The sequence below is a fragment of the Wyeomyia smithii genome, chromosome 3 (assembly GCF_029784165.1).
Source record: "Wyeomyia smithii strain HCP4-BCI-WySm-NY-G18 chromosome 3, ASM2978416v1, whole genome shotgun sequence".
Taxonomy (NCBI): domain Eukaryota; kingdom Metazoa; phylum Arthropoda; class Insecta; order Diptera; family Culicidae; genus Wyeomyia; species Wyeomyia smithii.
In genome coordinates, this window is record NC_073696.1 from 247,519,566 (window position 1) to 247,591,654 (window position 72,089).

Genomic DNA, 72,089 nt, shown 5'->3' on the forward strand with positions numbered 1-72,089 from the left:
TGTGCGACCGGGGATAAAATAATTCTTTACGCAACAGTAGGGTAGTTTGGGGTAATTTGGACCCCTGGGGTGAAATGGACAGGTGCTTTATCTTGAAAAGTATTACATTTTTGGGTTCCATGTACTACTTCATCCTTTCCTTGAACTACTAAACCCTAACTAATATAAAAATTTCATGGTTTGCTGTGACAGGTGCACCGCAGCGCCAATGTAAACAAAGGAAACATCAATAGTTGATTTTGCTGTAAGTTTTACGCTTGTGTATTTAAGGTTTTTTGAGATTTTCTTCGTTGTTTTCAGTCCAGTTCAGTCAGCCGTGTTTGTCTAGTAAAAGAGAACATTTTAATGAAAGATTGCGATAAGTTTGACCGAAAATAGGGGAAGGAATTAAGTTTTTAGAAAGGCGTCCTGTTTGGGGTAAAATGGACAGTTTTTTTTGGGGTGCTATGGTCAGGCGATTTGAAGTAAATTCTTTTGTCGGACTGATGCCGCGGGCATATAAAAACGAACGGATAGACGGCGAACTGACAATGAACTGTAAAAAGTGTTGCAGGCTCTCTGGGATGATTTATCTGTACAAAAAGTGTTTTCAATGCCCCACAGAGTGGCGGGTTTCTGAACAAAAGTTGGAAAAACCTAATTTTTTTTTAAATTCTTGAAAATGACGTATAATGTCAATTTTTGGGTGCTGAACTGATTTCTGATGCTCGAAAATGTTGTTCCTCTAAAATGCCGTTAAACCTTTCTTATTATCAGATTTATTTTTTTGTTCAGATCATGTTCAACATTTGTATACTTGTTCTTTATCGAAAAACTTTATACCCGTATTTCTTTGTTTGGTCCTTAGTGTGATCCATTTTGGATTAAAGTTGCCAAAAATCGGCAATCATTTTTCAAAAAATTGTAACTTGTGAGCCGTTTGACCGATTAAAAGAATTAATGGAAAATTTAAGGAATTTGATAGGCCTTTCAAGGAAAAATAAGAAATCGTACGTCAACGTACATTCGTTATATATTTTTCCGTTTCGCGAATTCGGGATTAACGGATTTGGAACGACGATATGCAAACCGGGACCCAAAAATTTGAAAAATACGGTTAATTTCGTATAGGCTGTTGATTATCCGATCATTCCGAACTGTTTCACGAGACTGTACGGTACACAAGAGTTCTGAAAAATAACATAAATTTCCCCTTAAAACGAAACTCGTTGATCCAAAATCAGATCAAAACTGAGGGAATTGGTAATCGAAGTTAAGCTCAAAATTGTGATTTTCGAACATAAAAATCATTGAAATTTCCTGACACAGCAACATTCAAAGTGCTGCCAAAAATTGATATATCACCCGATTCTCATGAAACTTACATCACACATACACTGACACACACACATACACACACATAGACAGACACACACAATCACACATACACATACACACGCATACACACACTCTCACACACACACACGCGCGCGCACGCACAACACACACACATGCACACACACACGAACGCGCGTGTGCGACACACGATCGCACTCAGTTTCTAGTATGAATAATTGGAGAAGGGAAATTTTTTTGGCCTACTGTGGAACCACTGTGCAATGCCTAAGAATTGCAGTTATCATTCCGTATGCCTGATACCACCTCCTACTGCGTATCAAGCAACTATTGATACTATAAAACTCACATTTTTTACCCTGTCCATACACCCCAAACACTGTCCATATTACCCCAATAGCTGTCCATTTTCACCCCAAACGATTTTTTTATGTCCGAAAATCATAATTTTTAGTTTCGTTATTTTTTTTTTGTTCTTTTGACCTTAATATCAAGGTTTTTTCGTGCAGAAACATAGAAAACAGATCAATATTACTATAGTACATTACGTTTATGGGATAGAAAAAACAGGTTACGAAATAACAGGAGTTTTCCTTAGGGGGTCCAAATTACCCCAAACTACCCTATATCACGATGTTGGATGTTGCATCCAATATGTGATTACAACTGAACGGATTTTGACCACCAATGCTTTGATCGAACGACGACGGTTGTGATACAATAATTGGCATATCATTGTACATTGTACGATGAACAGTAAATTAGTTAAAAGTTCAGTTGAAATCCACTTCTTCTAGTTCAGTTTCTCAGCTTTCAACCAATCACGAGCTCGCTTTATATAGCTGCAACAGATGTTTTCTCATCGTTTTAAAGTGCTTATTGTATTACTACCTCTGAACAGATTTCAAACACCGATGTCTTAATCGACAGGTAGAATATTGCGAAAGATTGTTATATAATAATTAAAATATCTCTTCAACGTAAGTTGTGTTAACATTCTTCTAATCAGAAGCTGCTACCCCGTTGCTCGTTTTCTTTTGGTTGTCGTGACGAGTAGATGGCATGTGAACTGCAACCGTAGTGATTTTCATATCCATGTTTAATGATAGAAACTTCTTTCAAATTCCTAAAATTAGAAGTTGCATTGGGTTGCTGACTTTTTGAATACTACACTCTGTTTTTCTCAGATTTATTTAAATGACCAACTATAGGCTATTTAAAAGACAATAGAAAACCAATATGCTGCGTAAAGATTTTTAAACAGATAGTTCAGATAGCTCTTTTAAGCTGTACTGATGGTTATATTTTTCCAGTTAAATAAATTTAATTCAATATGACAATCCTAGTTGCATTACGCGGTTGTGGTATAGAGAAAACCCAAATTATATGCATCTTGACGTTAGGTTAAACATTCATATTCCTATTTTTCAATTACAAAAATATTACATCAGCATCTGCAAGAAAATATTACTAAACATATAAACACAACCTGTCGCACAACACAACATATAAACATTATCGTGTAAAGATACTAAACATATGAACACAACCTGCCATTGCCAGACTTGTAATTGAACAACATAATGCAAACATCAGTTGGAGAGGTTAATGTTGTTTATCAAACCAAGCTAGGTTTATTTTTGAAGGAAACAGATGGATGACGTTTAAATATGGCATTTTGATGTTTGTCTTTCCATTGGTATCTTAAAACTGATTAATTTTTTTCTGGTTCTGCTTAATGAATAAATGTTTCAATTGGCCTAAAATGAAAAAAAAACGACTGTTACATGTTACATCCTCATAAATTCCAATGTTAATTTCAAAATTTTTGTGAATATAGATTTTGCACTAAAAACTGCAACTCTTTATCGTCACTTTTCCAACGAACTTGTAAACTTGTTGTTTATGTGACTTCTTTGCTAAGTAGTTGTAAGAAACTGACAATGATACTGCTTTGAAATCGGTGAGTGAGCTATCTTTCACAAGCGCAATTGAAGATGAAAGGAAGTTTGCTTTCTACTAAATCGTTCTTAATTAGGACCTATATAAAAAAATTCCTTTTCGCGTGTTGAAGAAATTTGACTGCATTAGGATGAAAGGTATTCATCAATATTAAAAACAGTATTTGTTCTTCTTAAATAGATGTCTGCAAATAAATAATCTATATTATTTTTAAAAATGAACGCTTTTCTTTTTATGACTTTCTGGTGGCATATGACCTTAACAATATGTGGCCACCAATGAACTAGTTTTAGGATTTTAAGTAGTAAGAGGTTCGTTTGATGGATTTAGGCTCAATAATCTGAAAGTATCTGGAACGCAACGTCCGCATGAAGCCTTCAACGACCTAGACACTTGATATGACCCTTCCGAGTAATTAGAGGTATAACACGGTATTAAGTACTGCTTTGATCATGTCTATTTTGGTTTCGGTTTCGGCAACATAATGGACAAAATACCTTTCTCTTGGTGGTTGTTGAGTTTGAATTGTTTAAAAGCAAAACAAGAAAACTATAAATTATGATTAAACATAACCGTTCGTTTTTGGCTTATGTGTGCCAAAGTCAAACCGTGTCGAAAGTGAAACGTGGTCAAATCGAACAAAGTCTGAATTCTCTAAATGAAATATAAAACTATCGTAGTCCTACGTCAAACATGCGGTCGTGTCTTGGATACCACCCTCGTACTATTTTTTTGTTCCATTCTATTCCATTCCATTCAGAAACTTTTTAATTTATTACTTCGCTCGTTTCAGTAAACAACAGTCTGTTCTCCGAGCGGTTGGTTTTGTGTGACGGAACTGTCTCCGTGGTTTATTGAGTGTATTGAAACCATTCCCCCGACTGACTGCCGGACATGATAAAAACGGTGCGGACATGAACCGTGAAGTGGAAATCAAGCTGGGGAACTTTTTCGAAGCAGGGATTATGAGATTATACGCTACTTTTCGGCTGAATCAGCAGCGCAAAATGGAGATTCTGGCATTTGGGGGACCTTTTTGGGGGTGGAATAAGGCAATGAAAATGGTTTCTTTTTGTTCCGATCTCTCTACTAACCAATGGGAAGAAGAGCACGATAAGCAGAAACCCATTTGAATTTTATTATTGTTCAAAATACAGTTTGTCATCACATTTGCATCCACAGTTTACATGCTCATAGTCAAGTTATACATAAATAAAAAGTAACACTATCTACAGAATGGCGGGAGCGTTTTCGAGCAATCCGAATCCTAGTACAAGTAGCCTCCATGGTAACCGGCTAGTCCAGAGTATCCGAGCGCTGCCGTACCGTAGTGTGGATAAGTCTGAACTACTTTACTGTACGAAGTGGTAGCCGGTTGGACAACTTTGGCATAGCTGGTGGCAGCCGGAAGAGTACCGTACCCTAATGCCCCATAGCCAGTACTGTAGCCGGGATAGAAGCCATGGTAACCATATTTACCGTATGCATCAAGTCCGCCATAACCTGCAGGATCAAATATCATGCATATGATTAAATTCTCTCTTCAACAGTAATTGAAAGCTATAGAATTTAATTGAGCAAATTGAGTGCATACCAAACATCCACCCTCATTGGAAATGTTCAAAATGTCAGCGACGTGTCATATTCATAATCGGGTGCAAACTTACCGGTACCAACGTGGGCCGTTGGAATTCCCGTGTAGCCGGCCTTGAACACAGTGGTAGTGGCAACCGGGGCAACGTAACCAACCGGATGGTAACCAGTCGTGTGATAACCACTGGCCGTGTAACCGAGCGGGCTGTCATAACCCAATCCGGTCAGTCCATATCCGTAGCCTATTCCTCGCTTTTCGGTCTTCTTGTTTGCACTGGGTTCGATCTCAGCCGCCGACGGGATGGACGGATCCACTGGTACCGCACTGACCAAGCAGATGGTGGAGAGGGCAAATAGGGCCTGCAAGGATAAGTTCGAAGAATACATTTGCGTTAATTAGTTTCATTTATTAGAGCATTAAATTATGATTAGCGGAGCAAAATCTGCCGTGTGACAGCTAGTTACACATCATCGTTTTATTCCACAGTCGTAAGTATGGGACGGATTTTGAAGGTTAAAATCCGCTCTGAAAGATATATTTTAGCTGATCAGAACATACGCGAAAGCTCGATTTTTACCATTTTTGATTTGAATTATGATACGCTGGAGGAATTTTTCAGACCTAAAAGTAATTCTATAAAAGGGCGTATGCATTTTAGCATTGGTTTTTTTCAGCGCATTGTAGTTCAAAAATCTTTGGTTGTGCAGCAAAGCTGCCAAAGAACGAATGACGTCTATGAAATAGAACAAAACCAATATGTCTATGGTTCTTCTCATACTCAGAAGCCTCTGAACACTTCTATGGTAATCGGTTCAGTATTTTTTTTTTGAGTTTATAGAAAACAGGAAGTCAGACATTCACTTTTATAAATATAATAATAAATTGCATCTCATAATACTTTTTCCACTCTTCTTCAACTTCTTATTGATAATTTAGAGATTTCGAGTTGTCTCGATATCACTATAATTGTTTTTGCTAAAACAGGTCAAAGCTCCACAGGTCCCATGTAAACTCTCTGCGAACACTGCAGTAAACTAAACATGTTAGAATGTCACGAAATACGAATTCCCATCTATAAATTTCACAATGATCGGGAATGTCCACGGTATCCAATGAAGTCCCGAAGGTCGTCTCGTCTTCGGGAAAAAAGGCTGTGACAAAAATAAAGCTCGGCTCTGATACAGGATACATGAACTCTAACCTTTACTTTGAATGACTACAGTCATCAGTCCTGTTGATTTTAGACAAGCGCTAGCACAAAATCAACCGCTAGACGCAGTCCTCTACTGATTGAGAAAATGGGATTATTTTGCTGTTTATTCCTCCGCATAGAAGTCACAAAGTGTAACCGTCACTCTGGGAGAGCTGTTTCTGCATTCCAAGTGGCTCAATTTGAAATCAATCCTGAAATTATCAATCCTGAAATTATACAGATCAAAATTTTGCTACCAGTGCTGTTACAAATATTGATCAATCGAGTAATGAAAACGTCGATCTGCAACCATTAAACCCCAGTTCGAATCCGGGACCATCTGACTCCAATTATAGATAAGCAACGGAACGATCTGCATCATAGAGAGCATCCGCGGGATCAAGCGAAACCACTTGTATCTCTCAGCAACATTGTAGAGGCTCTGGAAACAGCTTACTCAGAGCATTGTTCGTTCCAAAACGAAGAAAGCCCTAGTAACGACGAAAGGAAGATCTACGATCTGCAGTAAATAGGGTGTTGTATCATGATCGGACCATTTTTTTATATGCCAGATTTCTTCGAACAAAAAAATGTGTCTAATATGTAGCAGCATAAATAACTTCTTCTGATGATGTTCAGAAGGTTTCATCCAGATTGCATAAGTATTACTTCTATTAAAAATGTTTTAAAAAATGAACTGTTTTCGAGCACAAATTGCCCTTACAATTGTTATCAAGGCTTGTTTCCAAGCAGTGATTTAAGAATCAAATATTGCAGTATATTTTCCAGTAATCTGTTTCTGCAGCATCTCAATTCAATGTAGGAACACTTTTTATATGAAATATTTGCTTTAAAGTTGGAATTATTGGTGAAACGCGAAGGCCTGTTTTGTATCATGATCGGACCAGCCTACTTCTGAGACATCACCGTTTCACTTTGCTTATGCTTGATATACCCAATGAAGGAATTCACGTTTAATTCATTGGAACAGAACGTAAATGATGAAGCTTATTTTCTATAGAATGAAACCTCACAAAAACGACGTAAGGTTGACTACACCAAAATATAACTCAGTGTCAATCTAATTTAAGAAGCACTTTTTTCCGCAAATTTTCGACCAGTTTACGAGAGAATCATATATTAAATATATGTAAGTTTATATTTGTGAATGATTGGTTGTCATAGCTTTCATCGAGGCATCTCAAAGGCATCTGTCTCAGCTTTTTAAAAACGCTCGGAGATACCAAATACAATGACGAATATGACTAAGGTTTCTACGAAAAGATTTATGACATAGCACCGATAACTTCCTTCAATTAACCTTAAACTGTGATTGAACTATTGAGCAGTATGAAATTATAGCTTTTATTCTTTTGAACAACTTTATCAAATAGATACGATAGCGACTAACAAATCAGTTTGAAAAAATAACAGATAGTGCTTTCGTGAAGAGATAGCTAATCTCACTTAATTGAAATCACATAGTTAGTAGCGCTTTCGCGAGATATTTTAACAAGCAGTTGAAATGTTAAGAAAATATAACGTTTTTAGGAGAACGGTTGGTTTAAAATAAGAGGAAAAATGAAACAAAGTAAAGCTTCTGAGTGCTTAACCAGAATGGACAACAAATATTTTTCATTAAATACATACATGAAGCGTAAGAGAAATAAATGATCTTCGAATTAAGTTTAGCGGTAGGGCTTAAGAGCTTCGTCTTCTCGAAAAATGTCCTCATACAAAATTTCAGCTCAATCGAACTTCGGGAAGTAGTACCTCAAAGCGGCCAAAGTGTCACTTTTTTGACTGATGAAGTTCGATATCGAAACTTTTTGTATGCCGAATGTCTAAGAAATGTATAAACCTAAATTAATCCACCTAGCGGTCAGACTCAGCCTTTCTCATTCAAACTTATTATTTGTAAAAATAGATTTACATGAATGCTTAAATCCAATAAATGTTTATCCACTCTTTGGGTTCTAAAATATTGATGTTGTAATTAAAGTATAAAATATGAAATTTGACGTAGTGTTAGTACTTAAGAAATAGCGAAATAGAAGCAATGACTCCTAATTTCGAACAATTTAATCACGAGCGATGCCGGGAACGTTCAGATAGTACGATACCACATTTAAATCATGTTGAGGCCATATATATTTATCGAAGCAAGTAAAGTGTTGAATAGTCTTTGAATTTCTTTTCTTTCTAAAACTTTTAAACAGCATATCAAATTGTTATGAAGTTTGTTATTTGTAAGTTTGAGAGATGACTCATTTGTATGACACTAGTTATGTTCAAATAAGTCGTGTAATACTTGAGATAATAGACTTTCGTTGTTTTACAAATTGAAAACATAACGCTTGCTTAAGTTTGATTGCAATCAAATGATAAGGTAACGTATGGGGCAGCCAAACTTTAAAACCACGTGTTCAATCATAAGTCATCAGTTAACCCTTAACTAGCCCGTTCATCTGATATCAATATTGTTCAAATCGGTTGTGTAGTTTCCAAGATAACGATGTCTCGAGATTTTCACATTTCGATACATTACAGACGAAGTTACAGTCCGATTACTGCAAAATTCAATAGGGTGCTATGAGGTAGGTAGACCTTTTATTTGATACTAATTCTGTGGAAATCGGGTCAACCATCTCTGAGAAATATGAGTGAGTCCAAGTAAGTTGTCTTGGAATATGTTTCTTTTCATAGCTGGATTTCACATTTTTAAACATAACAGGCGAAGTAATAATCCGTTTGTAAAAAAAAAATCATTAGGGTCTTATGGGGCAACAAGACCTTTCATATGACACTAATTTTATAAAAATCGGGCCAGCCATCTCTGAGAAACATGAGTGAGATTAAATAGTCTCCAGAACACGTTTCTTTCCATAACTTTTGAACCACATGTTCAATCTTCATAAAATTCAAAAGTCAAGAGTTTTCAAGGTACCCCGTTCATTTGAAACTAATTTTAATCAAATCAGATGTGTGGTTTCTGAGATATTGATGTTTCGTGATTTTTACACTTTGATACATAACCTCTAAACTAGAAATCAGATTACAATAAAATTCAATAGGGTCTTATAGAGCAACTAGACCTTTCATTTGCAATTAATTTCATTGAAATCTGTTCGGTCAGACCATCTCTGAGAATAGTGAGTGCGAAAGAAAGGTGCACATACACACGTACACACCCACACACAAACATATACACCTATGCATGCTTATATGCAGAAAATGCTCGATTCGTCTAACTAAGCCGAGTAGTATATGACATTCGGCCATTTGGATCACTTTTCTACCTTTTAATTAGCCAGTGATCGTTAGGAGGAAGTCAATATGTTTACTTTCATTATGTGATTTCACATTTTCATGAACAACGGACGAAGTTACAATCCGATTGCAATGAAATTCAATAACAACTTATGGGGCAACTAGACCTTTCATTTGACACTTATTTTGTGAAAATCGGTTCAGCCATCTCTGAGAAAAATGAGTGAGTTTAAACAACCTCAGGATAACTTTTCTTTACATTACTTTTGAACCATATGTTCAATCATTACGAAATTCAAAAGTTAAGGCTTCTGGAGACAGCCCGATCATTTGAAATCAATTTTATTAAAATCGGTTGTGTGGTTTCTGAGATATTGATGTTTCGTGATTTTTACATTTTGATACATAACCTCTAAACTAAAAATCCGATTACAATGAAATTCAATAGCAACCTATGGCGCAACTAGACCTTTACTTTGCAATTAATTTTATGAAAATCGGTCCAGCCATCTCTAAGAAAAGTGAGTGAGAAAAAAAAGTTGCACATACATACACACACACACACATACACACATACATACATACATACAGAAAATGCTAAGTTCATCGAAAGAAGTCGAGTGGTATATGACATTCGGCCATTGGGACCCCTTTTATACCTTTGGTCTTTCCAGTGATTGCTATACCTTTCTAGGAGAAAGGCAAAACGTCGAGATCTGGTGTTATCTCGAATAAAAAAATCGAAAAAACACCACTTTCTGAGACTTAGAAATTTTTGTGCTGGGAAACTCATTTCACTTGTCACATTTCACTTCACTGTCAATCTCACTCCACGGAGCTAGTTTTTATCACCTCACTTTAGATGGAATCGGGAATAGGTCTCAAAAAGTGAAGTGAGTGTGGGAGTAAAATATATATTTCACCCCCGTAATAAGTAACATTGGCTGAATATCGCACTGAATATGAGCTGTCACACTTCAGGCATAAAACTTAGAGCATTGCAATATCCGGCAAAGTTGTAGTACTATTTGGGAACTACAAATTTGTCGTACATCGTTTCTCAAAATTGTAGTGGTGGAGTAAGCTATCGGTAAAACGAAACGGCAACCGAAAAAACACCCAGAAATTCAATAGGCCAACATGCCGTATTTGAAACTCAAATATAATTCATAACGTTTTCGAAATAATATAAAAAATGTTCGAAAATATTTTAAAAATCACGAACAAAATTGATAAAATCTGATTTATCAAGCCCAAACCGAACACCATGCAAGTAAAGCCCAGCACGCGAAGCGGAAAATCGCTTGAAGTCTCAGAAGCACACTGGTCCGATTATGATACATTTTTTGGTCCGATCATGATTCACCCTGATCCGATCATGGTACAAAATCTATGATCAGGAAAAACGATATAATTAAATGAATTTACGTCGGATTTGCTATAAATTGTTATTTTTGTAAACTAGACAGATAGGCTTCTCCGATAAATGTATTTTATTCAGCATTCCATGTAATATTGATGGTGAAAATGTGACATGAAAAGCGATGTACCTTGAAAATAGTCTGAATTGGTCGGATCATGATACATTACCCTAAATCGCGACGAACTTGTTGGCACTGAAAGAGAAAACATTTGAGGAGTATACCTTTAAACGTCGATATTTTGTTTACCAATCATATAGCAATTTTTTTCATTCCATCGGGTCAGTGCAAATCTACCCAGGAATCAAGAAACGACATTGGGTTGAAATCAAGCGAATAAAGAAGGGTTTTAACCGAAGATAGGCTGACTCCAGGACACATTCAGGCTTTCACGGCCTCAATATTTCATTCAGAATGTTGACAAAACATATCTTATTTATTAAAAGTGCACAAAGTACTAAAAATAAACGTAAAGTTTTTGATTTTTTTATTCTAGAAAAATATTCATTCGAGAATAAAACAACTGACAGTTATGAGACGTATACTGTATTTCAGCTGTTTTAGTCTAAGCTAACCCAAAAGTTGGTATCAGAATCCCAAGTACCAGAATAAATGAGTGGTAGAAGAAAGATGTATGAAGTTTGACAGCCACACGAGCCTCTTGATTAAACAGTACATCCAAATATTAATAAACAAGTATATATAAGAAGAAATACCCAGAGGAAGAGATGACCGGTGAGCCGAATGAACTGTGAAATGAGCAAAACTAATAAGAAAAGTAACACCACATGGAGGGATGCCATCATAAATTAAAAAATGGCGTCTGAAGTCGAGTTTTGGCTCCTGTACATCGACCCGATAATTTTAGGCTATTTCCGGAAAACCTGGTTGAAATATCTGATTAATTTGTATGGGAGACCTCCTTCCACTTTCAGAGTATGCTGGAGTGTCAAACCACCATAGAAATATGTGTTTGGTTTGTATAAAAACCCTCTCTTTCAGAGGAGGAAGGAGTGTCGAACAACCACGAAAATATTTTTTTTGCTCCAAAAACCTCTACATGCCAAATTTGGTTCCATTTACTTGATTAGCTCGTGATTAACTTGTGAAGAAATTTGTGTTTCATTCTCATCCAGTAGAGGGAGGGGTGTCGAACAACCACGAAAATGTTAACATGCTCTTAAAAACTTTAACAAGCCGAATTTGTTGTATTTGCGTGCGAAATTTGTGTTTGATTTGTATGGAATCCCTCCCTTTCAGAAGAGGGAGGGTGTCATACCACCATGGAAATAATTTTTGGCTTTAAAAACTTTTATATACCTACCAAATTTGATTCCATTTATTTTATTAGTTCACGAGATGTGCAGAAATCTGTGTTTCATTTGCATGGCACCCCTCCCTTCCAGAATAGGGAGGCGTTTCGAACTATCTTAGTAACCTTTTCCGGCCCCTAAGATCTATATATACAAATTTCCCTGGCGATCGGTTCAGTTGTTTTTTTTTTTCGAGTTATGTTTTCGTGATAGATTTTTGTTTCCATGATATTGATTTTTCTGTTTCTTAGTGGCGTAGTCAGGGGGTATATTACACTTTATTATTTATAAACTATTGACAAGTTCATCATCAGAATGTATATACAGGCGTTCTCGAGTGTCGGACATGTTTCTAAAATATTTGTGTCGCGTTATGTCATGCTTTAGCGAAGGGTGAGGGTGAATTGCTTCTATTGCAAAACTTTAAATCTGCAATTCGGATCATCATGTAGATTCACCTACCCATCGGCCTATCACATAAGCGTGGCCAAAAGGTGAGAGGTATACTTGTTCTTTTGTAAACATGAAACGTCGTGCAAGTTAGGGTTAGCCGTGCAAATTTTTATACAAACGTTTTCGTGCATTATGCGGGGTTTTGCGACATTGCTGCTCACATGAGACTTTGCTATATCTCAGGGACGTATTGAAGGGGAGGAGCGATGTCAGTCCTTATCAACTTTAAAGCTGCCTAACCGATTATTATTCAATTCGATACGTGGAGATAGTAGAATAGCAAATAACATCAATCTCATTAGCATAGGCAGGTAGGGGAGCGGGGTTGTGACAACAGGGAATTTATTTTCAACTTTCAAACTCCAAACTCGGTCACTGTGCAAATTTGATACAAGGGTTTTTAATAAAATGTATATTCCTGTGGACCCCCTCCCAGTTGGTCTCGAGGTACGATGCTGGCCTAACAAGCCAGTCGTCGTAGGTTCGAGTCTCGGCTCGGGAGTGACTGTTAGTGTCAATAGGATCGTAGCGCTAGCCCCGCAATTGTCCTGCACACTTAACAGTTGGCTGCGAAGTCTGTGTATGTATAATAAACAGAAGGTCATGTTCCGAATCGGAATGTAGCACCAAGGCTTTGCTTTGCTTTTTTATATTCCTGTGGCCTTGGTATTTGTATGTCTCAAAGGCGTTGTAAAAAAGAGGGGATGTTATATTAATCAGGTTTAAACATTAACCGTTAAATAGTTCATCTTGAAAATGTGTATCCTAGGGCTTTCAAGTATCGGACATGTTTCTAAGATATCAGTGTCAATTTATTTTATCGGCAATTTATTGCATTGGGAGAGTTCAAATTTTCCTATTGCAAACTTGAAATCTTTAATTCCGATTATCTTTAAGGTATATTTATTCGCAAGAGTTTTTGAGCATGAAGCCTGTTTCTATGATATTGGTTTTGGCTTATATCAGCGGCGTACTTGAGGTCGAAGCGAAATCAAACTACTTTGGTTCAACTCTATATCCGATATGTAGTGAAGAAATAAAAACTTCTAACTGTAGATGTGCAGATTTCGTTATTTCGGCTGTTTCGGCAAAATTATTCCATTCAATTTCTCTTCCATCGTTGAAAGCCTGCACCTTTCCCTTGAGACCCCTCATTATATTTGTGAAGCCGACCCTTTTGGTCACTTTCATCCATTCTATTTTCAACACCAACTCATTCTTAAACACCTTAGACAATTTTCGATCTTCGGCCTTTATTATGGTCCAACATTTTTCCACCGGACGAATATCTGGCCAATTTGGGGGCTTGGCGTCTTTTGGTACAATAACTACGTTATTGTCTCTGTATCAATCCAACGTCGATCGCGCGTAATTGTATGATGCCAGGTTCGGCCAAAATAATGTCTCGCCTCCGTAGGACCACAAGAAGGGCAACAGACGCTTCTGGAGGCTCTTAATGCGGTAAATTTCGCTGTTAATGGTACCCGTTGTGATGTACGGTTTACTCAGTTTACCGCATGGGAATATGGTCTGCCGAAGCGAGCATTTTTTGGCGAATTTGTTCACTTTCTTCTTTTTTATGTCTTCCGGAACATCAAGCTGTGATTTGGCAACGTAAAACTTCAGCCCCGGTATCTGCTCTGCGTCTGCCTTGATACAGGTTTCGTCTTCCATAACCACACATATCCGCCGTATTTTGTTGATAACGCCGGTTCGGTGGCTTCCGGACCTTGAATACACGAAGTCCAGCTCGTTTCATGGTTTGTCGAACGTACCAGGCTGAACACTTTGCCTTCAGAGCCGCGTCGCAAATCGAAAAATTCGAATTACGCTTGAAATAATCCAACGCCTTCCGGGCCTTCACAGGGTCAGCCGTCTTCTAATTTCTTCCACTTCCAGCCCGTCACTCGGTCGTCTCGGACTTCTCAAACGATTTTACCACTTGAGACACAGCAGTATGGGTGATTCCCAGTTGTCTTTTGATCCATCTCATGGTCGCAGTTGGATTTTCCATGACGACGTGCAAAATTCTCTGGCGATTTTCGTCTTGTTTCGATGACATCTCAATAACCACTGAACCGATTGTTATAAAATTTTTCTCATGTAAATAATGCATTCCAAACTAGTTATACCCAGCTTTTCATCAATTTTTAACCCACAGACAAAAAAGTTACACACGGATAAAAATGATGCATTTGTTTTTCGAGTATAGGCCTTAGTCGCACTCGCATCTCAGTAGCATGATAAAAGAACACGGTGGAGAGGATGTAAGTGCTGCAAAACCGGGCGTATATCTACTAGCGAATTTCTTTATTCCACCAGCTCACCTCGTTTTGACCTGGAAGCGCACTAACTGCTGTCAAAACCCTTCTTTATTCGCTCGATATTGACCCAGTTTTGACCTGGAAGCGCCTCCAAAACAGGCAGGTTCGCACTGTGATTTTTGTCAGTTTTGCGAGTGGGTTCACCAATACTATTACATCGTATCTGTCAAAAGGTTCAAAACACGCGGGTGATGCTGAAAACAAAAAAAAAATTTGTTGTCGTCTGTGCAGTGAAATCATGGAACGCAGAGAAGAAATAATTGCTGCAGCAAAGGTATTGGCGGAATGCAGCAGAGATGGCGGGATGGAAAAAAGTATTTTGACAGCATAAGGCAGTCCACGGGTGGCTTATCAATGCTTGTACGTTTATTATTGTTGCTGTTTTTCAAGCTGCAAAACCAAAACACGATCAAAACAGAAATCTTTTAATGTCGGCAATAATATCAAAAATGATTTGTTATTGTTGTATTTAGGATTGGCATCTGCAATACAAAAGCTACCGATCGGATAACATTTGTTTTTCACGCTTCTGGATCCGAGTTGCATCCAATTTGCTACCGATCGAATATACGTAAAGCTGTCATAAGTTGAAAACAGACTGAAATCAGCTGATCGCAACTGTCTCGTGGATTGCCTTATTTATGTTTACATTGCACATGGTCTCACGCACACCAACGCAAGGCTTTAGATCGTAGATCGAGATAGTTTTTTTTTATTCCACCCGAAAGTTGGCACTAACCCCGTGGAATAAAGAAATTCGCTATATGATAATAATTTTACTATGTATTCGCAACGTGATTGAGAGAAGTTATCTTAAGGTGGTAGTCAAATTATATCTTATTTTGGGTAAAAAAGTCTCAGAAATCGAATGATAGGTGTCTGATCTACGTAAAATGTCAGCAGATAAACCTAATTTTGTATTGTAGGGGAATTGCGGTAAAATCGACATTTTGCTGACATTTTACGTAGATCAGACACCTACCATTCGATTTCTGAGACTTTTTTACTCAAGATAAGATATCATTTGACTACCATTTTAAGATATAAGCGAGTTACCATTAATGTTCAGAAATAATCGATATTATTTTGCTTTGTGAAATACACTAAAATTATGCCAGAACCGGTTTCGTAGAATCACCGTTTTGAGCTCAGTTTTTGACCGATTTAAGATCTGTTTTTTTTTTTTCAAAAGATGGGTAAAAAGATGCTAATATGTGGACAAACTCTTAGAATTTTGATATTTGGTCTTGAAACAAAATGGCGTCGAAAAAACATCAAAAATTACCAGTTTCTCAAAAATCCAAAATGGCGCCATTGTTGCCCCTTAACTTGGAATATGTTCAAACTCCGGGAAATTTATATTCGCATCAAACTTCATCAAAAAATCAGGAAATTTTACTTAAATATTGAATTTTCACGAAAGTAATTTTTCAATTTTGAATCAAATCGAATCTTTAATGTCCACCATCTTTTAAATCTTCAATCACCATGCGTTTCCAATGAAAATTTTACTGCAATGCAGTATCTTAATACAAGTCGTCGTCGTTGTAGAAACTCAAGAACCCAGGATATTCAATCTTTTGATATTTTTGAATTGTAGCAGCTTTTTTATAAGACTTTTAAGCATGAAGTTCCTTTATAGCCACATTGCACAATTTTTACTTCGTTTTCTGCGTATTCTTGTGATGGGGGGGTTTAAAACCATCTTTACCTTTACAAAGGCTGGTAATGGATCAGAATTGAAAATTGAAGAGATAATTTTCTAATCAAACATCAACGCTGTATATTCCGTCAACTTTTACGAGATTGATTACCGTAAAATATCATTACGCCCTCATATGTTGCTCAGCTCATTCATAAAAGTTAATCGGTTTTTGTTGCAACATAAAATGGGACAGCCCTGCCTGATGCTTGTCGAACGTTCCGAACCGTTTCAAGCGTTTTTCAGACAACCACCACAGTGCAGTAGCTTACAGTGCTTTTAGAAACTTCTTTCATCTTTCTTTTTAGTTAAATATAATAACCTTTTCCGTTGTGAGGAAAATGATCACATGGGATCCAACGTCGTTGGTTGTTGCAGCGATATTGCTTCCTGTAAACGTAATAATGTTGTGTGTGTGATGCCGAACTTTTGAACTTTTTCGCTCAAACGAGGCAACGAAAGAGAAAGCTCGTTTAGAGAATGAATATCTTGGTGCACGTATTTTTTAATGAAGTGATTTAGCGGCTCCACAAAATAGCGATTGATCACTTTGAAAATTTCTACTTTTAATTACACTTACACTACAATTTTTTCATACTACGTTTTTAGTTTCGATTGTGACCACACAATTATAACTGACAGTTCTGACTACCACAGAACTCTCATAAACTCTAATAAAGCCATGCCACTCTATATTACTCATTTGAGATAGCTTCTAAGGTAATCGAAAGTACTGGATTAGAATTTCTTTCTGAATCTAATAGGAACATATTTTGCCATCTCAACCACTCTAGTCTATAAGTGATGAAGTTCTGGCATGAATTCAAGACACCCACCACAATTCCAGACCAAAAACCAAAAAACATTTTCATTTTCCCAATTTTTTGCATCTGCAAAGCAGTGCAAAGTGATCGATACCTAATTTAAATTTAATTACAAGCCTGTGATTGATTTGCAGTGTTATTATAAGCAAACCGAAAGGTCCCCAATCTACTCAACTTACCAAAGCAAGACCGACCAAGATACAGTCAGAGCTGTGGGACCCAAACTCATTTGTCATTCATTTCGGGGCCCCTCCTTCCCCGAAAAACAATTTCGCCCAAAACACAGATTGAATGCCTGTGCTTCCATTCCAATCGACCGGCACAAGCAGGATTAAAAGATAACACAACCGAATGTGCACACGAAGAAGACCTGCTGCTCGAATTGACATTTTGTCTTCCGAACCGTAGAGCGGTTCGTCGCTCGTCATCCGGTTGAAACAAGGACCAAGAATTATGCATCTTCCACCGAACCGACCGTTTGCCCCGCGTCCCCGTACCGTACAATATATATAGAGAAAGTATCGACTAACGAGCAGATTGGAAACGGGCCGATTCCAAGCTGAATTTTCCAACATCAGAACAAACGATGATTGAAATCGACTGTTGATTGAGTATCCCTGGCGGTGACAGAACAAGCCGGATGCACTGGGTAGGGTGGCCCAACGGTGACTGGAATATCAATCAGATCCCCAGCAGTAATTCGCATGAAATGCCGACAAAATTTGCCAATTTACTTTACGGATCTCTCTATTCTGGTGATCATCCGCCAGTGAGCGACCCTAACCATGGAACGATAAAACAATACAAATTCAACAGGCTCCGAATCAACAGATGGATGTATTGGCATATTTTGGCCATCGTTTAATTCAACCCAACCTCGCCCCAAACCACACACCAAAAAAAAAGGAATTCATCTTGATTATGGGTTTGGGCATATGCAGTAAGGTTTCTTTTTTGCTGAACCGGAGACAATATTTGCCGGAAACTTGAATTTGGTCAATTCACGGTCAAATGGGGGAGGGGGTTTGGTGGGTGAAGCGTGTGTGCGAAAGGGGTAGAATAAAGTATCCCGTTTTGCTGCAGAATGATCATTCGCTGTTAGCTCGTTATCTGGTTCAAATTTCATTCTGTCAGTAAATTGAGTGAAGATGAGACTCATTATCTGGTCTATTTGTGAATACTTCTGCGTAATATCGCTCAAGAACCGTATTAGCAAAAGTTTTGAGCATCACTTGAACGTTTCCGTTTGTTTACTCCTTAGTGCTTTCGTTGGGTTGCATAGCTGGCACTTATTTTATTTACTATGAACCTGCCAAGAGTAAAACTAAACTTGTAATTTCTCAAAATAAAATGAAAGGCATGAATTTACTTTCAGTAGCCTTTCTCAGAGAAACTGATAAAATTAACGTATGATAAAAATTAATTTGCAAAATTTGACTAAATACTAAAGCAGAGTAACAATTACTAACAAACCAACTACTCGCACTGCTGAAAACTGATATAATGCCATAAAAACTGAATTGAAGTCGTCATCGGGATTTTAGAAATGTTTCTATTGATTGATTATTTGAGTATGTATTTTTAAAAAGTGCTTCAAAAACTACCATTGAGTTTTTACGATGATGATTATTTCAGTGTCGCATGAAGTGGCTCTATAAAAGTACTTCGTCCCCTCTACGGTCTTCACATCTTCACATGACTGCTAATGCAAAATGTCACTATCTAGAATAAACTCACTTCAAACAACAACAACAAATTTTCACTACCCAATTTAATGCTAGTTGATGCTAGCGTTGAACTTCTCATAGTGAAATTAGTTTCCTCAGAGACGGTAGCAAACTATGCCACACGATGCCTCGGGATGATTTGTCGCGTACCTTCTTGTGAGACCACTCCGGAAAGAACAAACAGTTCAGTTGGCTACACAATCTCGCATGATTTATGGCAAATTACTTCGCCGTTCAAGTGACAGGTTAAATGGAAAGGATTTGGAAAGTTAGTTAAAATAATAGAAACCGCCCTCGGCTGATTTCAGTTCTAGAAACCCAATTTCTGCCCTCACTTAAAAGTCAACTTGAAAGTTTCAACCCAACGCAGAAGGTAATCAAAAAATAACTAGATTACAAGGGTACACGGCGCTGCTGAAATAAAGTGTAGAACCATGAAAACTACAATAAAGAAACACATTAAATTTTTCCACCCAACCAACATAAATACACCACAACCAAGAATGGCGCCCATCATCGGTAAAGGAAAAGCGACGACGATGGAATCGAATTGTCTTTCGGAAGATGGGCTTGAGCGCGTGGGAGTGCTCTAATGAAGTGAAAAAATGAGCCCCGAGATGAGACGTTCATTTTCGGTCTTCATTCTGTCGAAGTTCGCCCCGTCGTCGGGCTCTCCCATCGCGTCACGCCCCTGACATTTCATGCAGCTTCTGCAGTGTCTGAAGCTGAAGCCACCACTTTTCTCGTGATTGGCTTCAGAAGAAGCTTCTTTGTATCGTGTTCGGTTACGTTACGTGTTCGTGAAAATGTGCACATGATTGGGAGAAGTTTGGTATCATGTTGATTTCTGAATCGACTTCGAAGCGGTTAGAGTTTTTGTACGGCTGGAGTGCCGTACGAGTTCTTGGGCGGCAATAATGGGTTGGCAATAATATTTTATTGCTTTAATTAGTGATCGTTTGGAACATTGCTCGGTAGCCTAGGCGTGGGATTTTGCCGGCTGGCTGGTGCTGTTAATAGCTAATTGTAAGAACATTGAACCACTCGGTCGAAAATAGCCTTTTAAGCCATTTTAAACTAGGATCTGAAAATACTTTGAATACGTGTTATGAGTCTTACAACTCGTTTCGTCGAAACCAATTGAGAGGCAATCGATCGCTTCAATTGTATGTCGAATTCCCCTAGCCACTGGTAACATCCTACAGGATTTGAAGGATTTTTGCTCAAATATAGCTTTATCGGGCAACATTGCATGCTTGATATCTGAAAACAGCTTTGAAGATTTTTCCTGACTTTTTATCGGAATCTTTCCACTGAGAAATAATCTATTCTACAAAATTTTAGCCAAAGCATGCAAAAGGGAAAAAAATAGTTTTCGAAAATTTCTACCCTTAAAAAAAGGTACAATGTTTTTTTTTTTTTTCAAACTGTTTTCTATACATTGTTACATTCTGCAAAATAAAACCGGTCAGATATTAGATTAGATTTAACAGGATATCGATTGGATCACAATGAAATGGGTCTTAATGTGTATATTCCATTGATTAGATGAACATGATTTTTGACAATAATTGCTGACATGTTTAGTTACAGCACTGCTTAACGGTGAACATAGGTGAGAAGTTTCATGGCCGAATTTTTTCATCATTTTTCACACAATTGCCAAGCTTCCCATGCACAAATATCTCTAAGGTATGTAGAATAAACTTCAGCAGTCATTTCACATGCATTTGGACAGGTTAGAGATACAAAGAGACTGATACTGACTATCAGAAGCGCGCCCATGAACTACAAAATTTTGTTTTATATACCAATAGCAGGAAAGATTGTTCCGATGCTTTTTAATTATCCTGTAGGAACCATTAATTGTGTTCAACAATAGATAATTTTTTTAAGTAAATTTGATTTAAGTTTTTGTTTCTTAATGACTATTTTAAAAACGCTATCGGCTCAATATAAAAATTGCAATAAGAGTTAATTTTCATGCAAATAATATATAAAGTTCATGAAGGAGAAAGGACAGTTCGCAGCAAATAACTCACGTTTTCGAAATTTGTTCAATTTCAAAAGTTCTTTGAAAATACTGTTGAGTATTCGAGTAACTTTTTCATGACATGATGAAATAATCTCTCATGTCAACTCTACGTGGCCTAAAAATAAAAGAAGAGAAGAATTTAGATTACAAGCTCCTTACACTCCGTTCACACTATAATTACTGTGTTACTGGTCTAATAAAATGAATTTTGTGAATTAATCCGACCTGTCAAAAGTTTGAGCATAGTTGTAGTATTGATCTAAGAAACTGTTTGTCAATATTTCTGTTGTTATCGTCATTATTTACAGTTTAAAATAAGCAACAATCGATGGTTAATTTTCCACTGCATCTAAGGTACAACGAGACGGAGTCTTTGCATGGAAGGACCAATGTCTCCCTCATAATGCGGATTCCGGGAATGTTTCATGAATTATTGTTAAACAACCTATTATTATTTATTACCAAATCAGTACCAGAGCAACTAATATTATCAATTTCCTCTTTTGAGTTTACCGTAAAACCTTCAAAACACATCCAAACTGCTATTTTTCTCACCACTATTTTTTCCTCGTATATTTTGAGGATCAACTGGCTTCTAAAGTTTCACACGGTTTTCTAATTTTTGATATCAGCTGAAATAGTGCAACTTTCGTAGCGTTTCGTAGTAACCGGAACGCCGGAACCTCTCGAAGCTTCCCGGTACGACTTTCCCTTGCGCACCTCAGTCACTGCTCGTTTAAAATTGTTTGCCGTATATTTATACTTGTTTCCTTCCATTATATGCTGAAAACAAGAAAAAAGCTCAACAATATATGCATGATACACACGCTGTACGTATTTCGATTCAAGCAAATAACAAGAATCAAAATCCGTACGGCACAGTTTTTGTTGAATAAATACAACTTACACTATTTATTAGACAATATACAGCTCGAAAATGACAAAGACTTACCTTTTCCATCAATTTTAAAAAGATTCACAGAGTAAAACACTTATATCCCACTTGAAAATCGTTTTTATCTGAAGAACGTTTCCTTAGTAAATTCTCTAACGATACAACGAAATGACAACTGAAACCGATACACGATTGATTTTTCATTTTTAATATTTTTATTTCATGGCCTACTGGCGCATAGTTTAATTTAACAGAAGGCCAACAACTCAACAGATATGTACATGTAACTATCATATGAATTTCCACTTTTATAATGCTTAAAACTGAAGAAAAACATCAAGGTGTACGGATTTCGATACTGTACGGGTTTCGATCCAGAACGGTACTCAAGAGCGTGTGTTAAAGTGTATACCAGTGTTGTCAGCACTGCGAGCGGCGGGCGGTTTCACATGTCAAAGGTGCCAGATCTCTTATCGTATAACTAATGGTGACGGTGTAAATCATGAGGAATAGTGAAATGCATCACAAAAACCGTGAAGATGTTATATTTTATTTTTATGTTCAATTTTATGTACTTTCACCATAATTGATCATTATTTTGTTAATCATACAAAAGGTTTGTGAACCACCAGTTAAAAACACTGTGATAAACCAATTTTGGAGCATTTTCAATTCATTGTTTAGCAATAAAACATGAAAAACGTGTAAAAACGAATATATACATAATTGTACTTGAATGCAACACCTTTCAATGTGTTACTTTTCTTGTTCGTTTAGCTCTTCACACATCTCTCTCTCTCTCCCTCTCTCTCTCTATCTCTCTCTCTCTGAGTATTTCTAGTATACATGATAGATTGTTTGGAAATAGATTATGTGTTTTAGTTGCATGTATAAATGACAGTTCTAGAAAGTATGCTACATTTTTGTCTATCCACGCACAAAAAAAAATTCTTTATGGAAATTTTCGCGTTTTGTATGAAATTCGGAACATTTTTGGAAATTTCTCGTTTTATATTTTTTTATATTTGATTTTTTTGGTTGATGAGTGAATCTCCAGTTGAAATACACTGGAAATTGATATTATTTTAGATTTAGTGTGAAAAATTGCGACAATATGTCGAAAAAAAATATATAAAAATGCTATACAGGTCGGACTCGATTATCCGGAACATCAAAAAATTTTTCATTCCGGATAATCGAGTTTTCCGATAATCGAATCACGCAAAAAAATACTAAAATTTTACGATTAACTAACATAAAATAAATATCTCTTTTCTTTATTTACTTGTATGATGCAGTGGCGTAACCAGAAGTTATTTTTGAGGCGAAAAGGGGTAAAATTTTTAGAAGCAAAAAAAAATAAATTGGACAATAATTATTTTCACTTAGTTCGAACATGTCCCAAACATGCCGGAAGTGACTTAAATGGTAACAAATATGTCAGAAGGGATGGTAAAGACAAAATTTCGGAATAAAAATTGAAAACGGAGACCAAAAAAATTAAATTCCGGATAATCGAGTCTAAAATTCCGGATAATCGAATTCCGGATAATCGAGTTTCCGGATAATCGAGTCTCCGGATAATCGAGTCCGACCTGTATTGAGCAATTCTCGCTGAAACCAGGCCTCTATATGCACAAGGTCTTTCAAATTTGATATAAATGCACACTGTTATTAGAAATAGAGAAAAAATGATAATGCCATTTCTGTTTGATCGAATTTGTTGACCCCTCGCACAGTGGGGAATCGTTGGCCATCAGCCATAAATTTTTTTTTTTGGTTAGCTGTTTCATAATATTTTTTCTTTATTGCTATAACATTCAAGTGTCTTAATCCAAAATTTGGGCGTAATATCATGAAAACTGAATTTTTTATGACTTTTCAAAGCTTGGCTTACTGAAGATTTTTGACACTTTTTTGAAAAAAACTTCAATACTTTGAAACGCTCTGCAGCTTCAATGACAGTTTGGATTTTTTTGACGTCAAAGGAAATGTTGTTGTAAATATTGTGCAAAATAAACCCCTTTCATAAGATATTGTGAAATTTGGTCATAGTAGGCCTAACACTAAAAAAATGAAAAAAACGTGATTTTTTGTAGAGAAGTAGCTTAAAAGTTTAGTTGCCGCAGTTTGCCACGGTTGCGACTACATTCAAAATTTGAGTAAAAACGTAAGCTTTCAAAAGCATACTGTCCGCTGTAGCGCAAAACTGCGCAAATTGTCACTTTAGTAAAAAAGCGATAGCAGATTTTTTAAATCTTTTTTCTGAATTTGAAATTCCATCCAGGATTAATTGTAATTCTAACTTTGAAACCCCATTAATGGAGATTTATGATAGTGAACTCAATCCTTAAAAATAAAATATGAATTTGGGCAAAAATTACAAAATTTATTAACAAAAAGTTATAAAACTACATGTTAAAAAAAAACAGTAAACGAATATTCATGAAATCTCAAGTATGTCAAACTAGTTTATAACTTTCTGCATACTCAAAACAATATTGAAAACATTCAGCCCTTTTCAATTTATGATCATATAATTCGCAAAACTGATTAAAGTATCAAATCCTAGAGGCAAGTTCATACCATCAAACTCCGACCAACAATAGCCCGTTTGCAGATTGCTTTCGCTTCGCACACGTTTGCATACAAAAGTAAAGCACACAGTTTGCTGTATGAGAAAAACACAAAGAACATTCGTCGCCTTCCGCATCTTTTCGAATTCATTCAGAACGTTGTGTGATTCCAGTGTCTTGGCTTTCGAATTCAGACATTAGGTTAATTTTATTATGGAGTTTTCAACATCAGCGGCACCACCTAATTCAATGTCTAGTAAGTTGTCGATTCATGGTTTTATGTATTTGAATGTCCTCTTTTAACCATAGAAACCGGATTAGAAAGACAACATATATAAGGTACAATGAAACATCGAAAATCACAAGAAGAAATGAAAATAGCATCGAAAGAAATTTTTCCTGCTGATAATTATAATGAATTTATAATTTTCTGAAAACAATTCAACAGGAGATTTCAGCAATCACACAGATGATGATGATGATTATTTTCAATTTTTTAATTAGTTTGTATTACTAATGTTGTTTAAATTAATAAAAATATATGAAAATATATACATATTTTGGCAAAATTTGTTTTGGTCGTCCATAAATTACGTAATTTTTTTCAATGGGGAGGACGCCCAGTTACAGTGCTTGTGGTCAAAGGTCATATAATTCTATGCATAAAAATATAAAGGAAAAAGTGCCAAAAAACATCAAAAATTGAATATTGTGCTTTATGGACGGTCCCAAACAAAAAATGGATGCTAGATTCGTGTTCAGCGTCCCAAAATCATGTAAATACCAAGTTTTTGTCGCGTTTATCGACACTTTTTTTGCTTGCCCAGCCTTTGTATGAAGTCGCCCCACTGTGCCTCGGTCACCAACGGGTGAAATAGTTTCTAGAAAAGCCAAAGTTTTAGCAATTCTTGATGTTTTATTTGAGCTATATCTCTAAAATTCGTTATGAAACCTACTACAAGTAGCACTTTTCTGTAGAGACGAATGATAGGGCTTTTATTTGGAGTGATCAGAATTTTGGCCGCCATCTTGGATTATATAAGATAAATGCAATTTTGACTCTGTTCGCAACTACCGATTTTCCATCTGAGAGGAGCATCAGAAAGCTGAGAAAAAATGCTATAAGATGCAAGAAAAAAATTTGGTGAGCATCAGAGCTAACCTACCAGTAGAACGAATTTTTCGAACGAGGTTTTAAAATATACAATGCATTCCACGCAATTAACGTAGTAGCCGTATGCTGAGACCAAGTGAATGCGCATGTTATAACCCTACTATATCATTATATATCATAATCAGTATGTTATGTAACTAGCACATCCATATTATTTGCATTGAGATTAGTTAGAATAATATATGCGAGTTAGATTTAATTTTTTCAAGGGGTAATATCCACCAAAAAAAATTTTTTCTTGTCATTTTTTTTTATTGGTTTGGGTCAAGCTAAAACTATCCTAGAATCAAAATCTATAACACACTGATCTCTACTCAAAATTCGTTTAAATCAATATTTACCAAACAACTTTTATGCTCCAAAACAACCTTATCCGTTCATTTTGGTGATGCTCGTTTTTTTTATTTCGAGGCTTTGTAAAATAGTAAATATTACCTATGATCGACATCGTGTTTCAAATTTGAAGTATAGAGGTCGCTGCATCAAGTTTCGACCGTTACAGCGTCTCTACAGCACGTGTTAACTCACAATTTCCCTTTGTTTAGTCGATCAGCCGTTCTCGTTGTGTACGTTCTTTGTTTGATTTTTTCTATACTTTTTAACTGTGAGTCATATTCAAAAGTACTTAAATATGAGTGACAAGTTTGAGTTTTGCGTGGGGTCGGAATATAATCTTAGTCATTGTCATAGCTCATGACTTTTGTCGCTCTAAGAGTACAAGAAAAAAAAAGAAAAATGTAAAATGGTTACCGGCAAAATGATGAAAAACAGCATATTTTACCTAAACCCTAGCATGTTTATGTATTTCTCACAAATAAAACATGTTTCAACTTCATTTCTATAACTTTACAGCAAAGTATGTTTTATAAGTTTAGTTTAAAATGCATAATCATTTTAAATCTCATACAAAATTGGAACAAGTTCATAATGCATACTAATGCATCGAAGTGAATAACATACCTTCTAGAACTGTCATTTATACCTGGGTTTTAGTTGTGAAGTAGTATGCTTTTAGCAGTTTTATCATTATTATTACGCCGCGTTTTATCCTGAAAAGATAGTCTGCGTCAATTTGACTCCTCGCAATGTTGCGCTCTTTTCGTCTAACAGTCTGTCAGTTTTTTCTCGTTTTTTCTTAATCAATAGAGAATTATTAGAACCTAAATTCTTGTTTTTGTTTTCTATCCATGTGTTGACACCGTAATGACTATTCTTCGATAATTTATAAAGAAAAAGTTGCATTTTTAATCATTTGAAAGTCGGGAGTCAATTTGATTATTCTTTTATTTATATCAAAATATGATTTCAGGGTTAACTAAGTAATTTTATCTCTTTTATTGGTAAATCTGTTAAATAATAATACCACCAGAAAAAAAAATAACAACCATGTGCTGTTTTGCCATTTTATCGATCACATTGAATATACAGGAATATGTCTCAAGACGTTTCATTTTAAGGCTTAAATATTCTTCATAACCGTTCATGACTGTATTGGTGGTTTACTGTAATAGTATTGGTGTTATTGCTAATAGGACTTTTGCTACACATACATGCATAGCATCTGTTGGGCACACATTGCAGATTTACTTTTTGCTTCCGTTGTGGCGATTCAAGATTTAATCATCAATTACTTGACGGATTTCAATCCTTTATGCGGAAAAAAATCTCGAATATCTACAATTAGTGATAATCATCATTCTATTATTTTATTTTGTAGAAAAACTCTCTAGAACGTATGCTCTTTTTGTCGATCATGAATCTGTCGAGTCCAGCGAAAAACAGTCTTAAATCTTATTTCTAGATAATATCAACAAATAAGATAGAAGGCAAAATAAAAATTAACAAGATTCACTACTTTTTAGACGTAAAAAAATCAACATTGATCAATATTTTATCCGAACGAGAGATCCGCTATGTGTAGAAATGAAAATGTTTTTTTTTCTTTCTTTTTAAGTTATCGAGTTAAACAGTTAAAAACTAAATTCTGCCAAACTTGTTAAAAGCTCAAGTTCTCATCGATTTTGTCTGTTCTTAAAATTTTTAGGAATGTAAAAATTGCTACGAAACTTATCACTGAAAATTCGTTAATGACGCGAGATTAATAAATGAATATGATTGTTATAAGACTCTATAGTAGGGGTTTGCAGTACAACAAAAATTTACTTTTTCTTCTGCCTTGGCTTCTTTATATGATTTTTTGATGTAGTTTGATGCAAAAAACAATCCCCGAGTTTGGACCCAGTTCACCTTAAGGGGCAACAATGGCGCCATTTCTAATTTTTGATGTTTTTTGGACGCCATTTTGTTTTAAAGCCAAATATCAAAATTCTAAGAGTAACAAAACTCTGTGGTACCTCCCTGAATCTCATTTTTCTTTTTATTTGGGATATTCCTGAAACTGTGCAGAGCAAGATCGCGCCAAATGACCTATGGTCGAATATCGACCATTTTTGATTTGAATGAAACTTTGCACACGTATTTGGGTTAGCAAACTGAGCATTTTCTACAGATGGAGAGATTTTTACACCCATGAGTTATATTCTAAAAGGGCGTATGCCTTTTGCACAGGTTTTATTCGAAGCATTGTAGCTCAGAAACCGTTGGTTGTATAGAAAAACTGTCTGAAAATGAGTTGTAGGGAATTAAAAATGCATTATAAAAAAAATATCCACTGTACAAAAAAAATTTTTTTTTGACAAAAAAAATTAAAAATAAACATTAAATTTCAATTTAAAAAGAAAAAGAGTTGAGTTTATTTATTTTTTTTAAGAAACTTTACGTTAATACGCAACTTCTACAAAAAAGTCCAGGATTGAGAAATGAGAAATAATTTTTTTATGGTATATTCATTTTTTCAATAATTTTCCTGTTTTTTCTTTGCATTTTCCCATATTATTAAAGATTGTTTTTGGCAACCCTGGCTGTGCATTGCAGTTCTTCATTCATTGCGTGCCGATCCGAAGACTAGCATTAAGCACCAAATGTTCGTTAAATAGAAAGCAAGGTCTACATTTTTGACCGGTACTCAGTACTGTGCATGCTTTTGCGAGTTTGCTGTTTTCCTGTTTACCTGGTTGCCTGTACCAGCGGCGTAGCGTGACTGGGTGACACCCAAGGCGGACAGTTTGGGTGTCACCCCCAAGGTTGCAGTAAAATTATCTTGTAACCAACAGAAGAAAATGTACATAATTTTCGCGGGAGTCAGCTCGTTAAGGATGAAACACATGATAATTGATAATTATTATCGCGGATGTCACCTTTTTAAAGATGCCACGCATGTAAATATTCTTACGGGTGTCACCACTCTGAGGGTGACATCTGAAGCGGACCGCCCCCTCCGCTCCCACCACGCTACGCCAGTGGTGGCCTGTACCAGCATTTTTTCCTTCAAAACATTAATTTTGATAATATTCTTACAGAAGATCACCTTCGTGACATCAAAATAGTCTAGACTCTTGGAATTAAACATTAGCCGATTTGTTTAGACGGAGAGATACAGTAATCACCCGATTATATCTATACCCGATTTTATCTGCCCCCGATTTTATCACATTTTTCACCCGATTTTATCATCATAAAACATTTCATTAAAAAATGTCAGGGTGAACTGATTTTCTATTATGCTTCAATATTTAAGATATTTTTCATAATTCTGTGTATCATTCTGGATGCAGTTTACATTAAAAATTCAACCGATGCACAATGTTACATTTTGCTGTTATCGCATATTTCGCTGTTATATGCGAAAAATTGAATAGTGATACAAATGTTTATTATAACCGTATAATTTGTTCGGAGAAGTTTCAAAATATTTGAAAACGCATCTTTTGATGTAGAAAGCTGGGTGATCAATCCTTCTAAAAGTGAGATAGAATATTTACTTTTTCATTAGATAAAGATAGACGCTTGGTGTCTTAGGCAAAGTATTAGGTGATCTCAAAACAAGAAACTTTACAGAAGACATCATGTTTCTATCTCTTACATATTACAAGCAACATAAAGTTTCTATGAGAAGGCATTAAAAATCGTTATTTACATTTTAAGATTTTTCTGGTTGCAATATGTGAGAGATATCTTCGGCAAAGTTTAGTGTTGTGAGAACATCTAATATTTTGCATATGGTACTGCGCTAGAGATGTTACGGATGTGATTTTTTAGACACCTGCAGATGCGGATGCGGATGCGGATATGTGATTACGGATGCAGATGTAGATGCGGATGTCAATTTTCATGCGGATGTTCCGCATTCGCGGATGCGGATATCCATAGCATCCCATGTGTTTTACTTTGCTTATTTCACATGACCATGTCCCTCCCCAGTGCAAAAGTTATTTAAGCGAGCAGTAAATACACCAAACAAAGTTTTCCTACAAAATTTTATGAAGCGATAATTTTTTTCAATATCAATATGATGAGGATGCGGATGCGAATGCGGATGTCAATGTTCATGCGGTTGTTCCGCATTTGCGGATGCGGATATCCGTAACATCCCTATACTGCGCTACAAAAAAGCAAGTAATTCATTTTAGCAATTCAAACAAAAACATGAACGAATGAGAAACTAAATTGTAATTTATTTGCAACTTTAAATCGATTTTTTTAGGTTTTTTTTATTTTTTAGGTTTGTTCAGAAAAGTTTTAGGCAACTGAATTATCTATCTAAAAAAATGTTTTAAAAAAAAAGTGATGATCGATTGTTTATAGTCACTTTTTGTTTTTGAATTTTTTTTTTTCAGTACAGGATCTCAAATTGAATTTTTTAAATATTTTTTAAAAAAGCTCAGACAGTTTTCTCAAATTCATCCCTTTTTCTCTATCTTTTGTCATTATTCAGATATATCGATTTATGAAAAAACAACTGCAGCTTTTTTCAAAAAATTAAAATCGCTGGTTTTACGTATTTGGTTATTGATTCAACATCTTCAATAGAAAAAAATATTTAAAAATTTCCCGATTTTATCACTTTCCCTATTTTATCACGCCAAAAATCATCAGGGTGAGATATAATCGGGTGATCACTGTACTATGATTTTTTCGGTACTGATATAGAGGATACCACGGCAGATGATTCAATGCGTCCGTGCTAGGCATGCTCGCAATTCGACCTTGAAACTTTTCATCAATGTTTACTGTTGAGCAATGAAGTAATTATCGTAACTGAAAAGTCACAAAATTTTCGTTCATATTATTATCCAATTTGGTTATTGTTATCGATCGAGTGATTATGGGGTTATTACCGATTGAAATCTAAACGAACATTTGCCAGTTTCACTTTTAATTTTAAAGAATTTACCCTAGTGTAGAAAACGAAGATGCAGACCTACATCAAAACATTGCTCAAAATTTATTAAGGGGCAAAGAAATTCACACTCATTCATACACATTCATGCTGAGTCAGGGCCGGGTTAAGGATTGTGGTGGCCCAGGCCAGTGGTGGCCAGTTAGTTTTGTCGAAACTAACTGCATCCAGTTTTCTAAATTCCCAATTTTGAGTTGGAAGTGAGCTTCTGTGGGAGCCCGGAGGCCATGAGCAAATACACGAAGAACTTGGCCACCAGCAGCAAAATGCACACACCAGCACAGCTGAATGTTACGGCTGCCAGCATATCAACCTATTTTCGTAATGTCTTTATCATTTTACCGGTTTCTAATAAAGTTCTGTATTTCTGTCCAAAATTTAATGATCCAAGTTCGAACAAGCACCAATGTTTAGTTAATAATTTGTAGTTTAAGGCAAATCAGATCTTTCAAAGTGAGTTTTTGAAACACTAATTTTTATATTTTGTTCTATATTTGTCTTGCCTCCCGATGTATGTTTTTGTTTTCGAACATCAAAAGTATACTACCTTTAACTTTGCCGAAGAATCTAACAAACCGTTTTGGCCCAGATAAAAAAACAGTTTTTTTGAAAATTTCATTTTTTTTCTCATTTCTCCTTAATCGGACAGCCATCAATGTTCAGCTAATAAGTTTGATTTTTTTTTGATAAAAAAAGCAAATTATTATCTACAACTTCACCGGAAATATCACACCGATCAAATAAACCGTTCTACCGTTTTACTCAAGCTCTTTTAAAACATAAATCGTGATTAAAATTTATTCCAATAGCACAGAACGAAATCTTTAGCCCATAGGAAAATCTGTGCTAAGAGTGAAGAAATGGTATAAATTCCGAACTTGTTCTCTCATGGAGTGGCATCGTATGATTAGTGTCACAACTGGCTGATAGGCGATACTGCCTCAAATGCTAAGAAGAATCAAATGTTTATCACCGATCACCAACATTGATAAGCGGTACTAAATCAGGAGTAATGTAACGTTTTTATGTGTTCTTTCAAAATTACACCAGAATAATGAAAATGTGCAGCTTCTACATCATTTTGATCTGGATTTTTTTTCGGTAATTAGGGGTAGCGACCAAAAGCGGATTGCAACACGATTGTTCTGCCAGCACAGGTCAATAATGATTGCTTACCATGAGAACTGCCAAATTTCATGTTTGTTGCTGTGACTGTATAGTAGTTTGTTTAATGATTTTATCATAGGCAAATAACAAAAACAGAAGATGTGTAACAATAAAGCAAGACAGTTTGTGTAAGCTATCGATGATGATCATCACTCACTCATCAAAGAATAACGGTTATTTAACTTCTAACCTTAGCAATCAATTACTGACTCAAGCTTAGCTGATGAAGCGCCGTCCATAGCCGACCGGGGCTAATCTCTCACACATACATCCTCAGATTCGTACGACACTGGCTTAACTGAAAACTAATAGATTCAAAGTGAAACGCATTTGAAAATAAACGTTGTTGAATTCCCGTTCGGAAATAACTTTCTTGCATCTGTTGGAATTTTTCGTGAATTTCACAAGGGGTCATTGTGGAATGAAACTAAACAGTTGTGCCAGTGTTGCATTAAACCGACGATCAACATCTGATCGGCTAATTATTCTCCGATCGAAAAACGATCGTTCACTGCTGTGGTTATCAGTTTCGTTTTGAACCGTTACCAGATAACGTCGCGTAACAATTCAGTTGTGTAATTCAAGGTGTGAACGTTCCAGGACATTTTCGTCTGTTGTACAAACATTTATAGAATAAAGGGATGGCTTCAACTTAAAGCGCTCCGCATGCACATTTCTACAACGCAAACAGCATCCCAATGATCGGTTTGGGAACCTGGAGAGTGAGTTATTGTGGGAAATTCATTGGTAGAAATTCTTATAAGGTATTGTAATTTTCATATCTGAAGTAGTCTCCACCAGGCCAAGTGACGCAAGCCGTCAAAGATGCGATCGATATCGGTTATCGGCATATCGACTGTGCTCACGTGTACCGCAATGAGCACGAAGTAGGCGATGGAATAGCAGCAAAAATCAAGGAAGGTGTGATCAAGAGGTAAAATAATGGCTACTTTCACCGCAATAGCAGTTTGAAATGTTTTATAATTATTATTATTAGAGACGACATATTCGTTACCAGTAAACTGTGGAATAATTCCCACCGGCCGGATCTGGTCGAGGGAGCACTGCATACGACACTGAATCATCTCCAGCTAGATTACTTGGATCTCTATCTGATTCACTGGCCAATGGCGTACAAAGAAGGCGGAGAGCTATCTCCCCTCGGCCCGGATGGCAAGACCGTAATTTTTTCCGACTATGGCTCGCATTAAACCGGCTCCCAACCAGATCGAGAACCATCCTTATCTGCACCAGTCTAAGCTGACTGCATTTTGTGCCGATAATAACATTCTTGTTACTGCCTACAGTCGCTACCAACTTTGACGTCTTTAGCTTCGAGCTGGACGCTGCTGATATGAAGCAGTTAGCCGGCTTAGAGCGAAACGAACGCATCAATCCGGAGGCAAGAGCTAAAGGTCATCCGCATCATCCGTTTGAAAACGATGAGTAGAAATGTGGAATTATTGATTACAAATCAAGTTGCGTTTTGAAAAATTTGTATGCGTAATTGTCACTAGATGGTCTAGGTAAAAAAAAATTAAAAAAACTTTGGCACCAGAAACATTTTATTTATAAGAATTAATAAAAATTTATTAAATCAATAAATAAATAAATTATGAAAATTGTTGAATCAAAATGACAAAAACGATTTGAATCGTTAGAACAAAATAACACAATAAAACATCTCTACAAATGGCACGAAGTATCAAGATTTGTCACGAACAACAAATCTTAAAAATTCTTATTGAATATTTCTAATAGTATCGTAAAGTAATCATTTGTGATTGCTCATACAACATGGTTCAGCTGGTAATTTACTATAAATTGAAATTTGAATCCAGTTAAAGGGCAACTAGCGGCTTCAAAGCTGAAACCAAAAGGGTCACATAATTCTAAAGTTCCAATCAAATCAACTCATCACATTGAATTACGAAGCCCGGAAACAATAAACACCCAGCAGAATGCTGCAGACGGTGTCGCATGACGGAATCCCAACCGGATTGGCATCGAAGCCACAATCCCGGCAGCCAGTTGTTCCTTCAAAACAATAGGAAAGCACCCTTTGGTGCAATTTATCACCTGCGGTGCAGCGATGAGGAAACGTTCGCGAAAGTGTTCGATCCCGTTCGATGCTGATGGGTTTACCTGCTTGCCTGCCTGCCTTCCTAACGACCGAAGCTGACGGATGTAAGTCGCTTATCCATGACAACGTACGCTAATTGTTCACTATCGGAGCACATTGAACTACGACGAAAGCCGCTTACGGTTTGTATGGGTGGCAATAAAGCTTTGCTAGACTCGTACGAGTGGCGTCCCGCGTTAGGTAATGGCAGTGCTCCAACGACGATATGAATTCCTCGGAATCGAACAAATCGCTGCTGTAGCACAGACGGGTGAAGTGTTTTCACTTCAATATGATTGGTTTGGTTCACACATTCGAATAGTCTCTGTGAATAGTAAATATATAAACTCTAATCTGTTAGAGTCGTTTGTCATCGCCAAGCATTGAGATTTTGAACTGTAATTGATTGCTTACTATCAGCTTGAACGATGTCACATACATTGGAAGTTGAAATAGATTTTGAGGTGTTTTGCAATCTTTTTTTGCACTATATCAATCATTATTTTCCAAACCATAGAGCAAGTTGTTTGGTTACGTTCTGTACGTTTTCCTGGATTCCGCATCTGGACCTCGCAGAAAATACCAATGTCTGACACAAATAACGGTGAAAAACCGACAAGAATGCCAAAAATGACAAAATCTAAAATCCTGACTTAAAACCGATACAAATTTATATTTAACACCCGATATTCGTTTTTTTTCTTCTAGGTGTTAATTATTTTTGAGAAAACCACTTTGATTAGTTCATAATAATGGACCCCTCCTGTACCAAGAGATCAAAAGGTTTTAAAAAAGTTGCATTTTGAGCAAGTCTTAATCATTTTATTGATCTATTTCCCTTGAACTTGTCAATAAACTCTTTACAAACAGCACTTTGTTCTAGAGGGGAATGGTAAAGCTTTCATTTGAAGTAGGACTAATTGGAACCATCTTGTTTCTCGCCGCCATGTTGAATTTTATCACAAAAACCTGTTTCTAAACAATTTCACAACCACCAGGAGAGCTGAGGACAAACTCTTCAGGATACATTAATAAAACTAGAAGACGATAACGAGTTCACCTGCCATTCAGAACACTTTTCGAAATCGAGCTTTGAACAATTCAACGCATAACGCGCGGCCAATATTGAAGCAACGCACTTTGCTAAGCATGTGGTGTAATTTTATGAATATTTCTTAAAGCAGTTTTTCCAATGGTGGTGTGAAATTTGAAATCGGTGGCTGCGACTACGCTCAAAAACACGTTTTTCTTTCATAATTCAAGATAGCAAATAAATCCAAGATGACGACTAATTTGTTCTACTTCAAATAAAAGTTAGGTTGTAAGGGGTTTTAAACCAATAAAAAATTCCTCAATAAAATAGACCTATTTGTGCCGGAGGGGTCTATATAATAAAAACTACAAAAATCACAAAAAGTTGATGATAATATGCCAATTATATAACCGACAAAAATGGCCAAACGATAAAAACGACAAAAATGAAAAAATGACAAAACTGCTGTGGGTTATAAAGGTCCGTTACTTTGAGGAAACTTTGTGGAAAAGCTTATTTCTATCTTCAAAAAAAAAAACGATTTTTATTTTTAAAACACCTCTTTTAGTCTAACTTTTTTATTTCAAATTTCACATCAAAACTGGCTTCAATTTGAAAACATGATGAAAATTCTAAAAATTTCATATGGTTTGCATTCAAAGATACACATACTTAATTCGTTGTTATATATTATGACTCACGGCTCGTGAGTAGGAGGCGATGAACAGGCCTACACAGAACTTGGAAACATTTATCCTAAACTTTTTATATTCCATTCCCATGGACTTTTCAGACACTCAAGGCAACCTTCCGTTGGATATTCTGGAATAGTATCCCTTTCATGCACTTGATGCACGAGTTTTTTTCTAGAATTAGAAAATTCGCGACATTCCATCCTCACAGCTGAATTTTGAGACAGTAACTGCACGCGTGTATGCTTTATCCAGTGATTTTAACGCACATAGCGCTTATAAGTTTTATGAGAACTTCGATGATATTTGACGATATCATGCTGTTTGACACTAAATTTCCTATGGGAAAGAAACAGCGACGGCCGCATGACTGCGAATATGTAGCGCGATAGGGTTAGCAAAGGACAAGAAGGAGAATTGTATCTCTCCGGTTCCTTGTGATAGGGTAGAATTAAGTTTGATTTATTGAATAAATTTGGTCTATAATCTCATTCATATTAGTGCGGATGTTGATTTCCCTGCACTTACTTTGATTTTGAATAACCTTCAATTTATGCAAAAATATCTAAAATCGATCAACTGGTGCAAAAATTAAGAATTATTTTGATATCTAATACATTTTTAGAGAAGAACTACCATGGATGAACCACTTGTTTCCTTTAGAAAGTTTTCCAAAAATCGCTCGAGTTTTCGCATAAATTGAATTAATCTGACCGATGGTCAGATGGCGCGGTCCATCCAAAGTAGTTTTACCCTATTCGTGACTATATAAGTGACGCTCTTAATGTTCACTTTCAATTGAAAATCACGTCTACCCTTCCGTAATTGGCTGGCCAATGCAAAAGCATTCGAGGAATTTTCATGTAACTGTGCTTGAAAATGTAACGAATAATTTTCTATTGAAAGCGAGGGCCAACAGCGTCACTATCACCTGAAGATTATTAACTGCAAATGACGTTTTCAGGCTCTGATTATAAGTGTTCAAAGTAGGATAAAACTACCTTGGTTGGGCCATGCCTTTTAGTGGACCTGGATTGATAGAATTTATGTGAAAACTTGAGAGATTTCCAAAAAACTTCCATCGGGAAAAATCTTACCCAGCTGAACTGCATTATAATCATGAGGAACATAATTTTTTACAGTCAAATTTAAATCAAGAGAATAAACAGTCATCTCCCAGCTGGTCTCGAGGTACGATGCTGGCCTAACAAGCCAGTCGTCGTAGGTTCGAGTCTCGGCTCGGGAGAGACTGTGTTAGTGTCAGTAGGATCGTAGCGCTAGCCCCGCAATTGTCCTGTACACTCAACAGTTTGCTGCGAAGTCTGTGTATAATAAACAGAAGGTCGAGCTCCGATACGGAATGTAGCACCAAGGCTTTGCTTTGCTTTTGAATAAACAGTCTTTCGTCAGAGTGCTCCACTGAAGGAAGTGGTCCATCCAAGGTAATTCTAACCTAGGTATAACGAAACTGGCATCGAACATTTGTCAAGAATCTAAAGTAAACTAGGGTTGAACTACAGTGTTGGAAAAAAAAAAGTAAACAACATGCCTATCTTGATAACAATGATGATAAATCAAATGTAAACAACAATAAATCTGATTTGATCATCCCTCAATAATTATTCAGAATACCTTGCCCGAACAAACACAACCATGCAACGTTATCAAGCATACTTAAGTGATGGTGAAGCTTGTGCAAAGCTTTGTAAATTTATAATAGGAAAACAAAAATTAAACAAGAACGTGAAAGTGAATATCGTCGTAATTTTCCACCGAATCTTCTGTTTTTTGTTGTCGTTTATTGTATTTGATATCGTGTAAGATTATAGAAGAGGTAAACACATCAAACATCCGTGAGCTATATTGATTTGCGAACCAATAAGAATATTAATTAAATTTTCAGGTTATGGGTAAAAAACCCGCGGAAATTCGAAAACTAATTGTTTCGGACGTGAAAATAAATGTTAACTACCGTGATATAGCTAAAAAATATGTTATTTTTATTGGAGCGGTTTCAAAAATCATGCAAAAATATATTATGCTAGGAGCAGTAGAGCGGAAATCTGGAAGTGGAAGGCCTCATAAAACATCAACTCACACAGATCAAATTATACGCCGATTGGTTCGATCAGATCCCGATAAATCTTGCCGAACAATCAAAAAACATTAGTAGTAGAACTGTGAGCAACCGCCTTCGTGAAACTGGGCTACATAGCTCCATGAAGAAGAGAGAGCCACTATTAAGAAAAGTCAACATTAAAAAGCGCCTGGAGTTCGCGAAGAAGTATGCTACTCGCCCTACTGACTTCTGGAGGAAGATAGTTTGGACCGATGAAAGTAAGTTCGAGCTGAAAAACATTAAGAGACGTCAGCGAACGCGTTGCCTGAAGTCGGAGCGTCTGCAATCTAGATTTACGCGAGCAGCAGTCAAACACGGAGGAGGGTCACTGCTTGTGTGGGGATGTTTGGAATGGAGTTGGCAATATTGTCAAGATTGTCAAGATTGATGGCAAAATGACTGGTGAATTCTACGTAAGGATCTAGTAGGAAAATTTGAAGCCATCACTTAAAAAAATGAATATGAAAGGCTATGTTTTCCAGCAGGACAATGACCCCAAGCACACTTCGAAGGTTGCGAAGCGCGATTTCCAGACTAAAAAGATCAAAATGCTTGAGTGGCCTCCCCAGTCCCCAGATCTTAACCCCATTGAGCATCTCTGGACAATACTTTATGACAAAATACCTCTGGATTCACGGACAAATTTCAATGATTTTTGTCAGGGTATCCAGACAGCGTGGGATACGATTCCTCAACAAATGTTGCACAACCTAATGGAAAGTATGCCCAAACGACTCATGGCAGTAATTGAGAATCATGGAGGACAAACTAAATATTGAGAAATAAAATCCACGAGCTTCGATTCATATGAAATCATTTGTTTTTTTTAGAATTGTCCCCATTTTTATTTCCTTAGTTAAATCAATAAAGTTGGAAACAAAGATGAATTGACATGAAATAAATTAAAAAAATAATTTAAATACATGACTTTTAGATGGCTTTTGAATTGCATTACTTAGATTTGATTTACCAGAGATTATACTGTACCAAATAAGAATTTAAATACGCAATACTGTTTACTTATTTATTTCCAACACTGTACCTTGGAAAGATCACATGCTTCAGTGGTCCTCCGGCGAGACAGGGGGTTGGTGCAGGCCTTACAAGCCAGCCGTAAAAATTTTCAGTACAGGAAGCAAACAATGTAAATTCGGACCGAAACAATCGGCATAGACCCAGGGTAAAACTATTTTGGATGGACCACGTCCTCTAGTGGACCGCCAGTCAGATTACTTTGATTTACGAAAATTCAAGGGATTCCAGAAAACATCAATCTGTAAAAATCTTGTCCAGCTTATTTGCATCAGAATCATGAGAAACCCTTTAGAAATTCAATTGATATCAAGTCAATAACCAGTTTTTTAGTCCATCGAAGGTAACTCTCTCCTGAATTGTAATTTACAAATGTTCCTCAGGATTGTGATGTAAATGAGCTTGGTATGATGTTTCCTGATGAAAGTTTTCTGGTAATTAATCTGACCGAAGGTCCACTTAAAGATGTGTTCCATCCAAGAAAGTTCGAATTATATCAAAAGAACATGAAGTAAATCCGATGTGTGGCCTACTATAGGAAGTGGTCCATCCACGACAGTTTTATCTTATGATAAAGAGCAGCTTGCGCTGGATTAGGGTACAACTACCATATAATAACCACTTCCTTCAGTGGGCCAATTTGACGAAAAACTGTTTAAACTCTTCATTTAGGATGAATAAATCTATAGTGAACCCCTTTCCTATAGTGGAACACTCGTCAGATTATCTAAAAAAAACTAACAAGAACATTTAATAACAAAAAATATCGCAAATGAAACATAACAAAATAATCAGCTTTACAAAATAACGTATAATCATTAAAATGATGAAAACAACATCGGCTATATAAGTAGCGTAGCCAGAAATTCCTTCTGGGGGAGGAGGGGGGGATGTTCTGTAAAATATGAAGTTTGAGAATGCTGAAGAGAGAGGCAGGTTAAGAGTGTAACGAAAATCTATGGCTATCATGTAACAAAACTGGATTAAAAAACAGCGGTTAGCCACAATCACGTCACTTACTCTCAATACGGGTTGCGTTGTAGTAGAGGTATGGAGTACGGAAGAACATTACCAAGAGAGGATAAAAAAGAAAATTTAGCGATGCCTCTTACCGTGTAACGCACGTACTGTCTAAATAAATTATTCCTTGGTTTCTTCAATGATCAATTCGAGAACAATATTCAAATTGTTGTTTATTCTGATAGGAATTGACTTTTCGAATTTCGTTAAGCGGTAGGTCTGACTTCTCGGAAAAAGTTCCTCTCGTCCTTCTTGCAAAATACCAATCCAATCGTGCAGCAGCCTCTTTCCCAGAACCAGGTATAGTCAAAAAAATTCATTTCCACAGATAGATTCGATATAACCTTCTCTTGCATAGTCTATACAAATATGTTATCCTGAAACTCATTCACCATCAGCGTTGCCAGGTATCCAGATTTAGCTGGATTATCCAGATTTTTGAACATGTACCCAGGTAAACAGATTTGATGTCCAACTATCCAGATTTTTCATGAATGCTCCAGATTTTATCCAGATTTTATTTTCTCTGTTCCGCAAAAAAGGTCATCACTTCAAATTTGGCGCGAAATTTTGCAATTTTGTCAAATTTTACGTACCTGAAGACTTTTATCCGAAGAATTTACCTTTCACCCCACGGAATGACTTCCAGATTTTTTCCAGATTTTTTTTTTGCCTTTTCCAGATTTAAAAAAAAATGACCTGGCAACGCTGTTCACCATAACGAGGAGCTGATACTAGACACCTTGTTTCCCGCGAGAGAAACAACGACAACCGCATGGCAGCAAAATGAGGTCTACAAGATAAACCTATCCTTCGCAAACAGACTTCAAAAAGCCGTGCCTCAAACCGGTCAGAGCTACATTTTATTGACCGATAAAAAGAGCATAAAATTTTTTATGACGAAAGAAAACAAATTGATGTCAAAAGTCTAAGAAATGCATGGATCGCAAAGTGTTTTATTTTGCCGTTTTCGTGCGATTAATTTATTAGCGTTTTTAATGTTGATTATAGCCATAATTCATATTCAGAGAAGTTTCAAGATATTAAAAAATGCATCTTTCGATGTAGGAAGATCAATCCACCTAAAAGTGAGATAGAAAATTTACTTTTTCATCAGATTAAGATAGATGCGTGGTGTCTTCGGCAAAACTTTAGGTGATCTCAAAACAAGAAACTTTGTGGAAGACATAATGTTTCTATCTCTTACATATTACGAGCAACATAAAATTTTCTATGAAAAGGTATTGAAAATCACAATTTTCGTTGTAACTTTTTTCTCAGATTTTTCCAATTTTTCAAACCTTTGCAAAGTTATCAGCCATCCAAAAACAGATGTTTATGTTAAACATTGTTATTTTTTATCTCCGAAAACAAAAAAGTTATTTGACATATTTCGATTTTGTAGGGGATACTTTCACCTCAACCATCTCCAAATTACGCAATTTTACGCAAGTGGCAGTTCCATACGATGAAATAACAATCTTTAGACTATCAATTTAAGGTACAGTCTTTTGTACGTAAGAGTATGTAAGCAGTCTTTTCGCTTATTTTTTAAAGCTATTCGATGCCGATTTTTGTATACATAAATAGAAAAACTAAAAAGTTTTGAGTTTCGAAGATAGCACTCAACGATCTTGAGCTAAACATGCCTGAATGCTTTGGTAAGGTTAGAAAAAATGGGGAATATGTTAAACATAGATTAACTAAAAATTTAGTTTTTTTTTTTCTTATATTTAGTTACTGCTCAACTGTTTTTAGGCACAACACCAAGTCCGATTGAGCGAAAATATTACACGGGGACTTTTTACGAGAAAACGAAGCTTTTGTACCCTACTGCTACACGAAATGTTAGGTTCAAAATTTTCCCATGCATTCTATTGGCACTTCAATGAACAGTGCAGAACACTACTATTAAAAATTTAAAGATGAAAGGTTCTGGGGGGTGTATGAATAAAACATACATTAGAAAAATGCTATAATTACGAAAAAATTGAAAAATATTGCGAATAATACATAACTGTGAATATTTGAAAAATCACACAAAAGTCATATGTTACAAAAAACAAAAATGTCAGTCATAACAACGATGACAAAACAGCAAAAGTAACAAAAATCACAGCGAAATAGAATAAATACAATATGACAAAAAAGAATTCAGGAGCGTCAAAAATTAGATAGTTAAGGTAAATGACAAAATTTAATAAAACTTGCAAAAATGCAGAGTTCACTTGAATGACAAAAACTCAGGAATTTTGAGATATCCAAAATTACCAAATAATCTAAACTAGACAAATGACGAAAGAGTTCAATTTATTAAATAATCATTTGCAAGAATCATTAACCATAATTTAATATAACAACATAACAAGTGTTAGAGAGTCATCAAAGCAATTCTACAAACAGGTACTCGAGAAAAGTTTCTAAAGGAAACATCAAAAGTTACGAAAAAGCTTAAAAGGTAATTTAAAAACTGTTAAAAAATATTTTAAGGTCTTCTAAATCAACAAAACCTGCAAAAATAAAAGTGTTGTCTAAAACCTTTATTGTGACCACAGACCAGTGATGGAAATGAGAAAAATATAACGCAATAGTCGTTCTATCTCGATCTGCACAACTCATGATGTGTACGAGTCGCGACTAAACCTGAATCCTCTCAATCCGTAATGAAGTGCTGGCTATAGATGCATTGATTTCTGGGGGAATACAGATACAGTCAGGTTTTTTTACGCGAGAGATACGAACTTGTAAAAAAACCGCGTAAAGTAACATGAAACGGTGCCTAAGTCTTTTACTCAATAAATACTATTTCTGTTGTTTTGGACGCTTTTCATTCCCAATCCGTGTTAATCTACGTAAAAAACCGCTTTAATTCGAAAGACACCCACTGACTTCGTAATACCATTAAAATTATTAAAATGAATTAACCAATCACCGATAAACCACTGAAACTGTATTGAACAATATTTAAATTTGAGCAAAGAAATCGAAATTATGACTACTTATTACATATTTTCAAAAAAAATGTTACCAAAATATCCTCACGAATACAGTTCTAAACAGTTTTTCTAAAAATACGTTTTAATTTTTCGAGAAAAGAAAACTCGCGTTAATGAAAAGATTTATTTTAATCTTAGTAACTTTTTAAATGAGTTTCGAGCAATAAAAATATACTCGTTGAAAGAAGAAGAAGAAGAAAAAAGTCAAAAAGTCGCCTAACAGATGAAAGAAAGTGTCAAGATAAACTTCGAATCAAAATCAAAAGTCTACCACTAAAGTAAACTATAAGCATCTGATACGGTAGATTAAACAAAATAACCTCATTTAAAGTTCATTCATAAACGATTTTCTCCTTCACAAAATTCGATCACACGACACCGACCAACTTCGCCTAACTTTATGAAATATTTCATATGAACTGCACACAAGCCACTGCTTGTAATTTTTTAATTAGTAATTTTCTCTCGTCTGCACTGCTCCCAAAAATCATGTGCTTCATAACCGCCAGGCCGGATCCAGTGAAGGACTGGTTGGCTTCCCATTACCAGCGAATGACGGATCTGACGACGAAATTCTCACATTGCCACTTCACGGAGAAAATATACGACTGCAATATCTGTTCCAAAAACTTTTCCAGCCTTTCTGCCTATATACATTACCGACAGTTACAACTTGGCTCGCACTCATGAACTAACAGTTTTTTTTTTGCTCCAGCTTACTTTCGATATTTTCCTTCACTTTAAATTCTAACTAGTCTCAAGTGGATGCTCTCACGGGAAAACGTTCCCGCTGCATTCAGAAGTAACAACTTTTCATCCGGAATCACATCTTGCTTCGTGTGGACTTTCGACTGTGTATAATGCTATGCGTTAGCATAGAAAAACACCCAACTTCTAGTTGCGAGTAAGTTGAGAATTGCCGATCCCTTTGCGACAAGCAAGCAAGCAAAACAGATTTCACTCACCAGCACTTTCATTGTAGGATGGATTGAATTAACTTTCGCTGCACTTGAGCGCCGACGCTAGCAGATCCGACAGAACTCTGAAACTTTTTAATCGCACTGCTTAGGCACTTCACTAAAGTTTGAGTAACGAGCTGCCACTGGGCTTGCACTTAGCACTAGAATAAACTGTTTTTACCCCGGTGGCATCTGTCTTATAGCTTATGGCTGCTGTGCACGAGTGGGGCATTTTCTCCCGAAAACGGCATTTTCATTCTAAATCCGCTGCGATCACTAATCGGCTGCGTTGCGTGGCTTTGCGAAGCGAGGCGCACACCCGTGAAGCAAATGCTTTGTGTAAGAATTTTCACACCCAACCCCGACCCGACCTGATCCAACCCCGAAGGTGCAACATGCTGTGCTTCTGCTGGCTGCCAGTGCCAAGACAAAGTAAGCAAACACCGAACATTGCTCGCATTGCTGAGAAGAGTATGCTTAGCACCGAAGATCTGCTCTTACACTTAATGTTGCTGGTAGAATGACTTTACGAGCGATTGTTGTAGAGGAGCAAGGTGGATTTTAACGCTTGAAAAATTGGTTTTTGCAACTTTGGTGTTTGGCTAAGATTTTAGACTTTAAACTTTTGAACCATGACTATAAAAATGTAATCATTGACTATTTAATTTATTTGATACTTTTAAAGTTAAATCGAAATTTCCGTAATTATAGTGATATGTATATGCATAGCCTTATTATTGCGACTAAAAAGTTGTTCTGCATAGAACCAAATTCCCGCCGAAAATAGACGTGCATAATTAGGTTGTCAATGTTAACGAAACGATTCTATATGTCCGAGCCTTCATTCCGTATTATCAGGCCAATTGTTCACAAACCGCATTCACACTGTAAGGACGAGCCTATCTAATACTGATACATGTAAAAATGAACGCCCAATGCCATTTCTGGTTAAATCTATGTAAACATCGTAAATACAGAACCAAACGATCACTCGAGTCGCATCTAATTGCACTGGATTCGAGAGACAGATGTTGCCTTTATTGGATTGAAACATCAGTCGGAATACAGCCATACCCCAATATCACTGCAGCGAATAGTTTGAACGGGTAGTATGTCTTTACCTTCCTGCATTCAACCTGCTACAATTCGTAGGATGACTGTCCTATCCCTGGTGGGAGTGTAAAATGGTACCTACAGTGGAAGTGCGGTCTGCCTTCAACACGTGCAATGCAAGCTTTAGCTGTGTCAATCCGTGGTAGTTTCAACAACAGAACGCGAAGCCCTATGCGTATTTCGAGCTAATTTCACATGTTCCGGAGAATTCTACGATACCCAATCCGTACGGTCCGTAGGCATTACACTGATCAAGAGGACAGGCTTATTATTGCAGTGAACCATAATCTGAACATGAAATTCCCATTCCAATCGTGATTGACAAATGTTGGTTGCAGTTTTTTTTTTCAGGACCATTGGGAATTAAAAGGCCGTTTTTCTATCGTAATGAGAGTACCAAATACTGTCTTCTCATTGATTCTATTTTGGCTCGATTTTAATCGAATGTATTTAACCGTTCTCAAGCGGGTTAATGATACCATAGAATTGGTTCACCAACAAACCAAATGCCATTGATTTAGCCAATTTTCTCCGCCAACCCCACGACCACCACTAATGGCATAAACACGATTCAAATGCCACAATTGGGACCAAACCAGTTCCTGCCTGCCAAAGGATAAACTGATGGTTACGCAAAAGCCTCCGATTAGTTGTGTACTTAATAGACCCAAGTGCGAAAATTTGCTTGCCTTCGGCAAGAGGATTGTTATGCAATGAGAGCCGTTTGAGCTAAATTAATAATTGTCTGGTGGCAAACGGTAATCTCCCCAGATGAGCCACAATGGATCGGGAGGTTCAGATGGTTTCATGTGTACATTAAATAACTATTACTATGTAACGTTCTATCTGCCTATGTTCCATTCAAGGAATGTCGAAACAGTAACAGTAACAATAACAGTGAATCATAATTGTAGTGCATAAATTATTTTTCATTCCATGTGGTGTAATTCATAGTTTCTTTTTAGGTAAATTTTGAAATGAAATTATTTAAAGATATCAGCAATATTAACCTTTCAGGAACAATTTTAACATTGTTACTAATAAATTACAATTTGGAAAATATAATGCAGAATTTAGGATTGCAAATGAGTTATTTGAAAAAAAAATTAATTTTTTTTTGTTCATCTATAATTTATTTGACACGGCACAAATACAATTTAATGTTTAACGGCAGTTTAACGGTAGCTTACTTTCTAAAGTATCTTAATAACTAAAAGCAAATTTTTTATCCTCGCTGCCGACTACGAGCTGAAACTAAATCCAACTTAAAGCTATAATATTTTGCATTAAAAGCACTGGTTTACTGTATGATGGTTTTCATTGCCATAGGTAAGCACATGTTCCGCTGCTGGGCCAAGATATTACGGACTGGCATATTGGGTTGTCTCCCTCGGGCCTTGAGGGTATCGTGCGGGTCTGATTGCTGTTTCCGGATCCGGGGTCTTAACGTGTTCTTGTCGTTAGGCTGGATGCAGGCGGAAGGGGGTAGGACTAAACTGGGGCGTGGATGGATTTCAGGAAAACGTATATAAGGGACATTTAGGATAGGTCACGGCTTGCCAAGACATCACGGACAGGAACAGCCGACTGCCAACCTTCGGCCTGCAGGGAAGCTATTAATTTAGACCTGGCGTCACGGTGTACAGGGCATGACCAAACAACGTGCTCTATGTCGTGATAACCTTCACCACAGGCACAGATACCACTTTCCCCGAGCCCAACACGACGGAGATGCGCGTCAAATCTATAGTGATTGGACATAAGCCGGAACATCACGCAAATGAAATCCCGACCTACATCCAACCCCTTGAACCACGGGTTCGTCGACACCTTGGGGATTATGGAATGTAACCACCTTCCCAGTTCCCCTCTGGTCCAAACATTTTGCCAACTGATGATCGTATTCTGACGTACAAATGAGAAAAATTCATTAAAGGCAATTGGTCTTTCATAAATTCCACCGTTTGTTGCGCCCACCTTAGCCAAAGAGTCCGCTTTCTCATTGCCCGGTATCGAGCAGTGAGAAGGGACCCACGCTAAGGTAATCTGATACGATTTTTCGGATAAAGCACTCAGATGTTCCCGTATTTTCCCCAGGAAATACGGAGAGTGCTAAACATCTTTCATCGATCGGAGAGCCTCAATGGAACTGAGACTGTCCGTAAAGATGAAATAATGGTCCGTGGGCATTTTTTCGATAATCCCTAGGGTGTACTGAATTGCAGCCAATTCTGCGACGTAAACAGAAGCAGGATTGTCAAGCCTATGGTAGACGGTTAAATTGTTATTGAAAATACCGAAGCCAGTGGACCCATCAAGAAGTGATCCGTCAGTGTAGAACATATTGTCGCAGTTGATGTTTCGATATTTATTGGAAAAAATTTTGGGGATCTGCTGCACGCGTAAATGATCCGGGATTCCACAAGTTCTTCTATCACGGATGTATCGAAAAACACAGTAGAATCAGAAGTATTTGATAAGTCGGCACGATTTGGAATATTCGAAGAAGGGTTAATATTTTGGGACATGTGATTGAAATACAATGTCATAAAACGGGTTTGAGAATTAAGTTCGATTAACCTTTCAAAATTTTCAATCACAGGACGGTTCAAGACCTCGCATTTGATAAGAATGCGAGAAGACAGGCTCCAGAAGCGGTTTTTCAATGGTAGTACTCCAGCTAAGATCTCCAAACTCATCGTATGGGTCGATTGCATGCAACCCAAGGCGATACGCAAACAACGATATTGTATTCGCTCCAGTTTGATCAAATGTGTGTTTGCTGAGGAGCGGAAGCAGAAACACCCGTACTCAATGACAGACAATATCGTTGTTTGGTAAAGCCTTATAAGGTCTCCTGGGTGAGCTCCCCACCATTGTCCGGTTATTGTACGAAGAAAATTCACTCTATTTTGACATTTTTTCATCAGATACCTAACGTGACAACCCCAGGTGCCTTTAGAGTCGAACCAGACACCAAGATATTTGTGTACCAAAACCTGAGAAATCGTTATACCCATTAATTGTGTTTGAAGCTGAGCAGGTTCATGCTTCCTAGAAAAAACTACTATCTCAGTCTTCTCCGGAGAGAATTCGATACCTAGCTGTAAAGCCCAAGCAGACAAATTGTCCAAGGTATCTTGCAATGGTCCTTGCAAATCGGCAGCTTTGGCTCCTGTAACAGAAACCACGCTGTCGTCTGCAAGTTGTCTTATCGTCCATGAATTTGCCAGACATTCGTCGATGTCATTTACATAAAAGTTGTAAAGAAGGGGGCTTAAACATGAGCCCTGGGGAAGACCCATGTAGCTAATGCGAAAAGTTGCCAAATCGCCGTGCGTAAAATGCATGTGCTTTTCGGACAGCAAATTGTGCAAAAAATTGTTCAAAATTGGAGAAAATCCTTGTCGGTGAAGTTTGCCCGAAAGAATGTCAATAGAAACGGAATCAAAAGCCCCCTTAATGTCCAAGAACGCAGACGCCATTTGTTCTTTGCGAGCATACGCCAGCTGAATATCTGTTGAAAGCAACGCAAGACAATCATTCGTCCCTTTGGCACGGCGGAAGCCAAATTGAGTATCTGATAGTAGACCATTTGATTCGACCCAGTGGTCTAAACGACGGAGTATCATTTTTTCCATCAATTTCCGGATACAGGATAGCATTGCAATCGGCCTATAAGAGTTGTGATCAGAAGCTGGTTTCCCTGGTTTTTGGATGGCGATCACCTTCACTTGCCTCCAATCCTGCGGTACAATGTTTTGCTCCAGGAACTTATTGAACAAGTTCAACAAGCGCCTCTTGGCATTGCCGGGTAGATTCTTCAACAAGTTGAATTCGATTCTATCTAACCCAGGCGCGTTATTGTTACAGGACAGGAGGGCAACTGAATATTCTGCCATCGTAAAAGGTGATTCTATCGCGTCGTGACCCGGAGACGTATCGCGAACAAAGTTTTGCGCAGGAACAGAGTCCGAACATACTTTCCTGGCAAAATCAAATATCCACCGACTTGAAGACTCCTCGCTTTCGTTGACCGTTACGCGATTCCGCATTCTTCGGGCTGTGTTCCAAAGAGTGCTCATCGATGTATCCCTCGACGTCTCGTTCACGAACCAACGCCAATATCCGCGTTTCTTCGCTTTAGCCAGGCTTTTAAGCTTGGTATCTAGCTCCGAATACCGTATATAGTCGTCGGGTATACCTCCCTTCTGGAAGGCCAAAAACGCGTCGGATCTTTGCGTGTAGACATCGGAGCACTCTTTGTCCCACCACGGAGTTGGAGGCCGCTCTTTGATCGTTACGCCGGGATATTTCTTTGTTTGGGCTTGCAACGCGGCGTCGAGGATTAAGCCCGCGAGGAGGTTGTATTCTTCAAGTGGTGGATGATGTTGAATCGACTCGACCGCTTTTGAAATCATTTCCTCGTATAACTTCCAATCGACATTCCGTGTGAGGTCATACGGAATGTCAATTGGTCGCATGCGAGTTGAACCGTTAGTAATTGAAATAAGAATAGGCAAATGGTCGCTACCGTGAGGATCGAGGATTACCTTCCTTGTGCAATCCAACCGTAGCGACGTCGAACATAAGGATAGATCCAAAGCGCTTGGGCGCGCTGGAGGTTTCGGGATACGTGTCATTTCACCGTTGTTCAAAATAGTCATGTCGAAGTCATCGCAAAGGTTATAGATTAAAGAGGAGCGGTTATCATTGTAGAGGGAACCCCAAGCCACACCATAAGAGTTGAAGTCTCCCAAAATCAAACGTGGCGACTGAAGAAGTTCTATTAAGCCAAAGAGCAACCGTTGCCCAACCTGTGCTCTGGGAGGAATATATATTGAGGCAATACAAAGCTCTTTACCTTGTATTGTCAATTGACATGCGACAACTTCGATGCCTGGAATCGAGGGGAGGTTAATACGATAGAAAGAATTGCACTTTTTAAACCCTAGAAGTACTCCTCCATATGGGGTGTCTCGATCAAGGCAAATAATATTAAAATCATGGAAGTTGAGATCAATATTTGAAGTAAGCCAAGTTTCACAAAGGGAAAATGCATCGCATTTGTTTTTATTTATTAAAACTTTAATTGAATCCATTTTTGGTAAAATACTTCTATAATTCCACTGTAGGACAGAGATAGAATCCTTCCTATACGCAGATGAATTAGGCATCGAAGGATACAATCGCTGCAAGGAGGGGCCATTGGGCAGTCAACTGCTTCAAAAATGATCTAATTGTTGGGAGGAATGCTGTAAGAAAAATTTTGATTGGATCGGGTACATTGAAAGTTTCAAAAATCCAGTAAACAATGTCAGAAAATTTCACTAATCCAGAGTTTGTTGCATCAACTGGGAGTGCAAAAGGAACAACTGGGGTTTTAGATGTTCCTGGCAGTGCTGGGAACTCCTTCTGGGACTTTAAATTTGCAAGCCCAGGAGGAGTTTGCTTCGGTTTTTCCGCAGCACTGTTTGGTTTGTTTGTAACTTTCATTTCACTTTGGGAAATCTTAGGACCTTTTCGGGGAAGTTTAGGAGAGGAAATATTTTTCCTCTTTCTAGACGCCCCAGGATTGGCATAAGTTGTTCCCGCTAGTGAATCGTTAGAATCGGTTTCATCAGAGGACAACAGATCAAAGGGGTTCGATGTTATGGTAGAAATGGTCACGGTCTTCTTCAGCATCTCAGCGTAAGATCGCTTTGAACGCTCTTTAAGGGACCGCTTGATTTTATCTCTGCGCTGCATGTACACCGGGCATGTGGAGAGCTCATGCTGATTTTCCCCGCAGTGAATACATTTTTCAGCATGAGTTTCTCCACACTTGCTACATCGTGCCTTATTGCAGCAGTAGGCGGCTGTGTGGCCTAGCTGCTTGCAATTGGTGCAATTCATAACACGGGGTACATACAATCGCACAGGCAAACGAACCCGATCGATCGAGACGTGGCTAGGGAGAGCAGATCCGGCAAACGTAACACGAAACGAGTCTGACGGAGTGTACACTTTTGTGCCGTTGACAAGAGACACAGACCGCAATTGCTTGCAATCTATGATCTTTACTTTTACGTCGTGACACAAAGCATTTTTGAAGCAGCCAAAACCACTTGCCAAGATACACTCGACCGACAGACTCGAATCGGTTATGACACCGTCGATCTCCACGTCTCGTGCGGGTATATAAACGCGATACTCGCGTGTGAAAAGCTCGGAGCGAGCAATAGCGTTGGCCTGTTCCAGGTTGCTGACCACGACACGGAGCTTGTTGGGTCTGACCTTGGAGATTTCGGTCACGGCCTTGTACCCCTCCGTCAGGTCTTTCGAAATCTGCAGGATGTTTAACGGTTTCGATTTCGGTCCTGCTTTTGGCCGAAAGGAAACAGTAAAGCTGCCCTGAGATCCGTCCGGGTAAAGCCTGGGGCGAGGGGGGACTGGAGAATTAACAGAGGAAGGGTTGGCAGGAGGGACAGGGTCGGAGGGGTTCGGGGATGGTGGCACGGGAGGCGAGGGATCTACATCCATCGCGCTAAATCTAGCGCACTAGCGCCGACAGAACACGTACCTCTTTACTTCTCCTTTCAGCAGGGTTGGTTGTCCGAACGGTCGAAGCTGCAGCCGTTACAGCCAGCAGCACCAATACAGCAGCTCCAAACAGCCACCAGCAGCGAGCCGGGTGTGTGATCACTCAGCACAGCGACACAACTTGCTGTCAACTGTTGGCTTCTTCTTTTTCCTCCTTTGTGTTGAGATTCTCGTCCACTGCTGTAGCAAAATCACTTAGCAGCCAAATCGGCTTACGCACCAGCAAACAGCCACGATGCGAAACAGTTGCACAAAGGCGGGCGACCTTGAACCTTCACTCGACCAGGCAAACAATGCCAACACTTGCTCGCGCGTCTTTTGTTTTATATTCTATCGGAGCGATCACCAAACACATCCGATACTGATGCGTGTTCGGCACAGAATGAAAAATTTAATTTTAATCATGCTGAAATACTGATATAAATTGAAATTTATGCTATCGAGTGAGGGATTGTATCAAGGGATGTTTTTCGGTTTCGAAGCCGAAAAACACCCCCTGTCTCAGTGAAACTAAATAGACTTTTCCTATCACTAAAGGCTATGCTTCTCCGATATTTGAAACATATTTAATTCCGTTTGAACTTGTGAGCCTTAATTATAATGAAATACATGGTAAAGTATTTTTCTTACTTTCACCACGTATATGGCTACTTGGGATTAGTTTGCCATCTTCAGTGTAGAACAATTCGGTAGCTACCGCTTTGTATGGATCGATAACGGTGCCGTCCACGTACGTGGTAAACATGTTTGTTGTGCTATTACACGATGCGGATTATTTTTAGAAACTAATTGTCGTAGCTAAAATATTGAATTTAGTTTTCATTCGCATATTTTGTGAACCACTCGAGAATATTATTTCTTTGTTTTTGATGATGTACGGTACTGCTCTAACTGTTCCATACTTTATATTTACTTGGTAATTCATAGTTAATCTCATTCTCAGGGCGCACTGTAAGGCCGAAGTCACATCGGAAACCAGTGTTGGAATAATCATGATAAAAAAAAGTTCACTCACCGCTCAATACAAAGAAAAATCCCCGGAGAACTTCGCACGAAAAGATCATCAACGATATTTGATCTGTTGTTGTTGTTGTTGTTGTTTTTGTTGTTGTTGTTGTGTTTTAAGTTTTTTTATGGCTAAAAAAGCTTGTGCATCACAAACGCCAATGATAATATTTGATTTCTAAAAGTTCATGAAAACACCATACGAGAATCAGTTTCAGCTGGTATCGTAGAGGATATTTTTGTCTTCATCCCACATGCGAGCGAAACGCAATCGGGATTCGAATCAATAGAGCATCGTATCGCCTTCGTGCTTATTCTGCGTTGAGAATAGGTAGCCTATATCAGCGAACGCACGAACTTATATTGATATTCGGTTTTGATATTTTTCGTTTCACTCAACCGCTCGGGCGAGAATTTCGTTAGTAATTGTTTGGAAGTCTTACAGAATCGATGTGCATTTCTCGCTGCGACAGCAATTGGTGGTGGTTTGGAGTTGACAAATTTTACAGTGCGCTTCGGGCAGCACGCCACCGGGTCAAAAATCGAGCGAATAAAGAAAGATTTTGACAGCAGTTAGGTTGCTTCAAGGTCAAAACGAGGTGAGCTGGTAGAATAAACGCTAAAAGAAAACGGTTTAAAATCGAAAAAGCTGTGGAAGAGAATGATAACTCATCACATTGAATTACCGTGCGTAATTGTGATTTTGCACAAAGCAATAAACTGGCATCTATTTATCATTTGAATTTGACCCTAAATAAAACTTAAATATTGTCCTTTTTCATTAACAATTTTTAGATACTACACCCAACGCAAACGGAGAATATTTTATTACTTTTGGGCAATTTTTTATTACTTTTTGTGTCTTATGACTGCGCATTATACACAAAAAGTAACAAACAAAAAGTAATAAAAATTATGACGGCCACACGCTTGTATGTGTTTCTGCAGAAGAACATACAGCCAAGCACCGCAATGCATGTGTTGGCAAGACTTCACTCGCTGCATTTGTATTGATGCAACGATCTGGTTCATTTTTTCCCCTTCATCCACACATAATCAGAATCTCAACCGTCAACCTCAAATGTCCAATTAGAAACACTTTCGTTTCGTCCCCCAGTGTTTACTTGAAATGGAAATATGTTATACTGTCTGACCAGAGTTGCCGAAGTTGCGAATATTGTTCTGGATGGGCACGAGTTTTGTATATTCAAACAGGTCCAAATGAGTTTCCATGAACCAATGATTATGTGCTGTAGATAGCTTGCAAGAAAGCGAATGTTTTTATTTTTCTCTAACGAAGTTTACATATCGTGATGTCATTTTAAGGCGCATTTCAAGTCTTTGAAATCATCAATGTTTGCATACTCTATGACGGGGAAAATGTTGCTTGGCAGCTCTTGTCATATGTTTTCGCTACTCCGTATGCATACAACGAGCGAACTAATACACGCCCACCGGATGAATTGGAGATTGCAAAAACCTGTAACATGTGCAACTTATGCGACGGTGTGTGATTATTTTTGACTTGAGATGGAAAGGGAGCATTTTTCGACAGAAAAAACGTTGCATGTGGTTGAAACGACCATTATTAGATAGTCGTACTCTCGTAACACGTGCTAAATATATGACAGTATTTGTTGTTACTTGACTGGGGAAGAATTTTATTGCTTTTTAAGTAATGGATTTGTTACCTAAAAGGCAATTTTGCGCTATTGCTTCTAAAGTAATAAGGAAAAGTTTTGCGTGTATTGTTATAGTACATGTCTGTATTTACAAACAGAAGGTCGAGTTCCGAATCGAAATATAGCACCAAGACTTTGTTTTGCGTTGTTATAGCGTATGAATGCTTCACTATGAAAAACACTTATCCTTTTCGTCTATTTGATATATAGTTGACCTTATACCAGCGGAGTGGAATGACTTTTTAACTCTTATTACTCATAAACTCAGTTTGGACTGTCATCTGCAACGACTATAAAGCTTCACATTAGAACCACCCATCAGCCCCTTCTGTGCACTTGTCGTCAATTAAATGTATACAATTAATCATCTGGTTGAAGAACGGGTAAAGATCGGGATATTTCGTCGAACAATATAACGAATCATTTCATGATATTTCATCTACGATATTTGCTCTGGATGTATCATGAGCGAATGTGATGTAAAGAGATAGAGAGAAAGAACGAACTGATTCTTTTCATATCGTGGCATCGGTGAGTTGCGCCGAATCAAGTTCATGGTGTTTTATTTTCTCGCACCTCGAAGTTCAATCGGAATATATCAGCGTGTTCGGAAGCGAAAACGTATCGCATTTGAAAATGATATTTCGCTGATAATTCCAACACTGTCTGAAACGATGCGGCACGAACAGCGTCTTTTCTTCCTGGAAGGAATAAACCGGCCTCTGCCAAGCAGGGATGTCACATCTGTAAAACACAGACTCTTGAGCAAAATTCTTATACAGATATCTGTACCAACAGATCACAGACTTCTTCAAGAAAACACAGATTCTTACAAGTCCTTCAAGAAACTTACAGATTAATTACAGCTGTTTGTACTTAAAATCTGTAAAAGATTTTTTGAAATTCAGGATACAGACTGAAATGTACAAAAAAAACAACAAGCAGTTCTACCCTATCCAAATGAGTTGTTTATAAAGACCTATTCAAAACATGTACTTCGTGCATACTAAACGATGTGCGTTCAGTGTGCGCTGCGTGGCAAGCAGCGCTTGCTGCTATATCGATCGCGCGGCGCGCGTTGAAAATGTTAAAACTCGGTATAGGAAATTGGCTCGACGGCCACGTTTCTTTCGTGACACACCTGATTTTTTAAATGTATCTTGTAGTATTTTTCCTCAGCTTTCCAATGGTTATCTCAAAATTAAAATCGGTGGTTGCCAACCTGTTCAAAAACGCGTTTTAATAATAAAATTCAAAATGTCGGCGAATCAAAGATGGCGGTCAAACTTTTGAATACTCCACATGGAAGCCCTACATGTTTTCTGTATAATGAAATGCTGTTTGTAGAGGGTTTTGGGATTAATATTTGAAATATAGCTCGATAAAAATATTCGATTTTCACTTTTCTAAATATTTGTTCACCCCTTGGCGAACAAGGGGTCCACCAAATGGAACAAATTTATGTGCAGTTATTAATTATTTACTGCGTTTAATCGAATTAAAATAAAAGAATCAATTTTCAAAGACCTCGTGTCACCAGTGGCCAGGTTCCAGCGAGAATTGCCCCTAGGTAAAATTGAATGCCTTGAACAAATACACAAATACACAAATACAAATTTTTACCCAAAATTAGGTATCCACATTTTATTGAGCTGTTGCGTTGTTTTCATCTATTTTTATGCGTATTATTTACCTAAACCAGTTAAAACATTCAGGTTTACGTAAATTTACGTTGTTTTTACGTGTTCACTTGGTAATATTTTTTCTGTGTGTAACTTATTAAGTTTACCTTGCATTTACTCATACAAATTTATGGTAAGCGCTCGCGGAGAAACGCGTTCCGCTACCGAAAAAAAGGGATTTTCCAATTGGCGTCACTTTCACCGGTAATCAGAGTAGGCAGTGTGACTTTGCACTCGTATCCAAGTGAGTTTTAAAACATGCTTGCACATTTATTTTCGGTTTGCACATTAACCCTACTAACAGTGCATTATACTTGAGTTAGATTTGAGTTTGAATCCTGCATAACCTGCATAACAACAATTGCATAAAAATCGAATTGCGATGAAATTCGCGCCGCGTCTGCTGCAACGGTTTGTTGCATTGTCCTTTGAAAGCGTAAATTCGATCTAAAAACAAAACTCATCGCGTCACATCATCGCCTGCATCGTTGGATACATCGTGCACTGCATGCATTGCACGCATTTAAACAAAGTGCAGAGTGCAAAAAAAACTCAAACTATCGAGAGGAAGCAGATTCAAGTTTGATTCAAATCTGGAAAAGTGTTACTCAGTTCAAGAGACGGCTGGACCGATTTCAATGAAATTAATTGTAAATGAAAGGTCTAGTTGCCCCATAAGACCCTATTGGATTTCATTGTAATCGGATTTCTAGTTTAGAGGTTATGTATCAAAATGTAAAAATTACGAAACATCAATATCTCAGAGACTACACAACTGACTTGAACTAAATTAATTTCAAATGAACGGGCTATCTGATAAACTCTTAACTTTTGAATTTTATGAAGATTGAATTTGTGGTTCAGAAGTTATGGAAAGATGTTTGAAAATGTGAAATCCAGCTATGCAAAGGAACATATTCCGAAGACTACTTGAACTCACTCACTTTACTCAGAGATGTCCGACCCGATTTCCACAAAATTAGTGTCAAATGAATGGTCTAGCTGCCTCAGAAGACCCTATTAAATTTTACCGTAATCGAACTGTAACTTCATTTGTAACGTGCCGACTTGTGAAAATCACGAAACTTCATTATCTCATAAACTACCCAACCGATTTGATTATTATTATCAGATGAGCGGGCTAGTTAAGGGTTAACTGATGAATTATGATTGAACACGTGGTTTCAAAGTTTGGCTGCCCTACACGTTCCCATTTCATTTGATTATAATCGAACTTAAGCAAACGTTATGTATTAAATTGTTAATAAAACAACGAAAGTCTATTATCTCAAAGATTACACTACTTATTAGAACATTACTAGTGTCATACGAACGAGTTATCTCTCAAACTCACAAATAACAAATTTCATAACAATTTGATATGTGGCTCAAAAGTTATGAAAAGAAAAGAAATTCAAAGACTATTTAAAACTGTACTTGCTTTGATCGATATATGTGGCCTCAACATAATTTAAATGTGGTATTGTAGCATTTGAACGTTCCAAATTCATTGATTCCTTGCGATGTGTCTAATGTCTGCAAATGCACGACGAATCAGCCATAGGATATGATCAAATCTGCTAGACACCGGAAGCCACCATCTTAAATTTCAAGATTGTGTCTGTGATCAATTTTTAGCTTCTGTGCATCTCTCTGGTTCAGAAATACTCATATTTAATGGGAATCGTCCATTTCAGACTGTTTTCCAGAAACCGGAAGTTGCCATCTTACAATTCAAAATGTGTTCTGAGCTCGATAATAATCAGTGCATCATTATTTATTTATTTATAAGCAACTACCAACAGACATAAATAGCTAGTCCTAATGGTTAATAATATAAAACACTACGAAACAGAGAAATAAATTTTGAGCGTAAAACTCGATGCGATAGATGAAAATCAAAGGCAGATAAAACTCGGTTGAAAGCTCGCTGAATACCAGTGATGGCACCGTTAGCACTGTAGTTAGTGCGGCGGAAAGGAAGTTGCAGCGCAGATGACCTCGGCAGGTTTCTAACGGGTGTTAAATAAAAAATGAGAATTTTTTCAATACCTTTTAGTAACTCAAATACAGAGCGTAAAATTTTCTTTCTCCAAGAAAATTGCTATTTGGGCTCCCTAGAAACAGTAGGCGTGTTTGGTTTTGCTTGTTTGAATTTACTCAAAGCAAAGATGGCGTCGAAACAGCACGTGCTCCGCGAACGCATTGTACAGTTCTACGAAACGCATTTCCAGCAAGAAAAAAAGTTCACGGTGACACATTTTAAGGAAGAAAATGTACCTGTCAGTACGGTATATCGTATCCTGGGTTCCCTGAACGTAGAGCGGAAGGTCGGAAGTGGTCGTCCGGTGACTATAATGACGAAGCAGAGGAAGACATCGTTAAAGAAGCTGTTCGACAACAAGGACGCAACCAGCCTGCGTGACGCCGGTCGGAAATATGGCTGCTCCCACGTGTTGATCCATCGGACCCTCAAGATGGAAGGAATCGTCTGCAGGAAGAAGACGAGGTCGCCGGAGTACACGAAGGAGCAGATTGAGACGGTTAAAACACAGTGTCGGTGGATGACCAAAAAATACCGCGGGACGTCTTTCGTTCTGGACGACGAAAGCTATTTTCCGCTGTCCAAAACGCATATTCCAGGAAATGATAATTACTACTCCAGCGACAAGTCATTCACACCGCCTGAAGTGAAATACAAGTTCAAGCACAAGTTTGAAAAAAAGGTTATGTTGTACATCGCCATTTCCGACCGGGGCATTTCAAAGCCTTGGTTAAGGCCGAGCGGTCTGGCAATCAACCAAAAAATCTATCAAGAAGAGTGCCTCGATAAAATCCTGCTGCCGTTCCTGAACGAGCATCACGCGGATGGGAAGTACGTCTTCTGGCCAGACAAGGCGTCTTCCCATTACGCCAAAAAGACGCTGGCGTATCTTGAAGAGAAAAAGATATCGTAACCCAACAAACTTACCCCAGTGCCGCCCAATAGAGGATTTCTTTGGCTCACTCAGTGCCCTAGTATATAAAAACAATTGGAGGGCCAAGGATACGAAGCAACTGACTACAAGAATCCGGAATTGTATCCGGAAAATGGACGTAAGTGCCGTACAACGTTCTTGTGAGAGCATCGCACAAAGTTGCGTCGAACAGCAGACCACGGCCCTTACTCAAACATTCACTGATATTTTTTTGAAGAGAATACATTATGTTATTAATAAAAACCTAAATTAATCCACCTAGCGGTCAGACCCAGCCTTTCTCATTCAATTTTTTATTTGTAAAAATAGATTTACATGACCGCTTCAATACAATAAATGTATATTCACTCTTTAGGTTCTAAAATATTGATGTTGTAATCTTTACATATAAAAATGCAGTCAAGTCTGCCTGTCTGTCTGTCTGATCCATATAAGCCCGAAAACTACCGAACCGATCGACGTGAAAATTTGTATGTAGGGGTTTTTGGTCCCGATAAAGGTTCCTATGATAGTTTGAGACCCCTCCCTCTTCTGGAAGGGAGGGGTTCCATACAAATGAAACTTAAATTGCTGCGTAACTCAAGAACAAACCAAGCAAATGAAACCGAATTTGGCATGTGGATATTTTAAGGGGTAACCAATATGTCCATAATAGTTGGATGAAACACAAATTTGTGCGCATCTCGAGAACTAATCAACCAAATGGAACAAAATTTGGCAGGTGAATGTTTTTAGTGGTAACAGATATGTTCCATAATAGACCTCAGACAACATTTTGGATTGTAAGATGGCAACTTCCGGTTTCTGGAAAACAGCCAAAAATGGCCGATTTCCACCCAATATAATGATATCCGGATCTAGAATAATACACAGGAGCTAAAATCGACCACAGATAGCATTTTAAATTCTAAGATGGTGACTTCCAGTTTCTGAAAACAGCTGAAAATGACCAAATACCACCCAATATTAGTTTTTCTTTCACCAGTATGCCGTTCAAAATCCAGAAATTGTCTCCAAATGCCATTATGAAATCCAAGATGGCGACTTCCGGTGTCGGAAAAAACAGCGGCAAATGACCAAATACCACCCAATATGGGTATTTCCGGAACCGTAATGATGCACTGGAGCCACAAATCGACTTCAGACAACATTTTGAATTGTAAGATGGCAACTTCCGGTATCTGGAAAACAGCCTGAAATGGACGATTCCCATTAAATATTAGTATTTTTGGAACCAGAAAGATGCACAGAAGCTAAAAATTGATCACAGACAAAATCTTGAATTTTAAAATGGTGACTTCCGGTGTCTGACAAACAGCCGGAAATGACCAAATACTATTCAATATGAATGTTTTCGGAACCAGAATTACGCCCAGATGACAGAAATTGATTTCACAGGCAATTTAAAAGTCCAAAATGACGACTTTCGGCTTCTGAAAAACAGTCCAAAGTGACAAAATATCACCCAATATGAGTTTTCTTTAACCAGTATCCTAAATACAATTTTGAAATCCAAGATGGCGACTACCGGTTTGTGAAAAACAGCCGAAAATAAACAAATGCTATCCAATATGAGTATCTCTGGAACGAGAATGATGCAAGGAGCTAACAATTGACCTCAGGCACCATTTTGAATTGCTAAATGGCAACTTATAGGCAAAAGTCGGAAATGACCGAATAATACTCAATATGGATATTTCCGTAAACGTGATGATGCATAGAAACCAAACATTGACCCTGGACACCATTTTGAATTTAAAGACGACCACTTTTAGTTTCTGGAAAATAACCAAAAATACCTCCCAATATGGGTATTCCCCGTGTCAGATTGATGCCAGAAAGTCTGCTGAAAATGACAGAATACCACCCAATATGAATATATTCAGAATTAAGGCGATGTACAGAATCCAAAAGTTGAGGATATTGTCATTTCGATAAAACCAATCATTTCAAACGGTTTGTTATTTGACTTTGATCATATCCTATGACCGATTCGTCGTGCATTTGCAGATTTTAAACACATTTCAAGGAATCAATGAATTTGGAACGTTCAAATAGTACGATACTACATTTAAATTATGTTGAGGCCACATATATCGATCAAAGCAGGTATAGTTTTAAATAGTCTTTGAATTTCTCTTCTTTCCATAACTTTTGAGCCACATATCAAATTGTTATGAAGTTTGTTATTTGTAAGTTCGAGAGATGACTCGTTCGTATGACACTAGTTATGTTAAAATAAGTCATGTAATCTTTGAGATAATAGACTTTCGTTGTTTTATTAACAATTTAATACATAACGGTTGCTTAAGTTCAATTATAATCAAATGAAATGGGAACGTGTAGGGCAGCCAAACTTTGAAACCACGTGCTCAATCATAGTTCATCAGTTAACCCTTAACTAGCCCGCTCATCTGATAATGATAATCAAATCGGTTGTGTAGTTTCTGAGATAATGAAGTTTCGTGATTTTCACAAGTCGATACATTACAAATGAAGTTACAGTTCGATTACAGTAAAATTCAAAGGGGGCTTCTGAGGCAGCTAGACCATTCATTTGACACTAATTTTGTCGAAATCGGGTCGGCCATCTCTGAGATAAGTGAGTGAGTCCAAGTAGTCTTCGGAATATGTTCCTTTGCATAGCTGGATTTCACATTTTTGAACATAACAGGCAAAGTAATAGTCCGATTGCAAAACAAATCAATAGGGTCTAATGGGGCAACTAGACCTTCCATTTGACACTGATTTTATGAAAATCGGTACAGCCATCTCTGAGAAACATGAGTGAGATTAAGTAGTCTTCAAAACACGTTTCTTTTCATAACTTTTGAACCACATGTTCAATCTTCATAAAATCCAAAAGTTAAGGGTAGCCCGTTCTTTTGAGACCAATTTTGTTCAAATCGGTTGTGTGGTTTCTGAGATATTGTTGTTTCGTGATTATCACATTTTTACACATAACCTCTAAACTAAAAATCCGATTACAATAAAATTCCATAGGGTCTTAAGGGGCACTAAGACCTTTCATTTGCAATTAATTTCATGAAAATCGGTCCAGCCATCTCTGAGAAAAGTGAGTGAGAATAAAAATCTGCACATACACACACACACACACACACACATACAGAAAATGCTCAGCTTGTCGAGCTGAGTCGATTGATATATGCCATTCGGCCCTTTGGAGCACTTTTATACTCTCGGTTTTGCAAGTGATTGCTATACATTTCTAGGAGAAAGGCAAAAATACTGAAATCGATCAAAAAAAAATTTTCTTTTATTTGTGATTGAAAAGATTCTCATTTTTTATTTAACACCCGTTAGATGGCGCGTTCAGGTTGATCAAGCGGAGAATGGCTGGGCAATCGATCCGGGATGTCAAAACATCCGATACTACCATGGCGCGTGCTGTTTCTCGACGAAGCTGGAGAGTATCGAGCTGGAGAAGCTGGCAGCGGTCCTCATATAGGGTAGTGCGCATGGGCTGTCGCCAGGGGAGCATTCTAAGTGCGTAACGCAAAAACCGGCGCTGGATGCTTTCGATGCGATGAATTGCTTTGTTGTAGTGAGGAATCCAGACAGTAGAGCAAAATTCTAGCGAGGACCGAACAAGCGAGCAGTAGAGTGTCGTTAAACATTGTATATTTCTAAAGTCCCGCGTCAAGCGACAAATCGCACCCAGTTGCCTAGAGGCTTTAGCAACAATGAACGATATATGTTGCTTGAAGGTGAGTTTGGAATCAAGTAGGACTCCAAGATCCTTGACGTGTTCGACTCTCTGTATTGGAGACCCATCCAATGTGTAATCGAAATGTAGTGGGCGGTGCTTTCTGGTAAACGTTATCACAGAGCATTTGTCGGGGTTTAGTATCATGCAATTCAACTTACACCAGCGTGCAAATAAGTTGAGCTGTTGTTGAAGATGAGTGGCGTCTTCGACGTTTTTGATTTCATTGAACAGTTTCAAGTCATCAGCGAAGGCAAGGCGGGGACATTTCAGCGAGTGATGTACGTCATTGAAATACAACAAAAACACCAGCGGGCCAAGATGACTACCTTGGGCAATCCCGGAAGTAGCAATTAATGATTCCGATATTTCGTCGCCGATTTTTACTCTAAGAGTTCGTCCACGCAGGTAGGATTCGAACCAGTGAAGCAAGTTGCCGCTAAATCCGTAGCGGTCGAGTTTGGCAACAGTGATTTGATGATTTACTTTATCGAACGCAGCTGAAAGGTCCGTGTAAATCACATCGGTTCGACATCGATTGTCGAAGCTATCAAGCACGTAACTAGTCAGGCAAAGCAAGTTTGTAGCACAGGAACGTTTAGGAAGAAATCCGTGTTGGTCGTCCGCAATAGTGCATTGGCAATGAGAAAAAACTGGTTGGAGGACGACTAGCTCGAATAGCTTCGAAATTGCACACAAAGCCGAAATCCCTCTATAATTGTCTATTTTCGAGCGATCGCCTTTTCTGTGGATCGGAAACAAAAAGGCCTGTTTCTAAGTTGTGGGAAATCTACCAGTAGCGAGTGATAAGCGAAACAAGTGAGAAAGCGGTGTGACCAAACCAGTAATGCATTTTTTAAGTAGCGTTGCTGGAATACCATCCGGGAATACGATTCCGGGAATACTCATATTGGGCTGTATTTGGTCGTTTGCCGCTGTTTTTCCGAAACCAGAAGTCGCCATTTTGGATTTCATAATGGCATTTGGAGACAATATCTGGAATTTGAACGTCATACTGGTTAAAGAAACACTCATATTGGTTGGTATTCGGTCATTTTCAGCTGTTTTTCAGAAATCGAAAGTCGCCATCTTAGAATTCAAGATGGTATCTGTGGTCGATTCTAGTTCCGGATATTATTATATTGGATGTGAATCGGCCATTTTTGGCTGTTTTCCAGAAACCGGAAGATGCCATCTTACAATCCAAAATGATGCCTGAGGTCGATTATGGAACATATTTGTTACCACTAAAAACATTCACCTGCCAAATATGGTTCCATTTAGTTGATTAGTTCACAAGATGTGCAGAAATTTGTGCATCATTTGTATGGAACCCCTGCCTTTCAGAAAAGGGAGGGGTGTCGAACTATTATGGACATATTTGTTACCCCCAAAAACATTCACATGCTAAATTTGGTTCCATGTACTCCATTTAAAATTTATGTTTCATTTGTATGGGACCCCTCCCTTCCAGAAGAGGGAGAGGTCTCAAACTATCATAGGAACCTTTATCACCAAAACCCCTACATACAAATGTTCACGTCGATCGGTTCGGTAGTTTTCGAGCCTATGAATCAGACAGACAGACAGACCGGACTGCATTTTCAGATGTATAGATTACAACATAAATATTTCAGAACCTAAAGAGTGAATATACATTCATTGGATTGAAGCGTTCATGTAAATCTGTTTTTACAAATAAAAGTTTGAATGAGAAAGGCTTAATCTGACCGCTAGGTGGATTAATTAAGGTTTTTTTTTACTCTCGCTTATTTTCCGTCGGTCTAGTTCCGCCTCTGTTGTTGCGCCAATCACCGACGCCCAGGGTGGTGACTCCACCCAGGACCTTAACTTACGACCCGTTGATTAACGGACCGGAGCCAACGGCTTTACTTTATAATGCGATGGAGGGAGTGATCCAAGAGATTTTTCGCCTCAGAAAAGCTCCCGGTGTCGGCTAGGATTGAGTCTAGACCAGTTGGGTTGGTTGTGAGTGGATCACGCCACCTCACAACCATCGACACCTATGTCGGCGGTGGGATTCGAACCCAGGCGTCGAGCGTGGTTTGTAGACAGCGTTGTTCAGCGTTATAGCGTGGTAGTTGCTGCATTGTGGCTGCTCACTCTTTTTATAGATTCCATCCAATCCTCCGGTAGTATCTCTTCCTCCCAAATCACAGAGATTATCCAGTGGAGTGTCGTTGCTACTGCCTCTTTTCCATGTTTATAGAGCTCTGCCAGTAGCCTGTCCTTGCCGGCGGCTCTGTTATCGGATATCGGAAACTGGGACACTACTGTCGTGTGTAGGCACTCCGAGGATAACTTCCCTTCCGCCTCCTTGAGGTGCTCATCGAAGAACTGCTGCCACCTGTCAACAACCTCGCGCTCGCTTGTTATCAGGTTTTCCTCCTCGTCCCTACACATATCTGAACTCGGTGTGTAGCCTTTACTGGATTGGTTCACCTTCGCAAAAAAACTTGCGCGTAACAGTTAGCCCGAAACAGTTGCTCAATCTCTTCATGATCTCTGTCCTCCTGCTGGCGCTTCTTGCTCCTCAGAATCGTGATCAACTCATTTCGAGCTCGTAGGTATTTGACCGCGTTCTCTCTTGTGGCGATGCTTAGATAGTTTTTCCAAGCTCTTTTCTTCCTCTCCATCGATTGCTGGCATTCCCCGTCAAACTAGTCATTTTGTCGGCTCGACGTTACCACACCTAGGGCCGCGGTTGCGGCCTGTCCAATGGCCGGGCACAACTTCCTCCATCCATCGTCGAGAGTCAAAGCACATAATTCTTCCGTGGAAGGTAGTGCCTCATCGAGTAGGCGCACGTAAGAGGGTTCTGACGTATGTGAAATACCGTGGAAAGTTTCGAGGGCACATGTACTGCTACTAGGTGGTCGTCTGGATCGATATCCGCACCCCGAAGGGAGCGTATGTTTGTAATGTTTGAGAAAAATCGGCCATCCATGAGAACGTGGTCAATTTGATTTATTGTTCGGTGGTCAGGTGATCGACAGGTGATTGTGTAGGTGCTTCTAATCACTAGGCCTCGGGAAGCTGCGAAGTTAATGCATCGTTGGCCATTGTCATCCGTATCGGTGTGTAGGCTGTGTGGCCTTATCACCGGTCTATACATCGCTTCCCTACCAACCTGGACGTTCATATCCCCGATGACGATCTTGGTGTCCCGTGACGAGCAGCCGTCGTATGTTGCCTCCAACTGCGCGTAGAACGATTCCTTCTTGTCGTCAGGTCTACCTTCGTGCGGGCAGTGCACGTTGATGATGCTGTAGTTGAAGAAACGACATTGAATCCTCAACAGACACATCCTCTCGTTGATCGCATTCCAATTGATCACGCGATCCTGCATTCTGCCCATAACACAACAACTCGTTCCCACCGCGCTGGTAGAACTGGACCTAGCCTCCACGTACTTTCTATACTTTCTCACCCTTACGACATATCTCCTGCAGAGCCACGATGCTGAACTTGCGGGGCTCTAGCTGCTCAAGCAGCACCCTGTCTCCGCCCACAAAATTTAGCGACATACACTTTCAGGTACCGAGTTTCCACTCGTGGTCCGTTTTCGTTGCCTTGGTCATGCCGAATGTTCCGAGTTAAATTTTCTTGAATTTTCTTAGTGTAATTGTTTAGGTAGGTTGCCTTACTAGGGCTACGCTACCAAGTCTCGTGATGGGGCTGCCAACTTGGGAACCGACAGCACGTTTCTTTATTCAGCCGCTCGCTCTGGGTCAGACGCAGTTATGAGCCGCCCCTAACCTGCGAAACAGATGCGCAGAAAAGCTGGGCTTTCCTCCGAGGAGGTCAACAGCACCCTCCCCCCTCCTCCCTGTCAGCATACGACCGAAGTCCCATCACGGGTTAGTAACCATGATCTTCGCTTGGTTACTCGTATCTCGGCTGGTTCCACGAGGATGTAGGGATAGGAGTTGCTGGGCTCATCAACTAAACAATCGGGCGTCCTTCAAAAACAACTGGCAGGATTGACACAGCTATCGTGAAGAAGGTGGAACTGGACCTAAGACTATCAGCTCCGAGAATTGCGAAACAGATTGTGAGCGAGTTTTCCTTTAAACTGACATCACAATCCGTACGGAATCGCCTCCATAATTAGGGTCTTAAGGACAGAGTAACCATGATTGTCCACAAAAAATATCAAAATGACTGGAATAAGGTGATTTGGTCAGACGTGACGATAGTTTGGAAAACTATGTTTTTTCTGCATATAGAGTATGGGGATCTAAGGCTATTTCTGGCGTTGGAGAACTTGGGTTCATCGACATGACCAGGAAAGTTTATTTGAACATTTTGAGAAGAAAACTACCCGCGTCTGCACAAAAGCTAAAGTTGGGACGCAGATTTACGATCCAACAAGACCGAGAGATCCGAAGCACACCTCTTGTTTCGCAATGGTTCGAAGAAAAGTCGCTCGACCTCAATCTGGACAAGCATCTCTGGACAATTTTGAAATTTAATATCCAGGAGCTAAAACCAACAAACATTCAACGATTGACGCAGGTAATCATAACTGAATGGGACAAAATCGAAAACTTGGAAATAACTGTTAAGCTTTTTAAGATGCAACGACGATTCCGAGCTGTTAGTTAAGCTAAGTTAGTTAAGTTTTAACGTCATACCCTAAATGGAAGAAATTTTTTGAGTTTGCTTGGAATGGCTTTGTTTTTACTCAAATAGAAATTAACTTTGTTTTGTTTTTCTGGTGGATTTTTTGGAAGAAATTTAATTTTTCACTGATCATTTCTTTTTGGCATATATTCAAAAAAAATTTCAATTTATGCAAGAATGTTGATGGTTACTCAAAGATGCACGAAAACCTATTTTCCATAACCTCTCAGTATTTTTAAACCTTTCAACAAACAAACAAAAATTTTTTGATTGATGCAAGACTGTGAATTGTTGCTGAAGGATGCGCGAAAACCTATTTCCCATCACCTATTAGTATTTTTAAGCCTTGCTTCTGCCCATTTTGGACATTTTTTTTGGTTTCATTGGTTTCAAAACTTACTACAAACATTTTTTGAAGCAATTTATACCCCAAAAACAATTGCTGTATCATTTATTTTCAATTTCAATACATTTTAAAAAGTTACGTTATATCGAGTTACGTTATATCGAAGTTGCCTTATATCGAGGTATGACTGTACTGCATAGAGTTCATATATGCACTACGTATCTTCGGACGAGTAAATTTGATATTTTATTGTGAAGTTCGACATTCTAATGTTTTTAATATTTAATATTTTTGATGATACGAATACCAGAGAGATCATACGATGCCACATTCAAAAATTGTTAGGAAATCAATTAAAAATCGTTTGAAAATCATAAGACAATTTGGAGAAAATATATATACAATCATTGTCATCAATCATCAGAGAAAAATTAAAACATCATCAGTAGCAAACCGTTGTAAGCAAAATCAAATAGCAGCTATCAAAATAATCCGTAAGAAATATTCGAGTGAAATGAATCGTCATAAAATTTCTCTTTTGTTACATTTTGTTCAGACAAACACGCAGTAATAATGGCCAAAGTGAAACGAAACTTAAATTTCTTTTCCATTCGTGATTCATTCTTGGAGTGGTCTAATCAACCAATACTTAGCTCTAATCGATTTACAAAAGTTAAGTGTAACTCCAGTTGTGATTGTTCTATCTTGTTGATGAAACACCATCAACTTACACCCAAGATACGTCAGTCGCGACCGCGCATAAAATCACATTTCAGAATTATTTTTTCGCAGTAAACAAACTTGAACTCTTTTCCCCTCCTTCTCTTCACCCCCGAAGCGGCACCCGAATAGCAGAGAAAACTCGCACCAATTATAGTGCAACTTTTACGCTTTTCGACTCTCGGGCTGGCGTGGATAACAACTAATGCCAGAGCGCCACTTCTTCCCAGTAAACCAGTAAAACTTTTGACAATGCAAAGTCATCCAGTGATCCGCAGGCTGGAACTGCCATCCGTCAGCTTGAGGATGCGCCCGAACCGGATGGGGAGTGTCAAGTGGATTCGCCATCTAACGAGAACTATGATTTATTGCCGGCAGCCAGAGAAAGTTTTGTACAGTCGTTTATTCATTATTAGTTGAAGTTTTCTTTCTCCCTTTTTTTCAGACAACTTTTCGATCTACCGCCTCGGGAAAGATTGCAGCTTGAATTTGAGAAACGCAAATTTTGTAATCACTTGACATCAACCTCTAGAAGTGCAATACTTGTTCTAATTCCGATAGACTAATCCAGCTAATCCGTCCGACATTTAGCAGCAAGTCAATGCCTTATAGCAAGCAAGTAAGCAAACAAACAAACAAACAAACAATGGTTTCGTTTGCACATGATTGAGCAAACAACAATTGATTCAGCAGACAAGACAGACACATCCAAGCCAAGATGGTTACGGTACTGGAACGTATCCTCACACCAACTCACCAGCCGTTCTCAGTCAGTCAGTCTGCGGAGGAAGCGTGGAACAAATGGGAAAATGTGCACACAGCATCATCATCATCACCGCCACCGCCGCCGTGGCATCCGGAAGTTGTAATTAGATAGAAACTTCAGCTTTGAAATGTAAACTATTTGTCCTCAATTTGCACCGTACTTTCCCAGCACCCGTGTCGGCATTGTTTTATTCTAAACGCCTGAAGGCCAATGTTGCGCTGCGTGTTTTCCAATTATGCAAATCAATCGGGGCAGTTTTTCCATCCGTGCAGTTTGCTTGCTACCAAAGTCGGCGGGCGTTCGGTCGACTGTTGGGTTTGTAGTAGTCACAGGTAGGAGAAGAGTTTTCCATTTTCATAGCATCGCTTCGTACTCCCACACTAAGGTAAAACTACTAATGAGGATGATGATTCAGTCACCTGAAGCTTAGTAGACCGGAAAATTGTTGAGAGCAGTATAATTGCGAGCTCACAGTTGAGTTATCGAGTATCTGGAAGCAATTGGCAAGAATGTCAAATTACAACATTCTAAACAACTTCCTTCTACTTGTTTGTTTTCTATGAAGGTTAAGGTTGCTAGACAGTACTGGTTATTGAACAATAGCTACTGCGAAAGGGTAAAGTACATGTATATTATTAGGTGCACTGCGAACTTATCAGGAGTTTATCGTTGATATTAACTGTCTCAATATTTCTTACAAATTATTATCTCCGCTGCGTTACACCTAAAAGATCTTAAAGACAGTTGACTTTGCTAAGAATCAAAAAAAAAAAACAGGAAAATCCAGCCTTCAATTGAATTCAGAATTTCAAAAATGAAACACTTCCAAACGCCAGCTAAAGTAACATTAACATTGATCCTGAACTAGGCTCTGATTGACGAAAAGGTTTCTAAAAATACAAAAAAAGAGGTACCGATTATCCCTGCTCAACACAGGTGCACCCCAAAAGCTCAAACCGGTAAAAAATTAAAGATTATAGCTATTCAATTCAACCATTCGATTCGTGTGAATTTTGGTGTCCCTAGCCATTACCATTAGGCTTAGTAGACCGGGAAATTGTTGAGTGCAGTTTAATTGCGAGCATACAGTTGAGTTATTGAGTATGGGTATTTTACGAACCCCGTGTTAGGGTTCGGGTCGGGGTAGTTTCTACTTGGACGCTGAAGAGTAAAGACGTACAAAAGAGTGCTCCCGAAGTGATGAAAGTAGGTGTCACACCTAGTGTGACCTTTTGTCTAACTTACAAAAGCGGAATCTATTTAAGGAATAGAAAAAAAATGTAAACCAGAAAACATACATTGAGACTGGCGTTTGCCAGTGCAGCAAAAGTTCCGATGCATCTTGATGTACTGAAGTTTTTGATGAATACATTTAAAAGAACCTGCAACCGATATCCACTCAGTATACAAGGACGAGAACGACCAGAAGTTCTATGTAAAATTTATCGATGATATAAGTTTCAATCGATTTACCAGCTCTATGGCCGAACAGTTACTGCCGCTCATGGCAAGTCCGTCCCAATTGCATTTTTGTCGATTTTGAGTTTATTTATGGAATCAATTCCTTTTTATATCTACTTTCGATAAAACAAATATTTTTGAATACTTCGTTCTGAGGAACTATTAAAAAAAAATAGCAAGTCGGTTTGTCCCATAGCAAAAGTGATCGCAAGTCGGTCCCATTGCAAAAATCTTCGCAATTTAACCCCACAGCCCATAATAATTATGAAAAATGTGATATTTACCACAACTTATGGTCTTTAGGTTTAGAATTGGATGTACCAAGTGATATTCGATAGGAGGTTTGCTTGAATTTTACGCGTTCTACATCGTGTGGCTTTAGCTGGTAGTACAATGTTTTCTTCAAGACAGAGTTTCGACCAGTAGGTAGCTTCTTTCAGCTGTTGTTTATTGACAGTGAACGCTTTAGGTGTGTCACTGTATTGTTAGTTAAAGCATTCTTTAGTAAATACTACTTTTCGTATTTTATCCGTATTTTATGTAAAGACGTGGGCAAGAATTGTTCAATTATTGTCGCGAATTTCGTTTTGAAGAATTTGCCAGTCTATTAAATACTTCGGTTCGCTACTTAGCTGTTTTTTAAAGAAGCAAACATTTTCCTAAGCTATAGGTGTTCTTTCATATTTGCTTCCTCTGCTACGTGGAAGCTGTCCGCCGTCACGAACGTGTGACCGCTCTCAGGAAAATTTAGAACAAGTTCCTACACCTAAACTGATTTCGAATTTATCAGTAGTATCAAATGTAAAAACAAAATCTAATTTTATTTTGAGCGGCGCAGTTGGTACATTGTGTTATGCTTCTCAAAAAACCTTGTTTAATGAAGCACGAGAGAAGGTCATTTATGAATTGACCAGCGATGGATTCATTCCAAACGCAAGCTATAACACCGCCATCGATTTGCAGTAGTTTGTTTTTCATCACCGGTCGTAGTTGGCTATGGGACTGACTTGCTATCATTCTGGCTACGTACCCTTAAAGTAATCGCATGTGAGTCCCAGCTTATGATTTTCAACAAATTTTAATCAAGTTTTGGTGTGTATGTAAGTTTTATGATGCAAAAGTATTAGATTGTCATTGCAATACT

The 72,089-nt window shown here is 38.0% G+C and overlaps 1 protein-coding gene and 1 pseudogene across 1 annotated transcript; one reads left to right on the forward strand and one right to left on the reverse strand.

Moving 5' to 3' along the window:
- Positions 1-4,418: 4,418 nt before the first annotated feature.
- On the reverse strand, positions 4,419-44,423 carry LOC129729075 (shematrin-like protein 1). The gene is made up of 3 exons (XM_055687556.1): positions 44,243-44,423; positions 4,965-5,250; positions 4,419-4,800 (listed from the first exon to the last, which is right to left on the reverse strand). Exons 1-3 carry the CDS (start codon positions 44,252-44,254, stop codon positions 4,565-4,567), a joined length of 534 nt encoding a protein of 177 aa, XP_055543531.1. The 5' UTR covers positions 44,255-44,423; the 3' UTR covers positions 4,419-4,564.
- On the forward strand, positions 32,572-33,898 carry LOC129729073 (aldo-keto reductase family 1 member B1-like; annotated as a pseudogene).
- Positions 44,424-72,089: the final 27,666 nt, after the last annotated feature.

Coding starts and splice junctions, on each gene's coding strand:
- LOC129729075 (XM_055687556.1), bottom strand. Junction 4,801..4,964: donor AACGGCCCACGTTGGTACCG/GTAAGTTTGCAC, acceptor TTGATCCTGCAG/GTTATGGCGGACTTGATGCA.